This window comes from Streptopelia decaocto, assembly GCF_964273445.1.
Source record: "Streptopelia decaocto genome assembly, chromosome: 4".
NCBI classification, from domain to species: Eukaryota; Metazoa; Chordata; class Aves; order Columbiformes; family Columbidae; genus Streptopelia; species Streptopelia decaocto.
The window spans coordinates 12,127,737-12,199,825 of record NC_138658.1 but is presented as its reverse complement, the minus strand read 5'-3'; the positions used below and the strand labels follow the sequence as shown (position 1 = coordinate 12,199,825).

General features: G+C 39.8%; 1 protein-coding gene across 1 annotated transcript; it reads left to right on the top strand.

The window, feature by feature from the left end:
* Window positions 1-21,604: 21,604 nt before the first annotated feature.
* Window positions 21,605-65,186, top strand: TNIP3 (TNFAIP3 interacting protein 3; the record flags this gene model as incomplete). The annotated part of the gene is made up of 13 exons (XM_082051204.1): window positions 21,605-21,875; window positions 22,619-22,622; window positions 23,449-23,581; window positions 33,644-33,730; window positions 35,379-35,468; window positions 36,586-36,651; window positions 37,525-37,656; window positions 41,351-41,479; window positions 46,660-46,776; window positions 49,746-49,871; window positions 52,595-52,753; window positions 55,972-56,032; window positions 64,376-65,186. The coding sequence occupies 13 exons, from the start codon at window positions 21,605-21,607 to the stop codon at window positions 64,405-64,407; spliced, it is 1,407 nt and encodes a 468-aa protein (XP_081907330.1). The 3' UTR covers window positions 64,408-65,186.
* Between the last annotated feature and the right edge of the window lie 6,903 nt (window positions 65,187-72,089).

Here is a 72,089-nt window from a genome sequence, read left to right as displayed (position 1 = left end):
GATGATGGTTTTATATTGAGATGTGGTGGTTACTGAGCATTGAAAAGGACCCTGAGGTGGCTGAAGGCGCCACAATAACTCTCAAGTTTGAACTGGTTTTACAGCTATTGCTGTAAAGGAAATAAGTTAATAAAAGCCACAAAGATGTACTACTTCCCATAGCCTTTGACTAATGCTTTAAGAGAAAGAACATTTAAAAAATACTCTTAACTGAAGCTGAGGGGATTTCCTTAGGAAAACTACTTTTAAGGGGCCTTGCTCTGAACCAGTGACCTCAGGAAACAGTCATTTCCTAACAGCATGAGGAGAATCTGTGCTGATGAACAAGAGGACACAGACAGCTCTATCCTTCAAGCCCCAAAATGTTTCTGGGTTTACCTTTCTTCAAAGGTATTTGAGTGCTTAAGACTCAGAATCACATAGCAATGCCCTAAAATGCCAAATTTGCTTAGCTGCCATCCCCTTATGGTAGCAGGACCAAAGGAGCTGGGCTGCCCATCCAGAACAGCATATACTGCAAATGGGGGCATTGTGGTGCAGAGTGGGTCCCTGTGGAGACACTCTGGATCTGGAAGCTGACTGGCTTGGCCAGTACAGGTCAGTCTTCTCCAGTGAAGATCACCAATGCCTAATACTGGGCTTCCCACCATTCCTCCCATGAGGGTGTCTCAGGGTCCAGCAGTGCAGACTTGTCTCATGTTATGCTGAGCAGAAACTGTTAAACCCATCACAGTGCAAAACCCACATGGGTCAAAGCCAAGTCTGGGTGGAGTGGTTTGTCTGTGTCTCCAAGGTCTAGAGGCCTGGCTGCAGAACTGAGACATTTGTGTTGGGTGATGGCCCAAGCTCATGGGAGTCGCATCAGGAATCTGTGTCTGTGGTCTTGCTTGGACTCAAAGCTGGATAAAACATGGCTATTGGGAGCTGAGTGGGCCCTTGGCAGTCCCATATGGCACCTAGGTGCATAGCATGGAGCCTGGCTGGTTTGGAATATTTGGACATGAGTGCTTCTGTCACTTCTGAAAATGGAAAAGCTTCCATGCACCCTATAGAAATTTTGAAAATAACACATCATTTATACATTGAGATCTCTACCTAGACAGTTAAGGTTACCTTGGCACTTCAGTTAGACTATGAACTGCTAATAGTCAAATATTTTGTTTTAATTTCTATGACCATTACTATTTTTCTCTTGTGGTAAAATGTCTTGTCTGAATAATCCTTTCATACATATTCAGTCACTTTTCAAGATCCATCTTTACAAAAGATTACCATGCTTTTTTTTAGGTAATTCAGATAAACTAAACTTGGATGCTTGCTAACATTTAAAAGACTTACAGGTAGTAGTGGCATATTTATTGGGCTAAGTGGCTCTCTGTGGTGGTCTAAGACTTCTACTGCAAAGATTTAGAGTAAAATTAATGGACGGATATGTAGCCCTACTTGGTAAAATAATCTTCAGTACTCAATCTTTTTTTCAAGGCTTTAATTACTGGGAAAGTACATAGAGGAAGTAAAACTGTACATTTGCTATAGCATCCCAGTGCTTCAAGCACTTGTCTCTTATTTTCTTTCTTTTCTTTTTTTTTTTTTTGAGGATAAAGAAAAGAAAAAAAGAGACACCTTATCTCCACTACAGCAATTCATTTTTCTTTACATAATTTATAAAAATTAATCATTTTAACAACCTTTTTCTTTACCGTTCAAAGAATTTTTACATTTTTCTTGATTGTTCCCCAATGCTTACACACTGCCTCTGTCCATGTTTTATGAGGAAAGTCTGAATAACACAAGGGTACAGTTTCCATAAAATTAAGGTCATATGAGGTGGAAATAGCAGCCTAAGAACAGGAGTTCCTTCATTTTTATAGTGCTTTCTTTTGGTAACAGGAAAAGGTGCAAAGACAGTTTGCTTCTAGGATGATATATAGGAATGTTTTCCCTTACACTTTTGTGTGTGTGTGTGTCTGCGTGCTTATGTGACGGAGAGCTGCATTAGAAATGTTTAGATCTGGCTTCTAACAATGAGAGAACTCTCTCTAATGTGGTTATTAGCTTCACCACACACTTGTATGTCGTGCACAACCATATAGCAAAGTTGTAAGCAGATATTATTCTTGATTTTACAAAAAGGGAAAATTAGATTCATATGCTTTATGAGGGGGGGAAAAAACTTCTGCTGTCTGTTGAATATTAGTGGTTGTGAAAAGGAGGTCATCAGATCCTCCAGAGCAGCCAAGAATGAGTACAATTTTCATCTGAAACATAGCAGACATGTCATCCCTCACCACGCTCCTCTCCTGCAAAGTGCCTTTCTTGCTGTTCACCAACAACCAGGATACTTCCTACAAGATGCATTTGCTTCCCCTGTTTGCCTTTGGTCAGCTGCAAACCCAGGAGGAGGTACCTTCTGCTATTCTGTCACCTGTGGTGACAGCAAACACCGGCTCTTAGTGGGTACACTGGGTCTTATTTCCTTTGTCCTTTGATTTTTAAGCCAGGCTCTCATATCTCTTGTGTGTGACAATTTACAACCTATAGTATTGGTGGTAGCTGATGAAGGCAGGCTAAGCTTACTGTTCAAGGGAGCGGCTTTTCTGTACAATGCTGTTTGATATTATTGTGTATTACCCTATTCAGTATCATTCTAGTGTTTCTTTACCATGATCATTAGCTTCTAATAGTGCCTTAGTTAATGTGACCAAAACCTCTGCTATGCTTAAATTCCACAGTGTCTATACAGAGGGACAAACAAATGTAATGGGTTGTTTTTGTAAGGTTTTTTGACATTTTAAAATACACATTTTGCATGATCTATTTTAGAAAGACTGGATAGTGTCAACAGTCTGTGCCTTTCATTTAGAGTGTGTGGTGATGTGGTTTGTTTCCTTCATTCTTTCCATCACCTTGAACTCAGCTTTGAACATATTGCAATCTGTGCTTGACATTTTCTGTTGAGGTGTCCAGTGTTCCAGGTAAACATAGTAACTTGCTCCACTCTGCTGCTGAAAAGAAAATGAAAGACGAGGAATTTGGTTTTGTTGTAGATCATCTCACTGAGCAAATTCTTGGTACTGTTTTGTAGTAGTATGAGGTGTTCTAGGCTCTGTGCCTCGTCTTATTGTTGTAGCTCAGCCATGTAATAGCAAAGGCAGGAAAGTGTCTGCAGCTTGCAGTTTTCAACAGTCCCTGAATCTTGGTGAACATACCTTGCCTCATCCAAAAAACCCCTATCTCCATGAGGTAAAGATCATGTTTCTGTCAAACCACTAGATGTTGCTTTCATATTTCACTGACATATAAAGTAGGAAACTTTGTATGGCTTCAGCATCAGCTTTTCTCTGTTGTTAATTGTCAAGCAGGTTAACCCATGTACGGATAGGAATGAAATCTTTCTGAAGCTTATGAGAAACCCCTTTCTTGCAGAACTCAGACCTTGCCTAAAACTATACTTCTGTTTACAACAGAATTTAAACACTGCAATATTTCAGTAAACAAAAGGAGTGGTAGAAACCAATGGGTGGGCAACCAACTGGAGAATGAGGTCGCCTTATTGGCCAGAGGAAGGGTTTGTAGTCAAACTCGGTTGATGTTGAGATGTGTATTTAAAGTTTGTGGAACTGAAAAATGTGATGGTAGTGATGCTCTAGTGGAACCCATTGCTGGCCTGCTCTATAGCCTGTGTTTGTACTTGCTATTGTATTAACTTCATGAACATCTTCCTGAAAATCCAGGGAAATAGCATAAGAATGTATTTGAGTAGTAATAAAGCATTGGTTGAATCACCATCCAAGACCTCATAAAGGAGCTGTGGCATTTCCAATGTTTCTGCAAGGAAGGGAGAAACTGTTTTGGGTGGTCTTTCATTCATGACTAAGCAGTAAACCACAGAGGGAGCAGGAACAAAATGGGTGGGAAGAGCTTTGACATTTAGTACATTTCAGGCAAAAATTGACTGAGTCCAAACTAAAATCAAAGCAGTTCACTGAAATTTAGGGTAGAACTGCATAGCAGCATCTTCTTCTCTGGGAAAGTCACTTGTGAGCACAAAAATGTATTTCAGTTCTGTCTCAAGTGTGGATAAGATGTACCCGCACTATTAACTGTTTAGTTGACCTCAAAAACGTGACAGCTGGAAATAAGTCAATGTATTTCTGCCAGTGAAGCAGAAGAGAGTATTTTGGCTTGACTAAAATGCAAGTGCATGGGAGCAGTTCTCATTCATGTACCAAAAGCAGAGGAGGACAGCTGTAGACAGTCAGCGAGTGACTCGTGTTGAGAACAGAGGGCTGCCTTGTTTCAGCAGAATGAATTCTTAACACCCGAAGTGTGGTATCAAAGCATAACTTAAACCTAAATCTTAGAAACTTCCTGGGCAGCAAATCTCCCTTCAGCTTCCACTCCAGAATACTGGAGTTCCAAAATGTTTCTGAGCACTTCCAAAATTGCCTTTTTTCCAGTCTCTTTTTCTTTGTAGTGATCTTTTCTCTCCTGAATAATACTTACATGGCAATTAAGCCCTTTACAAGTCACCTAGGATCCGGTACTTTAAGCTGCTGTCTTTGCATTATATTAAATTTTCTCTAACTCATTTCCTTATTTCTCCCCTATGGAAAGCCCCTAAACAAACAGTCCTTCAGTGAATAATAAAATAATTTGAATGGCAGCCATCCAATCTGGATTTTCTCTAGAAAGTGGCTTGGGTATGCATAAGAAGCAATGAAACTTTTATTATTCAGTTGAGTATGGTGTAGCCAAAGGGGTTTTCCTTTTATGAATGGAGGGAGTGGGGAGGTCAGGTGAAAAGATACACATGTGATTTCTGCTGTACCCCCACAATTTTCCACTGTTAAGAGAAAGGGTTCCCCCTTCAGTTTTTCCATTGACTACTTTTCGCTGCCTCCACAAAACATTTTGTTGTACCTGCTTTGCTGTGATCAAAATGTCATTACTTTCATACCACTAACATTTACAGGAGTTAAAACTGAAACAATATATTTGTTTGAGTCAAGGTGGCTGTTAAGGTGGTGTTAACAGGAAAGGAAGAGCCCGTGTTTTCATCTCCCCTTCTCTGGTAGCTGCAAGGATGCTGTTCCCAATCGGTCTCTGCACAAGGCAGCTGTTGCTGCAGTGGGCAGAACAGCACACCCCTACTTACATGTGCTCCACGTGTGGCTGTTGAGACGTGCTAGAAGTAGCCCAGCACAACAGTAAACATGCGCAGCTCAGAATGACTCCAGTTAAAATGTTTGCATTAATTTTCTGTTTTATTCAGGGAATGCTTCCCAGAATTAATTGACATCTTTGATCACTTCTCTTAACTCATGGGTTGGCATGCTGCCTTTCAGATAAGAAGGCACCTGACCTTAAAGGCTTAACTGTCTTGGCTTCGCTTGGTTCAGAATGAGGAGAAATCTGGTTATTCATGACCTCCCTGGCTGGAACCACAGTGAAGCAGTTGAACAGGTGACGGATATTAAATCCAGGAACACCACACATGCAAGTTTTAATTTAGTCCCATCATTGTTGCTAAGCTGACAGATGATGACAAAGTGACAACAACACCCTGAACTATTTCCACTCCCATAGAAATTAAATGTGTTGGTCAGTCCAAAGTTAAAAGCTGTGTTTGTGTGCAATGAATGCCAAAAAACATAGAAAGCTGTACTCTGTGTGAACGCATTACTGAAGAAGAAGTAATGCTACTCCCTTATTACTCTGTCATCCAGTGGGAAAAGCATTTCCCCTCCTCAGAGGTGTATGTCTTGCCTTCAGTTTCTTTTGCTGCTTGGAAGGATTTGAGTACATGCCACTCCCCTCCCGAGACAGTACTCTAGCAGTGTGCTACTGTGCGTTCGCTGGCCGATTTCTTTCAACCTCCCCCGTGGACGCTGTTCTGCTTTTTATAAATGCTTATATAAAGCTAAACTAGAGATCAGGGTAAGACAAAGTGACTGATGTGGAGCTGAGTGAATAGGATGCTGTTCTGAGAAAAGGAAGATGTTGGTGCTGTGTCTGGTGTAAGTGTCTGAACCATCAAACTGAAGTTGCTAAAATTTTCTCCAACAAAATAACACTAAATTCTTCACATGTAGGGGAGGACAATTATTGCAAAAACTGTAGAAATCACCCTGTGACTCCAGCAGTTAAAATGTTTATCCAGGAGGTATGAACACAGTTAAACTCCCTTCAGGGAAACCTGGGGAAAGAGTTGAACCTTGGTCTCCCACATCCTGACCCTGGCCTGTTGTTTCCTCCACTATAATTACAAATGCCTCCAGAACAGTTTTGTTTCAACAAAACAGCAGTGAATTGAACATGAATTTGCAACTGATTACTCTCTATGTGCATGTAAGTGACAGCGGGTAAATGGTTTGACAGAAAAAGATCCTCTGTGCACTACTGAGGAGCTGTATTATTTCTGCTAGGAGGGTGAAAATGATCTCAGAGTAGTTAGATCACTAGTATTTCCAACCCAGAATTCACAGGAATCTCCTAAAAATGTCAGAATGGTTTAATACCCTTGATGCACAGATTTCGTTATCATCAAAACCGAAACCAACACAAAAATCAGCCTTTACGTATGAATCTTTTTCTGAATATACCTGCATTTCACTTCTAGGCATGACAAGGTTACTTTTTATCATGTGTGAAACCTGATTAATCAACTCCTATGTGCAGTGGACTATAGCCTGAAATGAGTAGTATACTCTTGAAAATGCTTCATCACTTCTCATCTGGGTGAAGAGAAGACATTTCAGCAAGTCTCCACCTCTGTACGCCCTCTTACTCAGAGAAAATCAGATATGCTAATGTAGTGTTTCTGGTTGGGGGAAGAGCTGAATGTCTCTTCGGATGAGGAGACTATAGCTGGCTGAACTGAGCGCTGATTCTGTAGGGAAACCTTTAGAATAAATTCTAATTAAAATGCATTCCTAGAAATGAGTCCCTGACCTATCTACTCCTTACAGTAAATTATTCTGCTTCTAGATTAATACTTGTGTTCTATACCTTTTGCGCTGATGCAACTTTTCCACCGTGCTAGACCGCTGCTTTTCCCACAGAGTGGCTCTTGCTGGTGCGTGGGTGTACCATTGTGTCACCGTTCCATGGTAATCTGAAGAACGAGAGGGAATCCTCTGTGGTCTCTTACAAGCGGTGCTTTCAAGTATATTTGTGTGGGCTGTGTTTGAGAGATATGAATATGCTCTCAGCGTTAGAATGACTTTAAGAAAGGGGTTTCCCTAAGTCTGGAGTGTAGGTTAAACCTTGAGGTAGATATAGATATATATAGATATATATATATATTTGCCTCCAAACCACTTAGTTCTCATTTGATTCAGAGGCCTTTATTGAGACTAGTGTGTCCTAACCTAGCAGCACAGAGACGATCACCTTCCCTAAATATGGTGAGTAACTTCTACATTAATTTGAAGTTCATATCAGTGTGTCTCTGACTGGCCTCAGAATGAAGTCATGTGCCTCTTTTCTCTACCAAAGAGACCTCAAATCCAAAACTTACTATTTTAAAAGTTTATTTTTCTAAATAGCTTTTTAATTTCTTCATAGTTTTTGTATAGAATAACTGTAGCAGAGTTCTTTTACTTTCTTTTCTTGCACAAAGCTAGACTACGAGAGATACAGGAATGGTGAAGGATTATTGCCATATAGAGTATTAAGACTAAATAGTTATTTTAGGGTAAATCTAGTGATACAAAGATCTGCTGCACTTGTACTGGGCTTGACTCTCATCCTCCCTTGGGTAATGCTTCTGTCAAGACCTTTGGAAATTTAACCTGTTCTGTAGAGTTTGGGGTATTCCTTGTGCTGCTGACTGACTGGAGCAGGCACAGGATTCCCTTAGCTGGGTATGTCATTAGGGAACAGGAGGGCCTTTTAGCCACATCTGGTACAAATTGTTTTCTATAATCCATGTAGCATTTGAAGTTGGGCTAGGGCTCTGGGCTGGTTGATTTTTCTTTTTTACTTGCATTGTTGCTGTAAATTGGCATTGATGCTGTGTCTCAGAAGAAGTTTTGATGCATTGCAATCTTGAGTAAGGAATACTTGTCATCACAGTATTAAAAATTTCAAGTGGTATATTTTGGATTAGTAAGTAATAAATGAAGTGAGCTACGAGGACTGTTGAGATGAGGTTTGTTTGGAGGGAGAAGAAAACAAACGTGTTTTAATTATTTGATAAAAATGTGAAGCTGTGGTATCTCTATCCATTGTAGTGAGAAGTAACCCCTCTGTTTTCAGAGCCAGTGTTTGCTGCCAGAAGGCACGTGTACCGTTGTGCTAGGGCAGCTGTAGGAACTCCAGGTTGCTTCACCTCCCACCTCTCAAACTGAAGCAAAATTTGTCAGTATTCCTGTGAGTATTACAAAATGCGCACAGCAAAGCCATTTAGAAGTCTGGGGGAGGATTTATTTTTAAAGGATCATCTTCCCCTGACTTGCTTCTGGATCCTTAGTACAGCGTGATATGCTGCTGGCAGAGTCCCAGTTTCTAGCAGCAGCAGCAGCATTGTGTTTCCAGAAGTGTGGGCATGGGCACTCTAGAATGTATAGGAAGGAACATGCATTTCACAGGTCTCTGAGTTGCTTAAGACTGGTGCTCCTGCCAGCCAAGCAATACCAAAGTTTTTTGCAGCTAGCTTGTTAGATTGTTCCTACATTTCTATGGGCTCTTCTTTCTGATTTTTGTCCTGGGATTTTGAAGCTTGGCTGTAGAGCATGAAATTGAAATAAAATGGAGCTGCACTTCTCGTCTGAGTCAGATGCTTCTTCCCTTCTCACTGTTAAACTTCTGTTCTTGTAGTTGCATAGTTTTTGTAGGGAGATCTACCTAGATCTTGAATTATTTTCTCACAGATTCCCTTCCTTCCCAGCCACATGGGCCCCATTCTTGGAGTGATTTCCTTCCTGTTAATGTACTAACTCTTTATACTTTAGATATTTGATTCTGAAGTCATTTGAGTTGAGAGATCCTAAATTTTTCTCTCTTGACTTGGATCGCACAAGAAAGTTCCATCATTTCTCTTTCTTATCACAGCATCACAGTTTCACTGTAGTGAAATCTTAGTAAAAAATTGTTCAGAAAAATAATCTTGGGCACTATCAATGAATATCATAGTTATTAGTCCTTCTGTTGTCCTGAGGCATTTTTCCTTTTTACTTCTGTATTTTATCTCTTGAGTGTTTCCTGTCCATACTTTGGCAGTCAATAATAATAAAGAACAATTTTTTTACTGCATGATTTAAAGCTGATATTTAGCCAATACCTAAGTTCTTCCCATCTTGCCCACCTCGAAATAATTTGTCATGCTAATTAAAGTTGGATACAGAACAAGAGAAAATACCATTGGAAAGACTCATGGAGTGCTATTCCATTAAATATGCCTGGTTTGCAAGTGTTTCTCTGAAGATCTGTGTACTTGACAGATTTCTCTGTATTTGTATATGATAGCTTGAGAAATGAATTCTAAACAAATCAGAGATATTTATTGTTGGGGGATTTATTTTATCAATATGTTTTGTGCTTTTCCAGAACTAATTTGTATTCTATTAGCAACAGTTTGCTTTCACAGAAATTGTGTACAATAGGTATTGTTCAAAGTATCATTGTCTTTGCCCCTAGTTCTGTGTACAATAATTGGATTTAGTTGAACCTAACATTTTCCAGGGAAGAAATATTCTCTTCTAAACATATTAAAAATCAGGAATCCATGTGCAATATCTAGAAAATTAATGACAGTCTGCATTTAAATATTGAAGGGGCTCAACTAACTTCGAAGTTAAAATTTGTTTCAAAACACAGAAAAATTTTCTATAGGGTTTTCTATAGGCAACATCTTTATTTGTCATCATACCTTTTCTAGCAACTTCTTAACATGTTGTAAAGCTCCCCAAAACAGAAAAGCTTAGATCCCCCGAACTCATAACCTTATAATAATTAGAGGCTAGAATTTTCACCTTTTTTTTTAAATAGTCTCAGATGATGGGAGAGAGAGGGTGACTAAAAGCCAGAGAAGTACTGAGGATGTTTTGAGGTATGCTGTGTGTGGCTTCCATGGCTTGATATTTACAACTTCCTCTAGTTACTTCTTATGTGACTGTTTTGCATGTTAGAAGTGTGGTCAAGGTATTTTTGGCACTGAACTTATGATTCGTAGCCTTTCAAATTAGCCTGCATGCTTTAAACTCATCTGTGCAGATGTCCATGTGGAGTGACTTACATGGTAAGCTCAAATGCAAAAGTTTGTATCACCTGAGCCCTGGGCATGACTGTGGTTGCTTTTTGGTTTTGTGCCACTGATTTCTACTCGAAGAAGGGATTTATACTCATTGGGGAATAATTTTCTCACTTCTAGATGTAGTTCTCGTGATCTTTAATACAAAAATGTCTACAAATGGACCGATTTTCAAAGAGAAAAATATGCCTGAAAAATTGTTTTTCTTCCTGTTTTGATTTAAGAAAAAAGTGATATATTGATTTTTAACAAGGTCATGTCGTTTAAAACAATGTTTTGTACACACCACTTTAGCTAGTTTGTGTGTGTCAACAGAAGTATTTTCAGAGACCCTGTGGTGAACCAGCACTTGTAGGACCAAAGAGCTATGCAGCAGTCTTATCTGTGCGAAGTCACTCTGCTGCCTCCAGTATGAGAAAGCAAATGCAGAGATTACATTGCACGTTTTCCTTTCCTGGACTGGAGCCAGAGGACCCACAGTGCAGAGACTCCCAGGAGCCCCATCTGCTCTCTGCTGAAAGCCAGGCATTCAGCTCTAGGTAGAAATAGCGTGTTCAGCTTTTAGTTGGCTCATTGCTTGGTCCGATCCCCTTCAAGGCGTTTCTACTGGTTTGGGTTTTGAGTTACTTCAGTTGCTGCATATTTTGAGATTATCTCAAGAAATGTAAATAGACTGCTTATCAAGTTGTGGATATCACAGCTTTGTGGGAGGGCATCTGTGAATTAATTTTTTGGGGGTGTTCAGTGTTCTGAATCCACTGTTACCCCAACCAAGGAGAATTGTACTTAATGGTGAGATCAGTTTTAAGTATTCGGCATTAAATCTTCCTCCATCACACAGATCTGGTACCATTTTCATTCTATCTGAACCAAATAGGCCAAAACAGAACTAAGGAACCTAACTACTCTATTTTGTCAAAAATCAAGCCTCACACTTAAAATTTTGATTGGAAACTGTGTACTATTGAAGTTTCAGCACTTTATCAGGAAATAACTGGGAGGATGAGAGAAGTGGCAGATCTTGCTGTGTTTGTCTGTGGCTTTTTCTGGTGCTGCGTTTACATGACTGAAGCTGCATTTTTAGCGGAGGGTGGTGGAAGCAAAAGTAGAAGCACATGTAATGCAATGGCTGGTTCAAGGCTGACTGTACTGAACACTAGTGCTATTATGAATACCAAACCTGGGAATATCTAGGTAGGAGGAGACCACAGAAATATTACAGGTTTGACTTCTTTGGAGCAAAAAGTCTTGAAGGCTTTATTGCTGTTTCAGATGAGTTTCAGTGAGTGTTGCTTAAGATCTGTTTCATTAACTGCTTTTTAAAATTTCTTTGGTTGTTCTTCCATTTTGATCACATTTACAGTAATAATCCACTTCTCCCTCCCACTCCTCCTACATGACAGCCACACACACAGAAGATGTAAAACCTGATGGTTGTTTATCAACAGCATTTATGATTATATATGTTCCACTTTGTCTCGGTGCTATTTTGCAATATGGGTAACACTTACATGAAGTAAGTTTACTTGATGGGGCTGTGACAGGCCTTGGATCTTTTGCAATACAGAAATGAGTATCACTGAAAGGGTAACTTATTAATGGATTTGTTCCTTATGTAGCATTTGCTAGTATATACTTCCATTTATTTGGCATACTACTGTTTTCTGCTCCTTCCACTGTGACAATATATCCATTTATGTGGTGGTGGCCTGTAAAATTGAATTGTTGAGCTGATCCAGGCAGTAAAAAGCAAAACAAAAATGTTCTTTCCCTTCTCTGCCTCTTTTAGGCTGACTCATTTCGGACATCCATATTACATTGCATCCCTACAAAATATTGCTTTGTTACAATTGAAGAACAAGTGAATTACAGAGCGGGTTTGGGGAAAATGAGCAACTGTTTGGAAAAGTAGGATGCCTTTAACCTGGAACTAGACTTGGAGCAAGAAAAGAGAATGGTGCAAGAGCTGTGCAGGATTTAACACTTACAATATGGATGTTTGTGAAGTTCATTTTGAATAACATTTCTTAAACTCCAGCATGAGTGTCTTTCTGTCTGTGGTCATTTTTATAATAGAGAATTTATTAGAATTAGTAAGTCATCTTGTCATTCTTGAGTGATTTTTTTTCTCTTTCTCTCCTCTCCAAATGTGATTTTTGTATCTGGAAAATTCCCTTGTTTTTAATACAAATTAATAATCCAACCAAAAAGTGCTGTTTTCAGCCTATTTGAATGTATCTAGGGAGTACTTCAGACTTAGATTATTACTGGAACAGTTATAAATTTGGTGGGTGAGCAACAAGGGAATTTTGCATGCTTTTTACCAACTATTTTTAAAAAAAACATAAATCTGTGAGCAAAACTGATCCTGTTTTACTTCAGGGTATTCAGGTTCTTAAAAGCCTTGACAGAAAACAGAAAATTTATGTAATTCTGAGCAATTTTTTTACATGACTATTGTAGTCTCCTATTTTCTAAAGAGCCTTAATTCTTTGAAGTAGCTGAATTTTATCCATCTTGGCTTCAATTTGTCTGTAATAAAAACCTACAGCATTAAATTGCATATTATAGTTGTAAAAACTTATAGCTGTTTTAAAACCAAACACTTGCACGTGGTATGATAACCTAGTTGCATCTCTTTTGTTCAGATTCATAGCTGTAGCTTTAACATAACTTGCGCTGCCAACACAAATCAGATTCATTGCAGTAAATTTTTTGTTGTAAAGAATAATTTAAATTATTTTTTTAATAATAATAAAAAAGAGACTTCCAGAACTAACATGCTTTACCAAAAAAACCCATAAGAGATGAAAGGCAAAGCCATTACTCCATATCAACATAGTCCCTTGTGCATCAATAGTTTGGGAAACAGTGAAAGCAAATCTAAGTGGGTGGTCGTGCTGCAACGCTGCTAAGCTGGCACTAGCCTGACCATGCTCAGCTGGGTGGATCACGCCAGTTTTCATCGCAGATAATTTTTTGCTACTTTTCACCATATCTTGGCCTGAATAAAAAAGGGAAGACACGCTCCCATGCTACAAGAACAAAATGGCTTCTGATAGCTGGGCTGGCTTGTACAGACGTATTAAATCAAGGTGCCCAGCACTGAAGGACACGTTGCAAAATCTGCATATGACTAAGAGTCAGCAGATATGTACAACAGACCGTGTTGAGCCACAGGGGAGGGGACCCCCCCACCCCAGCAGATGTTAGCAGTAGGACTTCTGGAGAACTGCTTAGTTATGCTAGCTGGGTGTGCAGCTGGGCCACACAGTGATTTGGGAATAGTCAGCTTTAGCAGCTTCTTTCCATGCGTTTCCCTGGCTTGGCAGAGCAGGGCCGGGGAGAACACAGAGCACCCACCCTGTGATCCCAGAGCATTCCCCAGCAACAGGGGGTGCGCAGCGCCTCTTCCCTGCCTGCCCCTGAGCCTGGCTTGCTCTTCTGTCACTGCAGAACCACGAGCTGACATGCCTGAGAAACACTTTTTTCTATGTTCTTCTCGTCTTTCTTTTTCTTTTCAGTTTTCCAGAACTTTCTTTGCTTCTTGCTCTATCAATTTTACCAACATAGCTATTTTCTTTTCAGTAACATCTAACCTATATCCCTTTAATGTGGCCTAATTTTCAGCACATGGGCTGTAATACTGTGCGTAACTTGACTAACGCATCTGTGGCCGTTGAAATGTCTAAGCCCAGTTGAATGCATTAGAGATGGACCAGCAGTTTGGATTCTCTGATTTGTTTTTGGTTGGTTGGTTGTTTTTTTTTTCAGATAAGTATGGGCAGATTTCATTTTATTTCTTGTTTCAGTGGGGGCATTAATTCTCAGTCAACATTCTTCAAATTTTGTATTTTTAAGTTAGACACCTACAAGCCAAGTTTAGGCACTCCAAAATAAGGCTTAATTCTCACTGGTACCCTGTGTCTGCAGCTTCCACTGAAATGAAACAAATACAGCTTTCCATACTTCAACATGTTTTTGTTATGATTAAACATACACTCATAAAACTCAGACAAGCTGGAATCAAGTTTCTTGTTAAGCTGAATTGACGTTTTTTCTTAATAGGATCCTTGTAATTAGTGATTACCAGATGCATTTAAAATGTGTGAAATGCCTGCAGGAATGAGAATTAAGATGGGGGAGGGATGCCAAACACCTCAGATCTTCTCCTGGCAACCTTTCATTTTAAATTTCTGCTCTGCACATAGATGAAGCAGCATGGTTTCTATAAAATGTTCAGCTGTGGTTTCACATAAAGTTGATGGTACCAATAAAGAGAGTGACTTGTAATTTAAAACTTATTTGGTTATAAATAGCAGGTTTTGCTCTTGATGGCTTCTCACTTTTTTTTTAGTGGTCACGTTGCTATCCTTATGATAGGTGTTATGAAATTGCTTAGTTCAAAATTAACTGTAACCTGCCAGTTTGCTAAATCCAGCAGCTATCATAATGTTATTGTTTGTCATTTTGATCTGAAGAGAAGAATGAGACTTTTAGTCTCCTTTTCTGATGAACTAATGATGTCTCATATAGCCTGAAGAAATGTACCCAGGGCTCTTACCAGCCGACAGCACAGGAGCAGAATGACTCCTCTGGATGAGGTAGCATTGGCTCACTCTGTACCATCTGTTCTCTCCCTTGTGATGGAGAGGTGCTGGTACCTCATAAAATTTTAAAAGCTTGCACTTTTTTTTTCCTGTTTGGAGTTTGAAAGGAAATATCTAAATGAGGACTGCTTACTGTTACCCTAATATGTGTCCTTTTCTCTGTGAAAGGTGTGTTTTTTCTTCTCTCCTTTCTCTTTGGAAATGCAGTGCTGAGGCAGTAGCTGGCCCTGACCAGAGGGAAGCTCGTTTGGAGTCTGTATACATTTGGGAAGTTTCTTTTCCCTAGGTTTCCCGAAGCAGAGACTCAGCCATGGATTCCAGAAATTCTTCTTAAATAAATAACTTATTTGCAAGGCATGGTGTAGAGAGCAGCTCGAGCTGGGTGCCTCCAGAAGAGGGACCCCTAGTAAAGAAAACCCTGGGCAATGATATTACAATCTAAGCTTCCCAATCCTTATGCATCATTTTGGGCCAATTGTAAAATTAGACTCTAGGATCTCCCCATTTTTCATTAAATCCCTTAATTTTCATCAGGCAGGCTGTTTCTTATCTCTGTAGGTACTTGTTTGTCTGTCATCAGTCAGACCAGATGTCAGTCTAAGTCTGTCCTTTAGTTGTTGTTTTGGACCTGCAGGTGGGGAGAAAAGTCCTTGGCAATAACCAAAACATTCTCTGTTTCTCATTTTCTTTTAGATGTGCTGTGCTGTTCCTTTACTTATCTCTAGGGATGTAGCTCATGCTGATGATCAAAAGCTCCTTTATCTTCTTGCTTGAACAAATTCTGGGGTCCTATTTTGCTTAACAAGGCAGAAAGTTCAAAAGTTCACAGCTTGTGGCCTAAGTTACTTATGCTAAGAGATTTCTATATAAGCTATTTCTAACGAAGTTCTATAAGAAGCAGTATACCAAATAATTCAGTAAGCTAAAGCAGTCTACTCCCTAACATGTAGTTCTTGGACAATGCACTAATGCACAATAACTCACGCATGGCTCTTATTCTCTCCAAGTGATCTAGATCAGACTCATCACCCAAATTCACTTAAATTTGGAGCAGTAGCTTTACTGAATGCTTCCATGAAGCATATGAATTTTCCGATCAACATGAGGACATGCTTGATCTCCAGAGTATTTAAGATAGTTGATTATTTTAAGATGAATAATATGAGTCCTTTTTGCAACATTTCCAATGTTCCTCCCACTGCTGACAGCTTTCCTCCTTGGGGAGATTCTTGCCACCGCAGCCAGAGACTAGTATTGCCCCTACCCTTGCAAAACCGTATCTGACAGAGTGGTGGAATTAAGAGAGGATGGTGATGGGAGGGAAAAAGTAGATTCCTGGCTTACCTGTCAGCCACTTATGGTATATGAAAAGAAAAATAGAAATGTGTGCAAGACCTGGTTATCTCTTCTCATTGTAATTGTGCACTTAAATTTTTCTTCCTATATAATTAATCTTTTATTTCCCCTTTAAGTGTACTTTTTTTTTTTTTTTTTTTACCTCCCTGTTTCTAATAGTTTCACTGCAAGCACCTCAGAAGGAAGAATAAAGATGCGGAGGATAATCTAGAATTGTGGCCCCATCAGAATGTTGAGATGGAAAGGTATTTACTATCTTAATTTTACACGTAGAGGCTTCTTTTGTTTTTATTTTTAAAAAAGCAATTTACATTACATTATTGGAAATATACAGTTGAGTGTTTCCTGCATTTGACAATCAATTTATCTTCCAGAGACCCTGGTTACTACTTTTTCTTCCACTTTAATCTGTCCTGTGGAGGTCTGTATCAGTTCTGTTTGAGTGAAACAGAAATTTTCTGTGCTCAGAATAGCAAAATCATAGAGAACAGTATAGGTGAACGGGACCTCAAGGTCATCTGGACCGACCTCCTGCTCAAAGCAGGGCTAGTTAGTTCAGGTTACTCAGGGTCTGTCTTGGTGAGTTTCAACTATCTCTAAGTACGGAGATTTCACAACCTCTTTGGGCACCTGCTTGTTCATGAACTAATGTTAGTTCTATTGATAATGACAGTAAAAGAGGTTACACTGTATGATATAAAGAGCTTGTCTTATGGCTACAGCCTCTAATGAGGCTGTGATAATGGTAGCTCCTTTCTAAGACTGTCAGTGAGTAATAAGGAGCTTTACAAAAATCAATAGTGCTGAGTATTTCAGTGAATACCGCTGCAGGCAGCAAGATAAACTCTGGCTTAAAAAAAAACCAAAAAGCACCAAACCTCCAGGCAGCTGAGAATGATTAAAAGGTAGCTTTAAAAACTACTAAGTATAGGGTGTGGATTTTAGAGAGAGATAAAAAGAAAAAATTGTTTTAAGGTAACTGTAGATTGTTTGAGGAAGCTTAAGAAATAATACCCTATCCTTCTTCCTGCATTTTTTCCAGGTTAGTTTATTGTGAAAGAACTGGATTTGAAGTCCCTTGTGGGCTGGGATTTCCCACTTATTCAAGACATTGTGAGCTGCTGCCAGTGTAGTTTGACTCTAACTTGTCTCTGTGGAGGGTGGGAGGCACCAGGTTCCTGTCTGGTGATGGCAGCTCTGGTGAAACCAATGCCAGTTGCTGGCAGTTCAAGCCCTGGATCTGTAACACAGACAGCCATGCAATGAGCTTCCTCTGCCTTTCGGCTTGGCTGCCTAACAGCTACCGCAGGCAAGAAGTTGGCCTGACTTAACAGAGCCGGTTGTCCTCTGTCAGCTACCGTATGTTAAATTTCCTGGCCGAATTTCCAAATGGTGTTCATCTGTTTATTCTGCTTGCACTGCTAGTAAGTCACTGAAAATATTAGGTCCCTGTGGGAGACACTAAGCCAGATGAATCATGGATGTGTTTTCCTCCAAGGGCACAGCCCAGCTGTAAGCCCAGGTCAGTAAGGTGTTGGTGATGCATCCACATTCTAGCCAAGGCTGAACTAGGAGGCAAAACAGCCAATGCATAGATTTTGTTCTGTTTGTGGTGATGCCTGATTTGGGACAAGAAAGAATAGTGGTGTAAAGTACAAGTTAAAAATGTCAACCATGTGATTGCATCAGAATCACAGCTTTTCACAGAAATGAGTGTGTGTAAGATGTGAATATACTCGTGGTGCTCAAGCTGTAGCTGTGGAGTGAGCAGCCAGTCCAGAAAGTGCTGCTGGAGGGAGATAATTTCAAAAAGGTGCCTACTGAGGCTAGGACGGTGTCCTAAAAGTTGTGCAAGTTTTCTAGCTATTGGTTTTAACAGAAAAAGAGCAGGCACCTGAAAACATCTAGACCTGTCTCCCTTCTTGTTTTGTAGCTCCTAGTTTTCAGTTCATTCAACACTCTTCTGCTGTCTTCCTCCAGCTTTCTGCATGAATGCATTCTGGTGGGGGAATTCATCTGCTCAGAAAGCACATGCTACTTGGTGGCTCTTCTTGACTAGCTTTCCATTTGATTCATTTTCATGGCAATACTTCAATTCCCTTTCTACCAGTGATCCTCATGCAGCTACAGTCATATGTCACTCACTCACGGCTCATTTAAAGCCCAAGAAAGAGAGTGAAAATAATTTAATTGGCTTTCTTGAGGTTTGAAGCCAGCCCAAATGCCATCCATCAGGAAGAAATTCAAGTACTATCTTGTTAGCATAATTAAGCAGAAGATCCAAGTGAAAAGGGTATGTTGTTATTGTCCTGATGTACAGGCTGTATGCCTGGGTACAGAAGTGAGGCAGCCGCATTGGAACACAGTCCCAAAGGACAGGAACCTGCAGGCATGGAGGAGTGCACCACTTTGTGATAAGTAACGTATTATTTAAAATGAACCAGCTAGTTGTCATGTTCTTGCATTTTACATGTTTGTGAGGATTAGTCAAAAATTGGGAGATGCTAAGTGTCTATGTATCAGTAGCTTTACTTCTCTCTCCACGGAGATGTGGCAGATTATAGGTGCAGCTTCACTTAGTCACTGGGCCTTTTTTTGTTTTCTTTTGGCTTATTTTCAGAGAAACCAGATGTGTTTTCATTAAGAACATTCACCCCTTTCATTGTTGTGATTTGTGTAATTCTTAAAATTAAGCAAAACTATTAAAGAATAATTGTTTCTGTTCACATTAACAGCACATAGCTTCTCCAGATGTGGCATTTAACAGCCAAACAGCTGCTGGCTATTAAATGTGCCTTAAAAGCTCCATTCCTTTGTCATAAAGGGAGCAGAAGTGTAGGGACGTTTATGGGGTGATAGGCAGATGTTTTGGCTAAATCAGATTTGAGCGAAAGTTTAAGTGGTTTCTCTGCTATAGTTGCAGTACGTACGTGTTTTAACCCCTATCATACACCTTGCTTTATGGAGCTCTCTTCTTGGGACTGCAGTGAGGTTATTTCTTATCTCACATGTCCCAAAACAATAGTGCCAGCACTTTTTTTTTTTTAACATTTGGGACATATCCAAAAACAATGCAGTTCTTCTGCTAGGTGGATCTCAGCTGCTGCTGGTGGCTGTTCTTCCAGCTATGCTTTTGAAATAGAGGGTGAATTATTTTTTATGAAACTGGAGTTAAAAAATTAAGTTGGAAATAATTTGAAATAACATGTTGCTTTTGGTTTGGTGGTTAGTGTTCTTTGTTGTTGTATTCCCCCCCCCGCCCCCCCTTTATTTTAAAGTATATCCTCATAATCATGAAAGGGAGATGGTCTTTTTGTGTTTGCATCAGTGCAGTACACTTTGTACCCAATAAACTGTTTTGTTTTGATAGTGGTAATAGTGAGGGGGAATGTAGAACTAGTGGAGCTACTTACTGTGTAAGTAGGATAGGTTGTGTATTTTCTATACCTTCCTGCTTCTATACTTTAGGAAGCTTTTACACATAGAAGAGGGTTTAAGTGGAAGCTAATGCCGTGTGCCCTCTAGAGCTCACCAGGGGAAGCTCAGGTAATCATCAAGAACTGTCTGGTTCTGGGGTAGCTCCTAATCACCAGCACTCAGATTATCTGTGTGCTTTGAAAGTGTGGACTGTAACGTTTTACATCACAATAAGTATATAATTCCAATTATCCAAGTGGCTAATATAAAATACAGCTAAATGGAGTAATAATTTCTGGTCAGAAGACCTTAGTCTGAAAACTGAGGGAAAGCCAAATGCACTGAGAATTCCAGTCAATGAAATAATTTTCTGATTTTCATGACAATGTCGAAACACCAGTGTATTACAGAGCAGCAATCAGTTTCTGGGCATCTGAGTCTTTTGTGGTTCCCTTTGTTTTAGCCAGGCACAGCTGGTTCCTGCTCTTGCCCAGGCACCTCTAAGGTCAGAAAGGAGAATGCAGAGACAGGATGGGAGCAGCTGGGAGTAACATCACGTACAGCCAGAGCCTCAGACTGCGGGGAGCAGAGGAATGAACACTTCCTGTCTGAAAAGAAACATTTAAAGCCAACCCACCACCTTCATGGGGTATTTCCCAGCTTGGTTCACTCTCTGATCTCAGGAGGCTGTGGTCACGCATCTCCTCTCTCTGTGGTTGAACCTGCAGCAGAGCTTAGTGCAGCTTGCCTAAATACTTGCTGCTGCTCTCCTGCCAGTGGTTGTTGCTCATCTTTTACTGTACTCTAGACTGCACCTAAACATTGCTCCTTTATACTGAAGAGCTGTTTTCGTCTAAGCTGCTTTATTTTACTTAAAAGGGTTTAAGGAATCCCTGACTGCTTTGACCAAGCCAGGTGAGTGGGCCGTGCTGGCAGCTGGGGAGGTAATTTGCTATAGAGAAGTAACAAAGGTGGAAAGTGGCTGGGGCTGCAGACGAGTTAAACTCTTTGGCTGGCTTTGCTGTTGCTAGAGCAGGATGTGTGACCGCAACCCCAGGCAATGAGCAAAATAGTCTTTACCAGAATCCACTTGTAGGGTAGAGTTGTTTCTCTCAGCTAAGTGTAAGCTGGTTACTCTACTGATCTCACTCAGGAGGTGTGTGGAGCAAGAAAAGAAGAGAGAAACTAGCCTACATTTGGCTGGTTGCTTAAACATGTTTAAAAAACCTGAAGTTTTGAAAGCTAAATCTGAAAATGTTGGCTTGTTGTTTTAGCAGTTCCATGCTAAATGCCTCAGTACTGCTCAGTAATGTTTCACCTTGCTTTACTTAACCTGTCCATTCCTTTTGCCACCTTTCTTGGGGCCCTAAGGAGGCTGCAGCAATAATTTCTCTCTTACTGTGTATAGATAGTTTCACACACTTTTCCAAAACTGCACCATGAGTGACTGGTTCTGTGATGCAGCTTTTCATTTTTTTCCAAGCATCTGCAAAAGCCCAGAGTGCTCTGCACAGTGTATATCCAATTCTTTTACTCAAAGCAATCTCAGGTGAGGTCAGGCATGGGAGTTGAAAGGAGCCGAAGATGCTCTCTTGCAGGGGAGTGCGCTTGAGAGTGGAGGGGTGTTGCTATATAGGTTGCAAAGTTCACATTACATAGCTGATTAAAACAAAGGTTATGAGCAGAATGCTTGGTCATGCTGCTGCCTGAGAATTTATTGTTGGGGAACCTTATCACAGAATAGCTTAAAAAAGAAAAAGTGCCATTTGCACTGGTTTGTCCAGGATTTTGCAATAGAAAAGGGCTGGATTTCTTTCTCAAGTTTCCTTGTTTTCCTTCTGTAGTTCTCTTCTTGCTGTACACAAGTTTGTGCTGACAAGGCTGGTGGTTCCTTGATTCTGTGCATGGCCAGAGTCCTGCTCATTTCCTCAAACTAGAAGCAAAAGGGAAGTTGAGAAGCGCGGAGATGGCGTGCTGGCCCTGTGCTGAGCGACCTTGCTTGCTTGCCCAGCCCCACGAGCCGCCACATGGTCCCGTGCTGCTGGGGCTCACCTGCCACCCACGCACAGCTGGGGCTGTGGAAACTGCCGCAGGTGTTCTGAGCAGCTGCAGCCTGCTGCGCCACCAACACATTCAGAAAAACCTGCATCAAGTCTTCCTCTTACTTGCCATGGCTTTGGAAGGGAATTATGGCCAGTTAAAATGGTCTAACAAAAGAAAATACGCTCTTCAGCTGGGTACTCTGTTTCTTTGAACTTGTTCTAATTGCTATACTGGTTTAAACAAAAAGCAAAGCAAAAGGTTAGTACAAAGAAATATCTTTCTGCAGAGAAGAAAAAATCACATGATGTCTTCTAGTGCTTCAGAACCATCCAGCGCTAAAGAAACCTGGCCTTGCTTCCTTGTGTAAAAGTCCTATTTCCTGTGTCAGAGGTCTGTCTTTCAGAACATACCTAAATATCTTGTTTCTGTTGTTTCTGCCATTAAACTGTTTTGTTTTGTTTTGGTGCAGTCAGGCTTCATGGCAGCTCCGAAACTGCCATGAAATTCCCACTTGCTTGATTACTAGGTGGCAAGTCAAAAAAAAAACCCTCTTGAGTTTTACTTGACCTTATTTCCTGCTGTTGGTATTATATTGTAGTACCTCCGCAAATGATTTTGCATTCATGCTTAATGAAAATACATTTTTGTTACAGTCTCTGTAAATATGAAGAATAAAATGAATCACTTTATGCTGTCAGTATGAAATTTGCCACACTTATTTACTTTTATATTAGGATAGATGCATTTGTTTATTGGATAATTTTATCGGTTACCCTTCTAGGGTTTCCTCAGAACCTGCAGGGTGATTCCTGTGGATTGCCTGTCTAAGCTGAAATAAGTTTAACTCTTAAATTCTTACTGCTTTTTTTTTTTTTTTTTTCTGGTAGTTCCAATGGAAAATTTATTATTTTCTGCCTAAGTGTTCTTGCTATAACAGATTGGTAATACTTTTGAGCCTTGCAGTTTGCTTTCTGGTCATGCATTACTTATATTTTAGAGTTGGTTTAAGCTGATTAGGAAATGGAAGTCTGAGCTTGTAAGAGATGAGTGGTTCTTGAAAACTCGGGTTGGGTCTAGAGTTTTTTGGTGTTTGTTTTAATAGTGCCCTGGTCCCTTCTCTGAAATTAGCATTACACCATTACAGTGTGTCAAGTGAATCAGCCCTAATTGCTAATTAGTTCTACAAATTTGAAGCAAGCCCTTAAGTGCACTTAAGTCCTGAGTGTGCTTAGCAGAGGTACTGAAAGACAATAATTTTCCCACCAAACAGAAAAAAAAAAAAAGAAGAAAAGAAAATGCATGACAGGTATCTATTACAAAGTGTTACAGAAAACAAAGTGTACCACCAAAAAACTTTGTTTACTGAGCGCCAAGTTTGGAGTTCAACATGAATGTAACCATTTGGACAGCATTTCTGTTAAAGTTGATGCTTGAAATTGGAGGTGGGTGGGGGTGAGAGCACAGGGCAGTCTTCGTATATTGACCCAAATTGTTGACTTGGATTTTCTAGATGCAAGGTAGTAAAATTCATTAGGACTGCCTGTTAGAATATTTTAAATGGATTTCTATCACAAACACTTAGAGGCTGCCTGTGTGACACTGCTCTAGTGCCCTCTGATTGTGTACCAGGAAGGAAGCCAGCAGGAGCTTGGTGCTGGACCAGTTCTCTGTCTGTGTCGTCACATTAAGAAGACAGCTGACAAACTTACCCTCTCTGTGCTTCAAGTTTTTGTGCAAAGTATAATGTTGCTGTTTCTTTTTAAGCAGGTGTGAAAGTAAAGAGCTTGATGTTGAAATACAGAACCTGATAGAGAAGAATAACACTTCCCAGTCCTGTGAGGACCCTGAACCTGTTGCTCAAGAGAGTAGGAATCCTCAGAGAATTTTGAGTTCCCTTAAGGTAAATGCAGACTGCTTTTGAATGTTTGTCTGTCAGGGAAGAACACTCAGGGGATGTTCCCTGTGTGGCTTGATTATGCATGAAACTTATTGGTTTCTGATATGATGCAATGAACTTGCTACATGCTGCTTTCCCAATACAGCTACTCTCTGTTACAAGGAAGTCTGAGTGACGAGACACTTGTTATAGTGCTTTAAAAGGTCAGGTAAATGTGCTGGTTAGCTTAAGTGCCACCCTCTGTAGTCAGCTGTGCCTTTTGGACAATGCAGATCCACAGAACTGCATACCCAAAGAACACTGATGTTTCTTTAGGTTATTGCATTTGGTAGTTCTGATTTAACTGAGGATGAACAGAGACGTGGGGGACAAAGATCTTTGGGAGTGTCAGAAAGGCATTTAGATGTATAGGAAAAAGAAGAAAAATGATGATTCAAACCCACACTTCTGTGGTATTACAAACAGAAAGTTGTAAGCCATCTGCTAAGATGGTTGTCTTTGCTTGCAGTGAAGCAGTGCTTAACAACCATGACAGAAACATGTTCTAGTTTTCCTTCTTGGTTTCCCTCCTCTGCCACTTTTTATTGTGCAGTAGAAGGACAAAAGGAAATTCCAGTTTTCTGCAAACTGGCAAAGGCAGGAGTGAGAGGTGTGGAGGAGAGGAGTGATCAAGCCACAAATGCCATCCAGCTGCAAGGGATGACACAGTTACCTGCCTGTGTGACTCTGCTGGGGGAAAGGAAACCTCTGAAAGCAGCAGCCTGGGGTGTGATGCAGGAAACTGGTGAGGAGGTTAAGGAGAGATGACTCCCTTCTATGAAATACAAAATTACACATAGCTCCTTTCACATGTAAACCGCCATTTCCAAAATGACTCAAGACCTTGAGGCATGAAGCAGAGCTGAGCCTAAGGAGATGTCCCAGGGTCAGACTAGTGGGATTAGAAACAGTGAGGGAGAAGCCAGAGGGAAGAACAGGGATTCCCAGCCCCAGGGAAGGAATAAGCATGGTAAAACAGAAGTCAGTGCAGAATTGAGTAGCATTGAAGTATGAAATTACAGGGCAGAACAGCAAGCTACAGATGGTCTCTGGAAACACCTGGTCCTGCATATTGGCTTCACTCCAACAGAAGGAGATGTTGGAAAGGGGAGGTGTTGGTGTGGGGAGGAAAAAGAAAGGATATACTCACCCTAACCTTTTCTGTGGGGTGCTTCAGTGCTTCACACAGAACACTGTGGCCGTATTTCATCTGGAGTGCTTTTATGCTTTTTGCATTTATAGCACTTGTTTGCCCATGTAAGGTGTGTGTGGTTTTCATAGCTTAAGAGAGGAAGGCTTATGTTATTTCCACACTAGAACTATACTAGCTATATTTTATTTATACTTTTAAGTCAAACAGCTTATCAGTTGGTTGGTTTTTGACTTGGACTTCAAGTGGGTGACAGCTTGACTGTTGTGATAAGATCCAACAACATCAGTATAAGATTCTAGGAGTACATGTATCAGAATGTGTGTTTTGGAAAAGGAGGTAATATTTTTAACAAACCTAGTATACTTTTAATTAAGCAGCTTATAAAATAGTATTAAATTTTTAAAAAACCCAACAACTACTAAACATAAAATATCAGTTTATGAAATGAAATGCTGATTTAGACTTAAAATGAGGGGAAAATTCTATATTTAGGAATTACGAAAAAGTTGATAATGAAAAAAAAGTGTACACTTCCCTATAGTGTTGTTTATCAGGAAGGAATTTGGCAGAGTGAGTAAGTCACTTTTATTCTGTAACACTTCTTTCTGCAGTGAAGATAATAAATTGCACACTGCAAAGCAGCATTTCCTTCTGAGCTTAAATCACTTTTGAGACTGTTATCTGGAAACGTCTGTAAACAAATTCCTTTTTTCACCAGTGTTTTGGGTTTTGTTTAGTTTTATTTATTCCCCCCAGAAAAACAAACAAACAAACCCATATAATATTGTTGTGGTTTTTAAAGGCAAACATCTGTGAGAGAGAACATGTACGTCTGCAGAATGAACTATTGCTCATCATATCCTTCAGCCTATGACTCCTTTATCTGTAGTAATTTAAGTGCAGCTTGTCATGATGCTATGTTCCCCCCCCTCCTGAAGAGGGAAAAGAGGAAGGAGATTACAGAGGAACATCCTTACTGGCAGGTCACAGCAATGAGAGCCTGTTGATATTCTTGGGTCCCCAACACCCAAATGTGGTCCATTGATCTAATATGAGGGACTGAGTGCCTGTGTCATTTATGTAGCTCATCTAAGCTGCCTAAACTGTTCTTTTTTTTTAAGTGTTAAGCTGAAATGAGAAGTGAGACCTGAGTGTGGCATCATCATTTTGCACTGATTTAGGCTCTTCTTGCTTTAATAAAACATGTTTACTTTTGCTAGATCCATTGGCCAAAGAAGGGAAACATATGATGGAATCTTCACTGATTAGAGCAATTGATAATTTCTAATTCATGCCTACTTATCTATTCCCCCTGTCTTCTGCAACATCACTTATTGCTGTGACCTGCAGGAGGCGTGTGTAGGAACAAGGACTGCAAGCTGCAGTCCTGCAGAGGCTGCAGTCTGTGAAACTGCATGTCCTCAAAACGTGCCTCGGGAAGCAAAGGGCTCTTTGTTCTGCCTTTTATAGGAGGGAAACTGAAGGCCAAAGGGATCAAGCAATTTGCTATTTTAATATGAAAAACCAAAGAAACACATCTGTTACCAGAAAGACAGCTTCCTTTTTTTCAAGTTTAAAGTTTATTACATTTCAGCTGGAATAAGCTAGACTAAATACTATGGACCAAAATGCAAATATTACTAAAAAGTACTCTTGCAGAGTTTTTTTCAGTATGTTTAGGGCTTCATCAAGGCTTTACACACATGAAGGGTGTTTTCTGGGAGAGGTGAGGGCAGATAAGAGTATCAAATAGGAAGGAAAGACTATCAACTAAAATAAGTAGTGGTGTGTCAACGTAAATTTGACAGAGACAGTATATTTTGTGGGATCAGTTGGTAAAACAAACAAACCCCACAAAAAAACCCAAAAGCCAAACAAAAGCCCAACAATAAACTTTCAAGCATCTAAACTGCTTTGGGTATGAAGTGAGGAAGAAATATTTTTCATTTAAGGTCTATCTGGACTTGCAGCAACTGAGTTGTAAAACTCAAAATAGCCTGTTTGCTACAGTTAGAAATTGTCATCCAATTATTGTACCATGAAACTGGGATTTTAATCATGAAGCCCGAGCGTGCAAATGCTCAGGTAGCTGTGCCCTTATGGTTAGTCTCATTAGTGATGATGGAAAATGGCAGATAAAGGAAATATTCAAACAGAATCCTGCGCTATGTTTTACCTACTCTGAAACCACATCTTGCTCTAATTTTATCTGGTTCCCGCATATGAAGAGACACACTTCGCATCTGCACATATTTTAAGGGAAAATCCCTTTCTAGCACATTTTGCTGGGTGTGTATATGGACCAGGTTTAGACAGAAAGAGGTAGCTTCTTCTTCTGGTTTAAGAGCTGATTTTATTCTTCAAGTAAAATTCCTTAGATCTTACCATTTTATCCTGTGCACCAGAATGGGAAAAGGGGTTGCAAAGAATATTGCAGCAAGAGCTACCGGCATAATAACAGCTACAGGAAAAAAGCCAAAAGAGAAGTTCAACCAAAATGTAAGCAAACAGAGAGCTCCCCAGAGGCCACCAAAGTTTAACCTAAGTAATCTCAGAGGAAATCTAGTGTCCAAAATTCTGCAACCGAACAGTGCAATAACTAAATAAAAAAAATCCAGAACAAACCTTGCAACAGATACCTGATCAGCTAGAAAGAAAAAAATAATAATTAGATTATTTTGCCATTTTGTCATCATCAAGGCAAAATTCCCTTTTATTTGAATCAACATCCTAATGGCTTTTGGTTTCACTGCAGTTACTGAACAGCCGTAATTTTCAGAAGTGATAAGTAGCTTTCATTATCTTAATTTGTGAGTGCCTATTTTGTAATACTGTAACAGAAGCCTTTCCCAGAATAAAGATCCAACACTGTCAAAATGAGAACTTCTCTCTTCTTGTGGTGCTGATGCTTGTGAGAGGGTTCAGTATTGGCTAAGGCTCCAATGCTTCAATTTTTCTCCCATTGCAAGCTTTCCAAAGATGACTAAAAGCCTTTTACACTCAGGAAGGTCAGGTGTTCCTAGAGTACAAATGAAAAGAATTCTCATTTTTAAACAGGGAGGAAAAACCCAACCTCAAAGCTGCTAGTAACAGAAATTACAGAATACCATAGAAATAGAATAGAAATGGATAAAGGGCTTCTAAGCAGTTTGGCCCACTTTGCCCTTGCCGGCAGGGTTATGTGCTGCCACTTGTGAGTGAACTTGGTGAGTTTCTGAGGGGCAGAAAATCCTCCTTGGTCCCATTTGCTTCCTGGGAAGTGTTTTCTGTACCTGGTAGCTGGCCGGCTTATTCCTGCTCCTCACAGCAGCCTCTCTACAGGAGGTTTGGTCTCCCAGCTCCCTGCCAGCACGTTCCAAAGTGTTTGAAACTTTCTTCCCTGAGTGTGCTCAAACTGACTGCAATACAAGGGGGTGTTTCCCCTTTCACCCAGTCTTTAAAGTAATACAAGACCACTGTGAACAACAATGAAAGATATAACAGGTACCATCTGTCTTAATGATCAGAGCTGCCTGATGATTTTTGAAAAACACATGACCGGTTCTGTCACCATTGCCTGTAGTGCGGACAAAAATAATAAATTCCAAGAATAATGCTTCATATGCTAAGTATGTGAACATGGATGGGGAGAGCAAAAGGAGTGTGAAGAGTGGGACAAAGCTGGGTAAAGGTCTGACTAAGGATTCAAGTTGATTAAGAGAATGTAAATGTTTTAAATTATGTTTTACAGACAATATAGAAGGTTTCAGACTATTACTTAAACTTACAGATGCAGATTTGCTCTGTAGAATACTTTCTTAATATTTTCATGTTTTGATCAGTCACAGTAATAGAGATACAGTAGTGGAAGAAAAGGAACAGAAGGGCTCATACAGACATTAAGAAAACATTTTTACAATACACATAGATAGAAATTATCAACCATTATTCTAGGAGGAGCTAGATCTGACCAGCTTTTCAAAGACAGAAAGTGTGATAATTCTTTTTGTATTAACTTCATTTTCTACAGCTAGAGAACTCCACTTGCTCCTCTGTCTGTTTCTCTCCTTTTTTTCCCCCGTGTTTATGTAAACTATGCTCAAATTTAAGGAAAGGTTGATTTACACTCTGTGGTAGCTAATGCTACAATTACACGTCATAGCCCAGCAGTAGGAGTAATGACGTTTTGTTTCCTTGTTTGGGATGGACAGAAGGACTGTGTGAAGGAAGTGACTCTGGAGAGAGAGTGGAAGTAGAAGAAAGGGATGAGAAACAGGTGAAAAAAGAATGTACATTACTTACACTTTTCCTATAAAGCGTGTGGCGGACTTCAGATAGATAAAGGCCTGTATGCCTGTCTGTTTTAGGGAGGCTATAAAAACTAACACAGTTCTGTCCACTGCAGGCTGTGATGTCATTTTACACGTGCTTATGGAGAAATCAGAGACAGTTATGCTGCGAGAGGTTGCCATGTTTGTATTTCTCCACTCAGAGATTATTCCCTGCAGTCTATTTTCTTGTAATTTTTTTTTTTTTTTCCTCAGTGTAACCGGTAAATCCTGTGACATGGAGTGATTTGTTCATTTAAAGAGGAAGAGATTGAATAATCAGGGAAATTAAGGTTCATGCAAGCATTATGTTGAGATTTATAAAACTTGCTGACCAGTTTGCTACTGCTGTTACATCACATTTAGCAAGTCTTGATTTTGCATATTAGTGCCTAAAGCAGGTGTGATTTCACCACAGTAAAATCTGGCGTTCGGTTGTCTGTGACAAGAGAATGAGGTTTAGATTGGATATTAGGAAAAAAATTCTTTACAGAAAGGGTTGTCAGGCATTGGAACACGCTACCCAGGGAAGTAGTGGAGTCACCATCCCTGGAGGAGTTTAAAAGGCCTTTAGATGAGGTTCTTAGAGACACAGTTTAGTGCTAGAGTTCGGCTATGGTTGGACTTGATGATCCTGAGGGTCTTTTCCAACCAAAACGATTCTATGATTCTATGACTAGATTTTCCCCACAAGCCCTTTACTGCAGAGTTAGAGGTGATGTTAACGTGCATGGCAGTGTCCGGCATATATATGGTCAGGGGTCAGTCCATGGCTGCGAGAGCTGCTCACACAGCTCCTGGGGGGCAGTCACCTTCATCAGCATCGGTGCACATCCTTTCCACTGTTCAAAACAGACACGCTTGTTTTCTCCTCTGATATCTTCTCCATTTTTCTGTAAAAATTTACCAAACAATGCAACACCTAGCAATCATATGCTACCATGCATTTGGACAAAGCTGCTAAGTCTGTGCTTTTCCTCCAAAATTTACTCTCACAGTGTTTTGTGCAGACCTGTTCACACTTTGCAGACACCTTCTTCAGCTGTCGCTTTTGCTTCCTGCGAAGCTTCCTGTGCCTCTGTAACATTAGGACAAATTTTCCTCTTTAACTGCTCTGTTTCTGTTTTGCAGGCTGAAAAATATAACATTTTTTGGAAAGTTTGCTTGTATCTGTAAGCAGTCCTTTGTGACTACAAGGTCTGGTCTTGAACTAGAATTCTCCAAGCAATTTAAAACTGCGTATTTGATTTGATAGTTTCAAACCACATTTGAATGCCTTAAATGCCTTGTATATGTAAGCAGTCCTTTGTGACTACAAGGTCTGGTCTTCAACTAGAATTCTCCAAGCAATTTAAAACTGCGTATTTGATTTGATAGCTTCAAGCCACATTTGAATGCCTTAAATTTTTTTATTATTATTATTATTATTATTATTTTTAACTTCTGAAGTCTGATACTTGTCAAAAGAGTTCTTCTTTCAAGGATTCTTATATATCTCAGATTTCTGAAGTGCTGTTGTACAACTAAGTTGTTCCTCATTGTGTATCAGTAGATCGATAAACAAATGTAGGGTCTTTATCTCTGCGATGCCGAAGAAATCAAATGTTGTCATCTCCTGGTCCTTCTTTTCAGTGCCATGAGCTGTTTTCACAGAGGAGGACAATGATTTTGCTTTAATCTCTCCCAGTTATCACTAGAAAAAGACCATCACCTCTAGAAGGCTTGAGCTTTTGTTCCCTACTTGTTGGCATTTCTGGTATCCCTATAGACTTTAGACATACCCTTCTCTTTCCAATACCCAGTAGTGTTCTTACTTGGCAATCAGTACAGAAAAACACTTGTGAGGTAGGGAACAAGATACCTATCTCCCACCAAGCTACCCACACAACTGAGCAGCATTGTTGTTCTTAAGCAGCACGTTGTCTCCCTTGAGATGTATTTCCTGTCAAGTCTCTTAAAAGGCAGTTGGCTTTAAGCTCTGTGGGAAGGAGCATCACTGTTATCTGTGTGCATGCTATGCTTGCCTAGCTAGGCACTGAAGAGTATTTGATGTCATTTCTATGCTGTCATATTTTGTATAAAATACCTGTAGTGAAAAGCAAAAGCTAAGATGGCGCAAGAAAGCCTGGCACTGTTTTTAATGTGTATATGTAGGATAGAAGACCAGTAATCAAGCTGAGAGCTTCTACACAGGCACGTCTTGTTCAGAGCTAGTTGATTTGTAGCAGGGAGAAATGCATCTTTCGAAAAAGACTGTAATGTTTGGTTGAAGATTTGCCCAGTAAATGAGGCCAGTATAGGTTGCATTCACTGACAATGCCAAACTGCATACACACAGCAGGTATTTCAGAGTTTTGACTCAAGTTTTGCTGTTTGTTGTGCGTAGCCCTAGTGTGGGAAAGGGTAATGGCTGTGGCTGCTTGGTCGCTATGGTGGGCTCACGGAGAGTGAAAATGGATGAACGTGCAGGTCAGTTTGGCATGGAAAAGGGGAGACGTGGAGACACTGTTGCTGTTCCAGCCTCTGTTCTTCCTGGAGCTTCACTTTTTCTCCAGGTCTCCCCAAATCTCTCACAGCATTGCAAGGGGTGGGGTGGATGAGGGTGGAAAAGAGCAATAGTGCAACTAGCTAAAATCCCTATAAATGGCACCTTTCATAAAGGCATTCAGTTGGTGTGTTTCCCTTTGTCTGTAATAGGGTTATTGCCTACTTTTGCGAAGGGCTTTGAAGAAATCAAATGTAAGCTTTGATTTGACATAAACTTTTAATATTAATGTAATACTTGGTCTCATTTTTAAAAATGCATGGTGCTTCCTCTTCTTTCTCCACTATGGGGATTATACAGTTTAACTGTTGCTATTACATTCTCTCAGGTAGCACAGTGTGTTTATTCATTTTGGAAGCTGGCGTTCTCGCGTGTCTGTTTCCCCGAGGATGACCTTCCCCTTTCACTTAACCTTGCTCAGGTGCTACAGAGCTTTACTTTGTTTCATTGCCTGACAGTTACTGGCTTGTATTTCTTGCAATGAATAAATCACTACAGAAATGTCAAGAAATGCACTGCTGTGTTACCAGCCAGTAGATCTTCCTTCTTTAAACCAATGCTGTACCTGGAAGGGATATTTGTTCAAAGACTAGTTTTGACGTAGGTACAGGTGAATTGTTTTTCTTTTTTGATGGGTAGGATAACTCCTATGTAGAATCAAAAATGTCTTTATTAAAATAACATTTTTAAAAATTTGCCTCTTTATACCCCACAAATTTTCCATCTGCTCCATAAACCATGCAAAAATAAAAAAGGAACATCAGGGTAGGGAGGATATATTTCATATGTAAATATTATAAAACAGTAGCTTTCTTTCCAATTTATTTATTTATTTATTTTTTTCAAAACAGGAGTTGCTTAGTCACACATGATGAACCAGAGATCTGGAATGTGGCGATTGAATTCCAGGATTTCACAGGATTACTTTACTTTGTTTAAATCCTTTTTTTTTTTTTTTTTTTTTTTTGGAATTTGAAAGATCTCTCACTTATTTATATTATTTTGTGTTGATTTTTCATGGCCTGGCTTTAATTCCATTCCTTGAAAATCAAATACGCATCCTCTACCAAAAAAACCTTAGACCCATGGATCTTTCCACGATAAGGAAAAATGTACTTTTCTTTCACGTTTTCTTTTCAAATTCCTCATTGTTCAGAATTCCAAGACTGAAGATGACAATATTGTGTGCTTTTCTATTTCATCCTGATTTGTATTTGAAGTCTGTGGAAGCTTTTTCTTTGTTAATCTTTCTTGTGAGTTTAACTTGGTAATGTTAACCACTTTTTCCAGATGGGAAACTAAGACAAGTTTGAAGTGTTTGATATCTTGTGTATTCAAGTGAATAAGCCTTGAGTAGCTTGAATATAGATCTATGCTTAGAAAAGGTATGTAACTGCAAATACCAGGTCCTTAGGAGAATAATAAAAACACCTGTCATTCTACATTTTTGGACAGCTTTTCTTCAGGGAAAGTAAATTAATTTTCCAATTATGGTTTTCCCCTAAACATCTTGGGGTTTGTATGGGTGTGCTCTTCCCCATAGCTGTTAACAGACTTCACTGTTACTCTTTTCTAAGCATGACTCACTAATATTTCAGTCATGATAGTTCCCATTGTCTTACAGTCACTTAATACTTGTCATACTTACGTAAGACCGTTTTTACAACTGGAAGCAAGGGTAGAAAACCCTGTCCACTTATTTACTGAAAAAGTGTACCCTTCCTTCCCTTGTACATGCAACTTCCTCTCTCGAGGTGAACAGGCTGGTTGATTGTGATTTACATGCACATTAGGCAGAGTACTGCCTTGCCCGGCATATTAGTCATAGGCAGTGTCCTTCAACTCTGCTGGGAAGCCCCCGCCAGGAAGGAGGAAAAGGTTAAAATCAGAATTCCACCACCTATTCTGAGCCTTGGCTGCTTCCACAGGCGGTGCTTGCGGATCTTCTCGGTCTGAATGTGATCCTCCCACTCCTTTAGCCTATGTAAAATATCTGTTTCATTGCTATTTTTCTTCCAAAGATCTGTGGAGAAACAAATGTTCAAGGCCATTCTGGATGTGCATGGGCAGATGTAAGTGACATGGAAGCCCCAGCAGACCCTCTAGAAGTAAGTGACTGTTTCAGCTGTCCTCTCAAGTGTTGTCTGATTAACAGGAATGCCGTTAGCTGGTGCCGGTATTGTGCATGTCACTTTGTAGACTGACAATTAATGGGAAAGCGTGTCTGTTCCAGTAGGTTTGTCTGAATGCTTTATGCCGTTTAGAAGTAGAAGGAAATGTTAGAAATATTTTTGGATATGGCATTCTTAGAAAGAAAACCTTCCTTAGTGCATTTTTTTTCCCTCCTAAAAGTATATTTTTCATAATACTTTATGTATTTATTTACTTATTTATCTATCTATTTATGTATTTATTTATTTATTTTAAATAAGGACCTCTTTAAAAAGTAATTTTAATTTGTTATTTTGCAAAAGGTAGAAACTGTTTAATTTGAGTGACCCAACAACTAGCGTGAGTAGGATTTGGGCTAGTCGGTACCAAATGTATCTATAGCTGTTCAGTTTTTGAGTTGTCGTGTTGACTTTATTAGGACTCTTCATGCACTTAAATACATGCCCCAGGCCCGTGTCCTGAAGACAATTCAGTACATTATTAGCTCCATTGACTGTCAGGGAATTGCTTCAGATACTTCAGGTTAAACATGTTCATGAACTTCTACAGGGAGAGGGATTAAGTGTTTTCTGGCATAGAAGTCAAGTGTTCCACGTTGCCCCTTGACCAGTCCTGCCAAGCTCTAAATAAGTGATCAGAAGTTTTGCCTGTGAAAAGACACAACAAAACTATTATTTGATCTTCTTCATTAGTGTTTGGCACTAAATTCTCTAGATGAAGAAAAATTTATTTCAGGAGATTTAAGATCTCAGAAGGGCTCACACTTTTATTCTATGGCTTCTCATATGTTGGTTGAAAATTCAGAACAGGGGAACAGAAAAAATCTCTGACCACATATCAGAACAGATAGTTGTTTCATTTTTATGAATATATATATTTTGTGCAGTACAGTTCTCTTGATATATATAAAAATTTTAAAAATAGAGCACATATTTGTTCTCATGAGAATCCATAGAAACTTACTGGAAATTGTGATATATGAGACTACCATTATAAAAATGAGGGTTTAGCTGCTGTTGTCCTGCATGGACAAAACTCCACACTTTAAAAAATTCAACAATTGCAGAGTGATTTCCTAATTTCTCTAAATGACCTAGTTGTTTACTGTATTGCTTTTTTTGAACACATTGTGCTAGAGTTTATTGCCTTGGGCTTGCAAACACTTACCAGGGGCAATACTACTAATTATTCTAGTCCTTGTAAATTAAGGGAACTACTTATGCCCACTCCTGCTTATGCTTAACTTTTGTGGCTTGTACAGCTTGTTTGTATTACCATCTGTAAGATAATTAAAATCCTATTTTGTCTTTTATGTCTCAGATGGTACAAATGGACATAATTTTGTTCATTTTAGTGTCTGTTTGCATAATGCTTCAATTAAAATACAGATTAAACTGGGTTAAAGCGGATGTGCGATTCAGAATCTGCTATCAGCAGGTGTAAAGGTACTGAAATGCAAGTGCAATGTTGCTGTTTCAGTTTCTTTACATGCACATGGCTGGGTGGATGGGAGTTTTATGTGATGATCTTGACTTGAAGAGAGGATGCTTAAAGCATTCATTTTTGAAGATATCTTTTCTCCAGTCAAGGCACATACTAGTGACTAAAAAGAAGACTATGTCAGCCAGTTCACTGGAACGACAGATCCTCTCACTGGAAAGACAGAGACGAGAGGTAATCTTAAATTTACCCTTAACCTATGTAGTTATAACCTCTAAGGCAAACATTACAATATCAGTAAGATGTCTGGGGCAGGAAATCATTGAATATATTATCACTGTTACACTCTGTTTACACTGCAATTGGTTTCACCTGCCAGTCCAGCAAGACATTGTCCTGTGTTTTTGTGAGAAAATTTCTATGTGGAGACTTTCTGCTTTGTATTTCTTCATAGTGTGATGTGTGCAAGCACTTAGTGTTATGGTTAATCTAATTCCTATAGTCTTATTTCTCTCTACCAAGCTAGGCAGAGTTGTATTTGGAGAACTATTCCTGAGAACAGATGATGACTTTTTGTAAGGTGGCTAAGAATCTAGAAGAGCAGAGATTTATATGGCACAAAGGGCAAACTTAATGACCACTACTGTAAAGGCCAAGGAACCACCGGGAGTAGTAGCCAGTAGTATCTGTGTCCCAGGAAGCAGCAAACTGGAAGCTGTTCTTTGGCTGAGCATCCTAAAGAGTGACCCTATATTATACAAAGCAAAACGCTTCAGAGGGGCATATTTGGCTTTCTCCAATAAAAATGCATACACATTGACTTCACTCCTGCCACTTGCATGCGTAGTGTCAGGCAATATTGCTGGTCCTGCATGCATATACTTGCTTGGTTTAGTGATACTGAGAAAGGTAAGTGGGACTTGCACCCAGTAGTAATTGCGGTTAATAGGAGTCTTCAATTCACTTGTTTGAAGTCAGAGAGCTTCTAATTAGAAATACGCTTATGTAACTTGAAGCAAGCTATCCAGGAAGTCCTTGGCCATTTAGGAGTTGCAGCCTGGGATTTGTATAGTGTTGCAACTGATTCACCTGAGGCTTATTGTATATTTGCTTGTTTCCTGAATGTGAGCTCCCAAATGTTCCTGCACTTTAACTGAAATACCAAAGTACTGGCAGATGGGCTATAAAGCTTCCCAAACCTTAAACTTGCTTTTTGTGATATGAGCTGGCCAGATAATGAGAAGGTTGTGAACACTCATAGCTAGATGATTAGAATGCCAGTCTATTTTTTTTTTACTTGTTGTCAATGTTGAAATAAGAGTTATTTATTGTGGCTTCCTGATAATTACAGCTTCTGGAGGTGAACAAGCAATGGGATCATCAATTCAGAAATATGAAACAGCTTTATGAAAAACAGGTAACAATGCTGACTATTTCTATTGTAATATGAATAAGCCCTCCATGAATGTTTCCTTCTATAACCAGAGAGCCTTTTTTGTTTTTGAGAAACTTCTCTGTAAAAAAGCTCTTCATTTAAAAAAATTGTAAATAAATACTTTTTTTTTTTTTTTTTTTGGTCAAGATTCTATTGGCATAGTTTTCATTCTTGCTTGTGGCTGTGTGGTATCTTTGCTCCACGCATTATTATTTAGCTACATAGTGAAGCTGGCTGCTTACAATTTTGCCTGCTGTTCCGAAACCCAAGTTGGTTCATTGACTGACACTTCTCATCTCCTGTTTCCTTCTATGAAAAGGATATTTGCAGAGTGACCTCATGTCACTCTTATCAGGAAATTTTCCTCTCGACTATTTTCCAGGAAATTCTACTGAGAGCTGGATCGTTTATTCATTTTTTTTTTTTCTTTCCCCAAATTGAAGAAGAATTCAAATGGCTCTTTCTTAGTTAATGTGGGACTGTTTTATGCTTCTGGCTAGATTGTTTGGATGTGCAGCATTGCAGGAGTCCACACTTCAGAAGGAAACAAAAAGAACACTAAAATGGAGGCACAGACCCGTGGTAGCTGCCCTTTGGCGGCAAATCAGTGCTAGAGCCAGCTGGGTTAACACCAACAGACAGCTTGCCCAGGATCTTTAAAAGTCTCCACTGTAGACACATCAGCAGAACTTGCAGGGAAGAAGAGGGAAGTCAGTAGCTGTGAACCTTACACCTGACCAGATTCACACCTTTATGCAAATCTGCTGAAAGCCAAAAGGATTTGAAAGCACCTTTGGGTGCTGTGCCTTTCAGGATCCCCAGTCAGCCCACCACAGTCTGTTACTTGCTTTTCAGCTGGCAGAAATGAAAACAAAACTGGACATGTCAGAGAGGAGAGTCGGTGAGCTGGAGGAAGAGAGACATCGACAGCATCCAGAAAACGAGAGGCTGCGAGTCCTGGGTAGAGAAAGGCCACTGCGGGACACGGTAGGAGGGTGCATGCTGTTACCCTCTTTGTGCTCAGGGCTGAAGGCTGCCTTGCTTTTCCTCTTTCTCTTCTTTTGAGTGGCATGGCATGGGCTGTTGCATAGCTGGGTGATGAGATTGTGGTGTTGGGTGTTCTTCAATATCAAACCCAAGGCAGTGGCTGATCTTCTGTCTGATCAGAGAACTTATGTATAGAGAGACAGTCATTTCCATAGAAATTGGCAGAGAACACAGCATTTAGTGTGTGTGTGGGAGTAAAGATCAGATTGATATGAATAGTGCAGAGATTTCCTCCTTTACTGTTCAGTTCGGGGTGAATTTCTTTGTGAAAGAAAATGCTGCAGTGATTTGAAATGGAATAGGAACATCATTGCAGATGTTACACAAAATGTTTGGCAATAAATACTTGACGGAATGAATTCAGCTCCAGATACCCATGTTTTGGTATTGATAATATAGACTGGTTATCTCAGCTCCTGGTAAATATTGGCCATTTAGTCAGTACTGGCTGATCAGCTGCTCTCAAGCATTGTTTGCCTCACCCTGAGAGTGGTTGGGCACCTCTCTTGGGATTCCTGAGGCACTGGCTCTGTGTGGGCATTCACATCTGAAGTTAGATCCCTAACCAGAATTCCCAGCACAGTAAAACCACCAATCCGATTGATCAGCATGTATATGCCCAATGTATACACAAAACTTGTACCCCATTTCACAAGAACCACAAAGCGTAACACCTCCTATTCTCATTCTGTTTCACGGTGTCATGTACTTCATGACCTCATGGAAGAGTTTCTAGATGGTGCTCTGACAGTCGAGGTTGGGCTCCTCTATAGATAACATGAAACAAACCTGAAAACAAGTGGCAATTGTATCACTTCTGGACTCAGATTAAATGTGCATTAGCTGCTGCAGGAAAAGAAAAGCAAAAACTTTAAAATCTTCATAAACAGGACATTCATCTTACTTGCTTATAAGTTATAATATGGTCTTAGCTCAGCACATGCTTGATTTTCAACCACTAGGACAGTTTAGATGTTTTAAAGTAAAACATGTCATTATGTACTTGCCTATATTTGCTGAGTGTGGAGTCAATGCAAGACAATACATCTTCCTATTCATATTGCTAAGGTTTTTACTGCTTGCCCTTTAGCATGTGAAAAATGGCCCTAGCTACCATTTTGAAAAGGAAAGGATGAGTAGTATGTTGTCCCATTTTTTTTTTTTTTACTACACACATGAATAATGAACAAAATAACAATATAATAAATAATCTCTATGGGGACAGCAACCTGCATGGAAAGTCAGCCTTAGATCAGTGATTTCTTTACAAATTATGTACTCAGCCAGTAAGTGCTTCTATTTACTCTGAATTTCTTTACTTTTTGGATGTCAGGCAGGGATGCAGATCTGCACCTTTACAGGTGTAGCTGCTAAAAGCAGAGAATTTTGAATGAATGTAGATTCTAACACCCATGTCAGCAGCTGTACTAACTCGAGTAACACTATAGTGACCATGGGGCAGGATGAAGAAAAAACAGTTCAGCAGATGTGAAAGTGGCCCAGAATGACAGATCTATTATGGTTAGGGGTTTAGGGCTTTATGTGTTGATTGTTTATTTATTTATTTCCTACAGCAACTGATGTTCTTCATATCTGCATTTGGTTTTATATATGTACGTGTGTATATATGTACTTTTTTATTTTCTTGAAAGATAGTAACCTTTTTATTTTTTAAATATTTTTCTTACCCCCCTCTAGCCAGGGAGCTGCAATACATGTATAGAGCAACCATCAGAGCAAAGTAAAAAGATGTTTATTCTCTACTCACTTATCTAGTCCAGCAGCCTGACAGTACCTTTTAAATTTGTTTACTCGGAGTGGCAGTTCTCTGGGTACTTTGCTGAGCCATTCAGGAAAAACAGCAGCACCAAACAATCCTGGAACAGATTACATTCTGCTGCTATCTTACAGAGCCATTTGATTTGCTTTTTAATGCATGAGGAGGTGTGACTCTCACAGAATAATAATGTTGTGAACCTTACCTGTCCCTGTGTCCTCCAAGGCCCACAGAGGTATACTGACTGTTTGGGAGGTTTAATTTTTTTTGTTCTTTCTAGCCATGGGTGTGTACCCAGAGACAGTAATCGAAGATCAGCCTAGTCACTGGAAAGTCTTGGTGCCATGGCATCTAAGATTCCTTGTCAAATAAGAAGCAATGAGATGTACAAATTAAGGTAGTTCAAAAACCTGAACAAACTGGAAATGTTGTAAATGGCCATGATCCCCAAGGTGTCACCCTCCAAGAAAGAGAATGTGTTCTAGGAGTTTGGAAAAGGGGGTTGCAAAGGTGGAGAGAAGAACATAGCTAATAGCCTATATGAATTTCAGTATTTTGTTTTTCTTCAGTATCGGAAAACATACATGCTCATGCCAGCCTGAGCTAGCTCTCTGGGTGAGTTCCTATATTTAATGCAGAGATACTCTGCTAATCTTGCCTAGTTTGGGGAGAAAATGAAATGTTCTAACTAACCTAGAACGAAGGAAAATAAAGCTATGTCACATGTAAGAGGATGTTTTTCAGTGGCTCAGTTAGCACGCAGGGATGCACTTCTCATGAGCCTGAACAGTAAATGCCCAGAGTAGCTGGCTGCACAAGGGGTATTCTCGTTGCACAGAAAATAACATTCATATCGTGGCCTGGGAGTGTGATTGCTGGATCTCATTTTGTATAATCACATAAAGGATCTGCAGAAGAATTTTTTAAATACTTTTTTTTTTTTTTTTAATTGTAGAAGAAGCCATTCTGTTTCATGTGTCTAAACAGCTTTTGTCTAAGACAGTCTGACAGAAGTGGGCTAGCGAGGAGTGCATTAACCTGGGAGAGAAGGGAGGGAAATTTACACGATGCCACTTGCTTCATGATCTCATTTGGATCTTAGCTCCCTTCACTGTAAATTGAACATAGCCCGGCTGAAAGCAATAGAAAAAGAGAATTAAACTTGGCAAAGTTTGTCAAATCTGTCCTAGTAATTCCTATATTACTCTCTTGAAAGACTAATGTGTAAATCTTTTTGCAAGTAGTTTGCTGCAGTGGCAACAGTGTAGGCACACACACTAGGGAGGGTCAAGCTCAAGTCAACAACTGTGATGGGGTCAAAAACGGTGTATTTTTTAGCCTTGGTTGGTAGCTTGGTAATTCTTGAGCAGGCTGAGACCTGCCTTAACCTCTCATGTTGTGGAAAAAGCCCTCAGACTGTGATGCCGAGATCTGATTTTGTCTTTAATGTTGTATGACACTGGGTACAGCTGGGGCTTCAATGGTGTTTAGCCCTGGCCTTACACTATGAGTACGTGCGAGTAGTGCAGGTTCGGGATGATCATCTGTATGGTACCAATCTGCTTGGCCTGCCAGCTTTCTCATGCCTTTGTGCAACTGCAGACTGTAAAGAGTAGGGATTTACTCTGGTATGTTGTCTCTGTCTTGTCATATGGTGAATGGTCAAAATAATTCCAACAGACTTTATCATATCTGGGTTTTACTAACCATCCGCCTTCCTGTTGCCTTCCTCCCCAGCTGTGTTTGGGACAACAAAAATGCAGCACATCTGCCAGACAGCAGATATGCCGAAAATTGTTTTTGAAATATGGTTCCATCTGCATTTCAGCAGCATTTATCTGTATTTTTGCATCCCAGAAAGAAACAAAGGTCCTTAGTGAAGCCCTTCATGAAATGAAGGAAGAGAACAAGATTCTGAAGCAGAAGAATGCCTCAATGATCAGAAAGAAAGAACACTATGAGTGTGAAATAAGTCGTCTCAATAAGGTATGAACGAAAAGGAGCCACTGACCAGGACCTCTTCCTTTAATTCCCAGGGTCTCTGTTGCCAAGCAGTGGCACTACCAGTTGCCCTGGGAGAACAACCTGTTCACGGGAGCAAGCTCGTGAGCATCATTAGGGAGCTGGGGATACAAGCAAGCACTTACTTACTTACTTTAGCTAATACCTGTGCATGCTGTTCTTCAAGGTTGTGTTCTAAAGGGGAAAATTAAGAGACTCTTTGGCTTCTCCCGTGAAACCTGTGTGTCATATCTAAGCTCTCCTACGTTCTCCCTCCTTACAACAAAAGGGAAATGACACAAAGATGCTTTTATATGCACCCAGCCAAACATTATGATTAAAAAAAAATCAGGCTAAAACCTGTTGTTTTACATATATGCTGTGTTTGAGAATAATGGCATCTTCTCAGAAGACATAATCCTGTCTTACTTTTTATTTACATATATATTTACACATATGTTTGTGTATATATGTGTCATTGAGGAAATTGCCATAAAATAGATAAATGGAATTTATTTATTTATTTTTTTATTTTTTAGCCAAGGGAAAGTAATAAATGTAACTTTGTTTAATCAAAAGATCACATAAAACAGTGGGTGTTTTCTAACAATTTTGTATTTCATGGTGAACCACAAACACTTCCTGAGGAAATGCACTGCAGTAACTATTGCTGTGTAACTTGAAGTGATACACAGTCTATTGGGCCATTATATGCAAAAGTCAAGGCAAAAAAGTAACATTTCTATATTAAAAAATATGACAGAATGTATGATCTCTAGCTCTTTTTGAAATTCATTGACAAGATTTGCTCAAAGCCTTAGTGTAACTTTCTTTCGAGGCTCTGTTTGTAAAACAACTAATTTCAATGTTTTATTTTGCTGTCCTATCTTACCATGTGGTTGTAACAAAGATGGGGGGTAAACAGACCATATTTTTCAATGAAACATCAATTTAATGTAACATATTTTCCCATGAGCAATACTTTATTGATTTTCCGTATATTTGCATTCTTCAAATCTCATATCCTGACTGCAGGTAAGACTGGAGGGGACCCTCTGTGCCCTTTTAAGTCTAGTCTCCTGCTATTGCATATTCAGTGTATTGAAGTTCTTACAAATTCTCCAAAATCAAATATTTCCTTAAAAATAATTAAGCTCATTCTACTGTGCTTCTGTTGGAAGGCTGTTCTGGAACTGTAACCCTTCTTTCATTAGATGCTTTCATCTGTTTCAATTAGGCTGAATTTATTCTGGGCAGATGACATTCATTTACTCTTTTGGTAGCTGTGTTGAACAGATCTGCTGTTGAACAGATCTTCACACCTCGTGTGAAGCAGGTCTGTCCTCTCTGTGAAGCAGAACTGTCCTCTAGTGAAAATATGGTTGCTCTCAGGGGGACTTGTTCTTTCCCTATAGCTACAGTGAGTAGTCATACTTTCACTAGAGGACAGTTTAGCTAAGCTGACCCAGGTCTTTGGGTCTTATAAAATACAACTCTGCCTGCTAATATTCATGGTTTTCGTCTCAGTAATTTTAAACTCTTTCGTTCTCAGTTTATGGAAGACTTTACTACTTGTTTCTAAGTACAATAACCTTTTTACTTTAAGTACATTAATCTTCTAACTTTTGGCTTCATCGAACTTTGATCCTGACATCCAGAGTGACTAAAGTATAGAGTCTGATTGATCTTACTTTGATGTCTGCAGCATGAAAGTGATGTCGCAATACCATAATAGTTTGCAATGCCATTTCCCAAGAATGTTGTCTTTCCTGTGGCTGTTTCCTCCTTTGCCATATAGTTCAAGCCAAATTTCTGACTTATTTCATAGCTTTGCTGCAGTGTCATCTCAACTGATATTTAAATAATCAGTTAATAAGAAGCTCTAATGTATTTCCCCTGTTGAGAGTTTTATTTTTTATTTATTTTTTTTTTTTAATGAAAGACATCATGTTGAAGAGTGCTTTACTTCATCTCATTTCTCATGTCTGTAAGGCAATTCTGTTCAAAATTTCCTCCCAAGCCTGGCACACTCTTCAGGTTAGATCCAGAGGTTTCTAGGTGCACGGACTACTTGTTGTTTTCACAGCTTCGGAAACCAAGTTAGTTATTTTTCAGTCATACAGTTCCATTTTTGATGTTGAAAATTTAAGAAAAACTCTGTGCTGCTTGTCTTGGAATTTCAGTTTTCAGATCGCAGTACTTCTGAATGAATGTTATTTAACACCACATTAAGTTAAGCTGAGATTAACTCCGTGAGCTGTGAGTTCTTTCTCATCTGTAAGTTTTCCTTGCTGTCAGCCATCCTGCCACTGCCACAGTGCTCTGTGTTATCCTTCTAATTGGAAATACTGTCTTCAGTCTTGCTTTCCTGTGTAATGCCTTCCTCCTTCTACTCATGTGTATAGTGAAAAAATATGGTTATGTGTATCTATTTTATATTATAGATGTATACATTTTGCATAGTTTTGCAACATACACCTCAGTGTGACTGTCTTTGTTATGCAGTGCTGTCATCTAAAAGCTACCAAAAGTGATAGATTTCTTGGGATTAAATCCATTCTCCAGTTCCTAAAGGCATTTTAATTTTTCTTCTAGAAGTTACTAATCTAGCTGCCCATCAAGCCTTTTCCTAAACAATTTTTTTCATCTTCCTTGAGATATTATTTTCCAGGGGCTGGAGTGGATTGGTTGGTTGGTTGTCAAGTACTTTGAATTTTAATGAAGTTGGAATAGCCAAAAGATCTTCAAAAACTGCATACAGGACATTGCAGAAGGTGCTTAGAAGTTGTTATTTCTCAGATTTGCTCATTTGAAGTTTAGCGTCCTAGTTACCTATTTAAAATAGCTTATTTACTTTTAATTTGAAGTGTCTCATATCATCTTATTCCCATTTGTCTTTTAAATACAGGGAACAGTAGTATCTTCATTTCTTCCATAAATGACTCTGAAACAGCCCCACCTTTTGTCAGGTCAGTGTGATGGGAATTTTGAAAGAAAAATATTCCTGTTACATCTTTGAGTTATTAGCTTCAGTAGTGCTTAGTTTCCATTTTATACTTGGAACCTCAAGTCTCCTATAATGATATAATTCTCAATAATTTGCTATTGATCTAATAGCAACATTACAGAATTTTACTTTTTTTCCCCATACCTAGAACTTCTCAAAATGTCTCTTACAATCTTTCCTTAAAGATTTTGATCTGGTTTCAGTATGACCCTAAACCAATTCAGCTTTATTTGTGCTCTGGTTTCTTACAATATTGTTTCCAAATGTGGTTAAAAAAAAAATGCTCACCTTATTTTTCTCTACTCTTAACCTTTTGAAGATCAAATTTTCTAGATTTCTTTTTTTCCCCCCTCCCCCTCCACAATCGTAAGATGTAGAACATCCTCAAAAAACCACCCCGAATAAACAAAAAAACCTGAAGGACTGCCCAAATACCTAATAGGTCTGTATCATTATACGATTCTAGGAAGTCAGCTAGAGGAAAAATAGTCAATATAGTGCCATTTGTTCAAGAATCAAGAGACTCATCAACAGCTTGTGCATATACATACCTCAGCTGTAAAGACAGGTTACCATTTGGTAACATCACCATGGCCATGATCAGTAAGATACACCACTCTAGTGAAGGAGCTTTAACAGAAGACAGACATGTATAAAAAGTGGGTGCAACAGATGACTGGGAAAATGGTATGTTGTGAAGTAAGCAGGGCATCCAGTTATCTTTGAGTTAGGGCATCTGAAGCACTTTCTTTAGAGAGTGGTCAAGTATTAGAAGAGGTTGCCTGGAGAGGCTGTGGAATCATCCCCCTTGGAGGTGCTCAATACTCAGTTGACAGGCCCTGAGCAACTTGATCTCCCTGGCTCAGTGCTGAGCAGGTTCTTGGACATCCAGAGGTCCCCTGCGTTCCAGATGAGTCTCGTAACTCTGTCCTTGTCAGCAAGATTGAGATGTATCCCATGTAGGCAGGGGGAAGAGTAGTACACCTAGCAAACCATGCACCTGGGAAAGGATCTGGGCTGCAGTCAGCCAGGGAATGTATCATACGTACCGCAATACTGTCAGACTTCACTGATTCTTGCTGCTGCTGGCGATCCATGGCCAACTTAAATGCCCGGGTGAAATGTGTTTAGATTATTTATTTTACTCTTTGTGCAGAGCACTGCAATGTGCTAGTCCTTGGGTTACTTTAGATACTAGTATTCCTGCTTGGCCACTTCTTTCTCTGCCTCTTCCCCCTCCAAATTATCTTGCCTCCTTCCCTTATGACATGAACGGAGTGTGGCCAGCAAGGGGGAGATGTTAACTGAGTCCATATCTTATGTAAAAGACACTGAAAAGTACTGAATAGTCTAAAAATAGAATATACCATATGTGTACCGTGTGGTCATAGACAGAGCGTAAGAGTGATTTAAATTTTTTTTCCAGTCCAAGGAAGAGCTGTGTGATACTACTAGAAGTAAATAAAACCTGCCAAGAACTATGGCAGAATTTGGCTGAAAAATGAGTAAGAGCATTATCAGTGTAGTGTGTGTATTCATGACTCCCTCTAGTGACGAGCCTTAGAGACTACATTACTTCCTCTTGGCTGGAGGTTTTACTTCAGTTTCAGTTGAAGAAATTTGCACGCTTATTGCAAAAATGTGTCAGCCTGACTTTACTATAGACACATTTTTAGACCATCTTTGAATATTGCTTTTATGTTCCTGGGTTTTTGGTTTTCTTGCTTTTGGCCTCAACTGTTCCTGTCTTTGTTTTCCCAAATTCTGACTTGCACAGAGAAATGGTGTTCATGAATGAGATTTGCAGCTGTGATTTCCACAGGTAAATGTTGTTTATAGTTATAAGTAAAAGCACAGTCCTCAAACAACATTGTCTCAAATTCATGAATGTAGTGTGGGCGCTTTGAAAATTTGGACCTGGTCATGAATATATGAGATTCATGGGTTTTATATCTAATGTACATAGTTGAAGCAACTGCATCTTGGTCCGTAAGTTTGTGACTCAATCTAATCTGTTTATTTAGAGAGAAAACAGTTTAATACATTAAAGAGACTTTTTTGATGTAGTGTATCTCTGTTTAGTAAACATTCTAATAAATTAAAAGGACTCTCTTGATGTAGTGAATCTGTTTACTAATTTTGATATTTGACATTTCAGGCCCTTCTGGATGTGTTGAAAAAGCAGCACTCACCTGTTCTTGGGACTCCTTCAGAGAAGGATGACACAAACAGCCTTGAGGACATGAAAATCCAACTTGAAGTTCTCAGACATCAGGTGAGAACAGCCGGAATTCAGACTGGATGGATTTCATGCAGGACGATTTTGCCCTGTCCCCTAAGAACCATGCCTGGTAGACTTGATATAATATAGAGCTTTTGAAAGGAAGAACCACTTGAGCTGTGGCCTGTTCAAATGATGTTTCCTAAGATGCTGTCATCACAGCAACATCCACAAAGTGAAACTGAGTCCTTGCAGAGTACTGGAGAAAGGCCTTGTGTAGGACTTGAAGCAGCAGAATGGCTCTTGGGACTCTTGGAGAGATGTCCTGTCAGCTCTCTGCTAGGGGATGAATTTCATCTAGAAGTAATGGCAAACTTCATGAGTTACTGACAAATCTGTTGCCTGTGTTGTCTTCTCCTTTTTTCTTAGAAGTTGAAATTGTAGTGAATTATCTAAGAATCCTGGTCTTGGAAAACCAACGTGTTGGCATTGCAGTTGTTCAAAGCGTGAGGCAAAACATTTGCATCTGTAACCTGCATAGCAGCCACTATAGAGAAGTGTATTTATTATTCTTAATCTTCATTCTGTGCAATTCAAGTGCTTTGTGCTCTCTTTTTCTTCCCATACGAAAAAATCTGTTTAAAAACACAATACTTTTCAGATAATTTTACCTTTTAGATCTGTCATTCTGGACAGTGTTAGGGTTAATGTTATTGACACACAAATGGATGTGATCAAAATGGGAATTTTATTCAATGGGAATAAAATACTTGTTTCTGTCACGTTTGACAGTGGAGCCAGATTTTGTTCTCGAATGTAATGCTTGCCACATGCTGGAGAATAAAATCCTGCACTAGATTGTACAGTAATGAATTATTTCATTCTACACAATAAAATAGAGTAAACCATTTTTTTTTTTCCAGAATTCTCATGGGGTAACCATTTTATGAATGTCTTTTTCTAGTTGTATAAATCAGTACAGTGAGCCCAGACTTCCTTCTGCACGAAATGGAGCAGAAGGCTTTAACTGTATGGAGAAGGGACTCTGGGGACAAACAGCAGCGTGACAGAGTCTCATTAGAGCTTGGCTGTCATCAGCCCATCGCTGGCCACTGCAGAAGAGATGAAGACATTAATTCCTTGGAAGGTGTCCCCCTCTTTCTCAAGGCAACCGAGAAAACAGCAAAACTGTGAAAATGTTGGTTCCCTTGCAGCTTCAGCAGATCGTACAGCTGGGAAGCAAGAGGGAGGTGGGACAGCAGAGAGGGAATCAGGAGAGAAGAAATGAGGAAATACTGAGGGGAGAAGCATATAGGTGGACAGGGATGCAAGAGACCTGGATTTCTGCAAATGACAGCTTTGCCTCTGCTTCAGAGGGTCAGGGGCGCTCATGTCTCCTTTAGGCACAGGCTGTGGGGCCGAGTGCCCATGCAGCCACGCAGAAAGTCTTTGTTCATTTTACACAGTGTTATTCAGGAGTAGCTGTGACAGGTAAGTTGTGAAAATAATTTGTAGAACCCTGTGTTGACTTTTTTTCTTCTCCTGAGGCATTAACAATTCTCTAGTCCTGTGAAGTCATAGTGCTGCTGCCAGCAAAACAAAACGGCATCTATATGATGAACAGGGCATGACCCACAGCATGGAAGTTCTTTGGTGAGATTTAGTGACCAATTGAGAGGACAGGAAAGGACCTCTGAAAGTTCTGGTGGTGGTTCCAACCCCAATGTGCTTTTGCTGTTATTTGTCAGTAGAAGCACCATCAACCTTCAGCTTCTTACCAGCTGGATGCCTGCCCGTTAGCTAAAGAACGAAGCCTGTCAGCTTAATACCAATTAATTTACAGATTTGTGGTTTGCTTCTGAATCTGTGTACTTGCTGCCTGTGCTTCTGGTGGTCAGGTATTTTTTTAATGGGATGAAGCACTATGATTCCTGGTGACATAAGAGCTAAGCCATTGCATCCTTCAGTATTTGGAAGGCAGCTTATCTTTCAGGGACAGGGTCAAACCTCTATATTTTCAGTTTGAATTGTGTATATAACGTTTCCCTCTGCTTCTAAACTGCAGTGGGTAGACTCTTTGGGATGCAGTTTGAGAGGATGAATTTAAGTCCTGTATTGCAGACAAGAGGTAGATGGGCTAATTATTTTTTTCCACATGTAGTTTCTAACATTTGGGGCACAATAGCCTCCTACAGTTGTTTTTGTTTTTGTTTTTTTCACAGTGCTCCAGCCAAGGTCTAAATTCCTTGACCATACTGACAAGTCCCAGTCTTCTGGTCATTCATATGTGACCACGGCTCTAAATACTCTCACCACTTCTGCACAGAATAGTGCTTTGGACCACATCTTAGTTAAACAACAAGCACAGTGGGTAGGATAAAGCTGCAGACAATTATGGAAAAATGTAAAGCAAAGAGGGCTTAAAGTCAGTCTTGTCACATTGGTATTTGATAGGCTATAAAAAGTCAGGACATTATTTGATCGTATTGGCTCATCGTTAGGTTGGATAAGGTGATAATGTCTGTCAGACTGCATGCAACAAGACAGTTTTTCATGTTGTGCCAGCACCTGCCATCTCCTTGGGATGCTAACTCCTTGCATCCAAGGTACAGAGGGGAGACTAAAGTGCTCATAATTGAAAAGAAAACTGGAAAAAAGTGTTAGTAAAATGTTCTACTACTGTTTATCACTTAAAAAGATTTGTATGTTTAGTATTTGCTATCTTATTTATAAGAATATTTAAAACTGATGTCTGCCTTTTAAATTACAAGGGTCTATAAATACTGAAGGTGTGGACTGTTTTGACTGACAGGTGCCATTGGAGAATAGCCATTGCTTGTCACTTTTTATTGGTGTAAAAAGATGAGGGAAGCTTTTAATTGCAGGATTGTAAAGAGAAGGGATCCTTTTGCAAAGTACCCTACCACTTGGCCAGTGTTTAAAAAACAACCAAACAACAAAGTGGATGAAAATTTCCACTGTGCCTCTGCTGAATTTCACATACTTGATCATAATGATTGCAGGTACAAATATATGAAGAAGACTTCAGAAAGGAGAGATCTGACAGAGAACGACTTAATGAGGAGAAAGAAGAATTGCAGAAAATAAATGAGAGATTACAGTCTCAACTGAGTAAACTAAACTGTCAGGTATGAATCAAAAGAAAGCTTCCATTGCTGGCACATATGTATTTTATGTTTATTTTCTCACTTTCCACACAACTCAAGGCTTTCTGGCTTCCATTAATTGACATTGGGTTTTATATGAGGTCACCACCTGGGGTGAAATCATTCCAAAGCAATGCAGTAAGAAGACGAGAAATGATTAGAGACTACTTCCAAATTAAGAAGATGAAGGGAGTGTTTATTGCAAAAACTCTTCAAACATGTTCTAAAATGGAGGGGGAACCAAAAACAAATCCAGAAGATTGTTGGTTGTTTCACTGGCACTTGATGTAAGAGTTGTAACATCAAACCAGCTTTGAAATAAAAAGCTTCTGTAATGAATTCTGACTTCTGCTTTGGGATTACAGAGTAATGCTAATATCACTGAGGGAAAAAAAACCAACTTGGCTCCATCCAAATTAGCTGAGCAGCCTCTGTAATAGTTTTTTTGTTGCGACATCCTTTTTATCTCATTGCAGTAGTGTCAGGATTCTGTTCACAGACATTCAGGAAGCCAAAGCAAAATCACGGCGTGCAAAACTCTGAGCTTTCTCAATACCCTTTAAAAATGATGTAATTTTGAGGTTTTCTGTCTTGACAAAATTGTGCAATGTTTTAAGAGAACAACTGATTCCCAAAGTGTTCTGTGATGATTTATTGTGCCCTCCAACATTGTGAAGCAGAAACTTCAGTACTGACTTATTCTCAACCAACCCATGCATCGAAACTAGTAGGATCTTGCAACAGGATCAGAGTCCAGGTGCTGACAAGGGCCCCTCTCTCCCATCACCTTCAGCTGGAGTGCAGAGCAGGTTGAGCGTCCTGACTGACACCAGGCACTGCTGCAGTAGAGCCTCAGGCTACTCAGTGCTTTAAGGCTACTTGGAAACATTGCAAATACACAAATAGTGGTACAAGAGGGAATGCCATGATTGCCACTCAGGGCATCTCAGTCTTGTAGAAATACCTCGACAAATCAGTTAGTATTGCATGCAGTAACCTCTAGGTATATTTCCTCCACCCACCAGCCCACTCCTGCGTGGTTCAATAAGGTAAAGAATTTTTTTTGTAGGGGATAGAGTACTCAAAGATGCCTCCTTCCTCTATATTTTTGCATTGTCTAGAGACTATGAAAGACTGAATTTCTTAAACAACTCCAACTGGTCAATGCACTCCGTGAGAACCTCTCACAGCAGTGACAGTAGAGAGCAGGACTAAAAATGGGGCTAAAAGGCCTTTCCCACTCCTCACCAGCTGCTCTAGATCAGGAGAAATGCCAACTGCAATGCACATGTACAACATACCCAAAGGGCTGTACAAGTGCTGTGTAATGTGTATATACAATTTGACTGTCCCTGCATTTCATTGACAGGAACAGCTTTGGATACAGCTTTTGAGGAGTTGATTTATTAGGCTGAATATTTCATTTCTACATAGATTAAGACCTCTTTGAAAGCAAAAGAACAACTAGAAAGGCCATTAGAGCAGCTGATATGCTTTTATTTTCCTGTGCCTGTTTGTTGTCACTGAAATGCTGGTCCTCAGATGCACTGAGGCATTATCTCAATTTCTTACCACTCCTGGCACCTCCTTCTGTTTGTCAGTCACCAAAGCCACTGGCAGTAGATATGGTGGGAAGAGCTGAAGGGTTTGAGCTCTTTACATCTTGAGAACAAGCGCCCTTCTTCCTTCCTTCCTCCTCTCTTAGCCTGCCAGAGAAGCAGCTCTGTAACTGGAAATTAGCAGCAGGACAGACGCTGGGACTTGTTGGTGTGTTCTTGTGGAGACAGAGGATGCTGGAGTTGTGCCCGAGGCTCACCTGCATAAGGAGGCTCAGCAGCAGGCTTTTTAGCTATCCTCTGTGCACGTTTAACGGCAGTTGCTGACCTAAATTTGTTCCACAGATTATCTGTGGCTATGGGCAGAAGAGAGAGAACAAGCAGGGTGTGAATTTGCAGTGCCTCAGCTGCTCCACGGCTTTTGACCCTGTGCAATTCCTCCTTTTTCACAGAGCACTGCCTTGCCTCTGCCACCACACACACAGGCACTCACTGCCGAGTAGTTGGTGTGCTGGGAGTTTACACTGGAAATCTTGTTTGTCTTTTCCTGGTTTAGGATTTGATTAAACAGAGCCTGTGAAGGATTTTAAATGTGAGAGGAGCCATATAGAATATTTATTCGTTTGTTTTCCTAAGTCAAATTATTTAGTTGTGATGCTTCTTTTACCCTTCCCTGCTCTGTCCTTAGGCAAGTTCCCATTGACTGCTGGGAGACAGAAGGTCAAAGAAAAGGCAGATGCAAATCTTGAGGCCATCAACTTTGGTCCTTTACCAAAATTATTAATTTTTCTTATTATGCAAGTGCCTGTCCGTGTAGTTCTATTTCAAACTACTGAAAACAACTATGTGTCACGAAAATGTTTCTTGAATGTAGAAAACGCCCAGAAAAGTGCTTGCTGTATCTTGAAACTAATATTTACTCACATAAAAAGTGTCAAGACTCTGGCATGGCATAAGTCAGCTTTCTTAAATATATTTTTAAATCCTGAACAGTCTGATGGAGCTAAATGAGTAGCATTACGACACATGCTGAGAGAGGAGGGTTTCTTTCCTGTTACTTTTTACTGATGAATTTGTACATGAATATTCTGCTGCTCATAATCTCCCACTACTAATGAATTTCTTCTTGCTTTTCTTATTTTTTAACAGACAAAAGACCTCCCAGTACAGTCTGAGAGGCCCAGCTACCCACCTTCGCTCTTTCTTTCACCGTGTGTTAATTATCGGAGCTGTGGACTCGTTCTTCCCTATCAAGATCCTCAAGCACACCCAGCATCTCGTAGGCCCCATGAGCAGCAGCAGCACTCGGTAAGGTGTCCACTGTCTCCCATTTCACAAGGGCACTGGTTTTTCTCACAGCATCATGACCACAGGAGAATAACATGGTGCTGTCACAGTGCCATCCTTACCAGTAAATAAATCTGTTGTTTCCCAGTTCGTTATCGATTCCATATAAAGATTTTTGTACTGGTTTTAGAATTAGCCTTAGGTCTGGAACAGCCTTCCTGATCTCTGTACAGTCTCTCTTACCTGGCTATCTGCAAATCAGTGCATAACCAACAGAAGCCTGTGCCCACAGAGGAAAAATTGCAGGAATTTAAATACATGGTTGATAAGTTGTATATGTTCTCATATATTTTAAATTTACTTTGGCAAATGTTATTTACTTATACTATCACTAAGAATAAAAAAGGGATTATTATACACTTGTTTTCAATGATACTGATGGTCATTCCTTAGTTAAAAAAATACAGTTTGTTGATTGGACTCTCACTAATTTCTTAGATTACTTGACTTCCATGACACATATTCAGAGGCCTGTCTAGTTATATAGTAACCCAAATTCATAAATTGGATATACTCTCTGGACCCCACTTCTGGGCCTTCAACATACACGATAGTGGCAAAAATGAGAAACTGGCTGTGGTCAGCATTATTCTGGTCACTTCTCTTTATTGAGTCCAGGAAAGCTTATTGATTTATATGTCTTACTTCCATGTCTTACACTGGGTATTTCTTCCTTTGGCCTTGTCTTTGGAAAATGCCTTTCCTTCTTTACTTGCAGCCTCTGCATTCGTAGGTAATATAACTGTCCTACAGTCAGACAATCCCACTGTAGACAGACTGCACAATCTCACATTCCCTGTATGCACTCTGGGGTGGGCAGACAAACTATCAACAGGTTACGCAGTGCTGCTATTAACCTGCAAGTGCAAAATTCCAGGTGCTGTTGCTTGTACTGAGTAGTATCTTCCCTCTGGTACTCTGCTGTGAAACAGGATTACATGAAGGATAAGGTTCTACTGAGGCTGAGACACTCTGGCTGTGAATGTTTTAGGAATACCTTTTTTCCCGGCACACAACAGGGTTCTGTCTTCCTCAGCACGAAGAAGAATAACTTTGCACTAGGGCAGGCTATGTGAGGCAGAGTTATCTACTTCAAGAAAAATAACGCTTCAAAGAATATTTTTGAAGTGCATCTAAGTGGGCTGTGCTTGTTCAAATCTAGTGAGAATGCATTTAAGCATGGTGGATGTCATTCTAAATACACAGTATCTGTTTCTGGCTCTAAAGCTGTTGCATATTGAAATATGTTAATTATTAGAGAAATTATAGCTGAATTTGCAAAATGCTTTCAGACTGCAGAAATCCACCGGAAAAGCTGTGGTCAAACAAGTAATTTCCATTAAGCACACATGAGTGTGCTTATCTGCCTATTTATCAGTTGCAAGTATTGCACAATGTTTTTCATGGCAATTTGGACACTGTCCCAGATTATTTGGCTCTTCTCCCTGAACTTTCATCATCTGGGTTTCTAATTCTGTGAGGTATCACCAGGTTTACAACTTTGCCATTCCTGCCAGAGTGCTGGGGTCAGTTTGACTGGTTGCTTTGTAACTCCCAGTTTCATTCTGAGTTTTCTTTCAAATTGTTTCTCTGTGTGAGTGCAGCATTGCTGCTCTGAGCTTTTGATACCTCCCTGAGCAATTTGCTAGCAATGAAGAAAGGTGTTAGAATTTAATGAGTGTCCTGAGTTAACATACGTAATCCTGTGTGTTTAATCTATGCTTTTGTTTTTTCATTCTTGTTGTATTTTGCAACTTTTTGTTCCTTTTTACATTGTTAGTCAAAGCATTTTGCTTAGTCTGATGTGAAATACACACTAGTCTCTGAAATTTTTTCAAGTTTGCATAGTGTAAGCGCCTGTGAAAGAGTTGATCAGAGAGCAGAAAATTCAATGGAAACTCAAAAAAGCAATGCAAATAAATATATTTTGAGCCATCAGATGAAAAGCCACCTGTGCTTACAGTAAAGCAGAGTCTTGCTTTGTATCAAAGCCTATTTTGTTAGCTCACAAGCACAGAATTAGTTAAGAATTCCTGTGGATGGTATCATTTCAGTGAATATAGGACAGTTCCTTTTTTCCCTGACAGCATATGATAGTGGTTACTGCTATGTAACTACGGATGACAGCATACATAAAAGTTAAATTTGTTTTCTGTATCTACAGCTTCATCCTGCCATCTTAATTTAGGCAAGGCTTCTTTAGAAGTCAATGAAATTTCTTTCCCACAAGTTGAAATCTGCAAGATGTTCCTTGGGACTACTCAGGATTTTGTCAGAGTAATTTCTGCAAAACAGTAATTATTTTCCCAGTTTAACTAATTTGTGGCAGTAATTACCTGGAATTTGGCAGGCTTGCATGTGCTATTCAAACCACATAGACAGTTTAATACAACTTCAACGGAACTGTCTGGTCCCAAAATTGTTTTCTATAGTGGTATTTTGCTGTTCATTTACCACTGTGTGTGGTATAAACTGTAATGCAGTATTTCTTTCTTCCAGGATTTCCCTGGACAAAATTATGTTTGTGTGGACACAACCTTCCCAATACTTCCTCTCATAAGAAAGATGTGGAGTTTTCCTACCCCACAGTATTTTCAGGAAGTTATGCAATAACAGCTAATGTAACTGTAACACTAGTGCTAACCTGTGGGGAAGGGAGGAGGGGAGAGAACTTTATTAAATGGGTTATTCCTATCACACTGAAACATATTACGTGTGTTATGTGTATTCAAACTAGAACTGTTTCACCTGTCAGATTGATGTGTACCACGCTTCTCTGGGCTTCTTTAGTACAGAGGATGGAGCCAGTTAAAAATGTGATGTCAGCTAATATCTTGCAGTGTCCTTAATTCCTTTGCCACAGTGTATTATAAAGCTCTTCTAAAATCTGTTTTGTTTCTGTTAATGTTCGTTTTGATTTGTGGGATCTAGCAAGGTTTTACACCAATATTTCTGACGAGTGCAGCATCTAAACCACATGCCATAAAAAAGGAAGCAAGCTGAGAGACTCAATCAGTGGAAATATAAAGCTAAATATAAGAATTTTTTTTTGTAAACTACTTTTGTATGACTAGTAAAAACTTTACAGCACAATTATATTTTTAACATGTCACTGTTCTTTTGTTTGAAGTGTCTATGAAGTCCATATTGCTGTAATAATGTTTTATTGTTCTGTGCAGCCAGACTATCAGTGGTATGTTCCTGACCAGTTTCCGCCAGATGTGCAGCACAAGGCAAATGGTAAGACAACAGCTGTACAGAGCGTATTTTAAATGTACTTTTTTAAAATGAGGGCCTTTGAGGGATGTGGAATAAACTTTACTATTTATCTGTAGAGTGCTTATGTGACAGCTTTGCCTCAGAGAGCCGAGGCTGATGTATGTGCAACACAGATGAGGTTTCTAATGTAATATCATCTACATGATGGTTTTCAGCTTCATTGCAATTCATAAAATGTCTCCATCACACACTATAAGATAACACATTTACCTCATTAAACACCTACTAAGAGTCCTGAAGAAAATATATCCTCAGAGTTGTCCTTGGAACTTCTATTGCTCCAGCTAAGACTAAATTTAATGAAATGGTGAACCTGAGGGCCAAGATGGGGCAGACTTTAGAAGTCCTTGATAAGAAAGTACAGGCTTTAGGATGTTGTTTCACTTTAAAAACAAAATACCCATTGTTATGCTTGATCTGCTCTGATAGTTTAAGGTGCCAGGTCTGAAAATAAAACCATTTAAATGCACAAAGTTAATTAGTTGCTGAAGTGTGAGTGCAAGCTCTCTTTTGGAAAGCAGGAGGAGTATTTAATACCTGTGCCTGGAGCTGAATCCATGCCAAGCTCTTGGGTGTTTTGAAGTACTTGGTTCAGACCACTCGAAAGATAGACACCAGAGAGCACAGGGAAGAAAGGACGTTGTTCTGGGTGGAAATCTGCCTCTCTGGATCTTCTCTTTTGGAAACTCCCCTAAACTACCCCTTTCCCTTCAAAAGTGGTTGAGGATTCTGGCACCTAAAGTTTTGTGTTTGTTCTGTTCTCAAGTCTGGTGGCCCATTTGTAGAGATACCATCTCAGATGAACGATACATCACCCTTCTCTGCACAAGGGGACCAGCAAAGCTTGATGGTGTGCACAACGGGAGTGTGTGTGCTTCACGTGTCTGTCATTTCAGTGTGAGTGGTACCATATAGGCTGGCAGGGGCTCATCATCAAAACTGTTTTGTAGCATCTAGAAGAAGAAGATGGCTGCAGAGGAGCTCTTCTGTTGTTTATTGTTGTACACATTCACACAGAAGAGAGGGGAGGTTGAGGAACATATCTTCCCAAAACGGAGGATGAGCTTCCCATAATTGCATGGCAACTGTTTGGAGGGTTCTGATGTGGTCATAGGGAAAGTAGTGCTGTGACTGCAAGAGAGGAGATTAATTTTATAGTTCCTCCCACTTAAAGTGATTTATTGCACCAGAGAATACAGAGAGGATGTTTATAATAGTAAACAAAATGTGTCCGGCCACCAACTGCAGCTGTGATCAAGGGCAGTACGAGGGGCTCTGAAGAAAAGAAAATCCTTCTTTTAGCCTGCTTGCTTATATGACTTGACTTCTGTCTCCCTGAAAAAAACCTGTTTTTAAAAGCCATGCTCTGTCTTTTTATTATTACTTCTTGTCCAGGATATTCAAATACCTCCTCTCAGTGAGACAGTAAGTAGAACACTTAGAGAGTTTTCCTTTCCCTTTTTTCTTCAGTTCCCATAAAGAGGAATTCTCAGCTAGTCTCATCATAGTGCTGTGTAGGATGTCTGCTTTAACATCTTCAGGGCTCTTGTTCTTTTTAATTTGTCTGATAAAACAAAGATTATTTTATTAGCCATCGATCATAGAGAAGTCCAGCTTCTACTATCAAAGCGCACTAGCCTGGGTTTATGTATTTGATGTAGTCACCTATATAAAATCAACATTTAAGGAAATAATTTTGAGAAAGGTTTGAAGAATAGAAACACTAAGAATATGTGTTGAAAATACTCTTGATCTTTCCAATTTTTTTGTCCTATTTTGTCTGAGTGCTAATTACAATGGTAGGTTTAAATGAGCTACTATGTGTAGCAACATTTCTGAGTCTAATTTCTCATCTTTCATTTCCTCAGTAGGGCATAAACTCACCAATAAATCTTATCTCTTCTGAGTTAGGCCTTCATTATAGAAAAACAAATCATCATGCAGCAACTCCCAGCCATGAGGCAGTTTCCTTTAGAAATTCTATTTCAGTAGATTGGTGCTTCTAGGGAAAACCTTTACATTTTCCTTAGCTGAACAAATTTTCTTTTGACACTCGGTGTTTTTTCTTAAGGGATAATTACAAAACATGGGTCACAGGTTGCAACTTTAGAGCTGGACACAAGTGAAATGAACCAGAAAACTGCTATTTTCTATTACATGCCATCCAAAAAAGTCTGTTTTAAAGATATCTGAAATATATGAGACTCTCTACAGCAACTCTAACTAGCTTTGGGACAAAGATTTGATATCTAGTTTGCTATGTCTTTGGGACTGTAAAGGCATATTGTTATCAAGGAGGAATTTTGTGTGTGTGTGGTTTCATACAGATGTACCTAGATTTGTGTCTTCCTGCCTCTCTCCCCTCCTTTGTGGGGCAGGAAGGTATTTGCACCCAGGTACTGAACCTACTTGATCCTATTTCCCAAAGTTTCTACTCCAGAATGTTATTTTCCCCACAAATCTATGTTTTGGTAGTTGACAGAGGATCAGTTATATACAAGCCTGAGGAGCAGTGTTATCTCCAACACTGAACTTTCACAGTGGTATGATGGTTTGGATCTGGCACTTTTTTATTTGAGCCCTTTTATAATTAGCCTAGAAATAACTTAATCAGAATGCGGGAAGGATGAGAGGAACCGGTGGGGAAAAGGATTTTAAAAAAACACTCAAACCCCTCTGTTCTACCCTTTTTTGCATCAAACCTTTCCAAGATGAGAATGAACAAGAAATGTTCCATGGTAGGAAGACACTTTTCATTATCTAAATGAAATCTGTACATTTTAGCTTTATGAAGAGAGCAAAGCTAAAGGAAGCTACTAAGATTACATCAACGAAACATGTCTATTTGCAAAACCTTATGTGTCTGTGCAGAGTTTGGAGTTGTGAACATCACTTGTTACTTAAACACGGCTACCACAGCTCCCTCTTTCCCAAGATATGTGTCAGTTAAGTGACATTCAGTGATGTGCTGGGTAGTCCTCAGTTCTTTGACTAAAGTGTCATAGAACTATCCTATGCTTCTTGTCGGTGAAGTAACCTGTCTCTGTATTTTGCAGCTAAGTATCTACAGACCACTCAAGGATTTAATCTTACTGAAAAGAAAGGTCTGTAGGCCTTGCAGTACTTGAGCATAAGGAGTTGGTTTTAGTGATCTGCCTCTGTGTTATACAGTTAACCTATGGGACATTTTAGTGTTTAATCTGGATGAAAAGAAGGGTCTGTAGCCCTTGTGGGATGTAAGGCTGAAGATGCTCCATGAAGAGAGGCAGTTATTCCCAGAGGTGCCACAGGCTTGCTGCATCATGTCAGCATCTTCTTGAACACAGAGTTCAGGGCATGATGCGAGAGCACGCACGAGCATCTTATCCCTGCCTTAGTTCACCTAGGGCAGGGAAATATGATGGCAGGAGTGTGTGTGGAGGTGACAAAACACAACTAGTAATCTTGGTATGCGTGTTTGATTACACTTACTATTTTTACTTCTCCATATGCTTAAAAAGTAAAATAAAAGCTACTGTCTGTATGTAGACATTCTGGGATCCAGGATGGAATTCTGTGGATAAGACTTAGCCTTTCTTTATGTTTTTGATGCATTAATCAAGATTTAATAATTTTTTTTTTTGCATTTTTTTTTAATCTGTCCAGAGTTGCCCACAGTTATTTTTTAATTGCCTTCTTTAACCAGAGGTTGATGATCCCCCTGACTGCTTAATATAGACCACTCAACTTGTTTTTAAAAATGTCTCTGGCTTTGGGGAGTTTACTTTAGGGAGTTAACAAAGAACCCTTAGGCCCCTCTGGCCTTGGAACCCTAGAAATGGTTTTAATAGGCTTCATAGTTTGAAAAGCACAGCCTCTCCATTGGTGAACAGAGGAACTTGGAGGCAGTTTGACCTGACAAGGATGGCATGGGACAGTAAAAAATTACCGCATAATACATAGTTTTCCAAAAGGATGGGAAAAAATTTCTGTCTCTGACGATGTGTTTACTGACTTGATGTATTCCACACCCTTGCACATTTGCAATGCAGCAGGTACTAAAGGCATATCTGTAGGCTGGGGTGACTTCCACACCAGGCTGTGCTGCAGGGTGCAGTTACCTGCCATCTGTGTGTCTGCCCGGCCACAGGAAGGTGAGGGTTTAACCTGGATCCTTTACTCTTGCTCTTTCACACTGCTATCTTTTCAAGAGTTTGGTTTTCCATGCCACCACTGGAATCTGAACTGAATCCAGAGATACTCAATTTAGATGTAAATAGGAGGGTGTGGGCTGTATTCAGGTTTATTTGCCGGATTTTACTAGCATTTTCTTCCCATTTGTGTGCAGAAAGTTTCATGTCACACCTCTTGTTAAACTGCTTACAAACCTCAGATAAGTCATACAAGAGCTCAGCTTGTCTGTGAACATAAACATTTCTTCTCCATACCTTCCCAAACATGAAGTTCTCCAGCTGAAAGCAGGCAGGGCGCAGAGATGGATAGATAGGAATGTTTTGTGTGCAGCCATGCTCTGTAGGTAGGCTGCAATGGACATCAGGCTGCCAGGGCAAGACCACTCAGGTAGTCCTCACAGGGGAACCACTTGTCTGCAAAGCAAGATTAGGGGGAAATCACCAGGCGTCCACAGAAGTGAAGGGGTTTCCTTGAAGGTCACAATAAAGAGAAAAGGGCAACATGTAAAGGTAAGTGATGGGAGGTGGGTAGAGATTAAGGAAGAGAGATGTTGTCTCACTGTACCAGCAGTGTATTTCCAAGAGGATAATTCTTCCTGTCTGCCTCTGGCCTGGACCTTCCCCTGGGACTTTGCTGTGCAGGTCCTAAACTGTGCTTAAATTCTCCAAGCTTAGCCTTGTTTGACCAGCTTGCTTTCTTTGGAGCGACATTGGCTCCTAACTCTTTCTGTGCTGTGTCACTCAGCATTGCTGAAACTGGTATCTGAACCAGTTTCTGATCTTTTTGTTCTCAGTTGGTTAGGCGTGTGTGTTTGTTTGTTTTCTTTTAGGAGCAAAGCAGAATGATTTCCAGCAAGTGTACTTAGTGTCATTTTGTTTGGCAAGCAGTGTTGACCTCCTTCCTTATCCAACTGTGTAAAATTGGAAAGACAGTTGAAAAAAAAAGATCAATTTTGGAGATTTTCTCTGAATACAGTTTTTAATGAAAAATTCTCTGGAAAATAGGTTTATTGCTCAAAGCCTACTCAGAACAAGAACCTTTTCACGTGTCGCTGGCATGTATTGCCATCTTTACTTTCAAAATTAATCTTACTGTATTTGTTTTCTTGGCAGAAAGAGTCTCAGTACATGCATTTAAGAACCCCAGTTACAGAATCACAGAATCACAGAATGGTTGGGGTTGGAAGGGACCTCTGGAGATCATCTAGTCCAACCCACTTGCTAAAGCAGGTTCACCTAGAGTAGATTGCACAGGAATGTGTCCAGGCAGGTTTTGAATGTCTCCAGAGAAGGAGACTCCACAGCCTCCCTGGGCAGCCTGTTCCAGGGCTCTGGCACCTTCAAAGTAAACAAGATTTTCCTCACGTTCAGATGGGACCTCCTGTGCTTCAGTCTGTGCCTGTTGCCCCTCGTTACCTTCAGAACCTAAACAGTACATTTGTGTTTTGGATCCAGTTATGCCAGGCAGTGGGAGAAGCCAAAACATAGCCCATCACCTGCCTCTTGGTTCAAGGGGTAGCTCTGGAGGCCTGTGGGAGAGGTGAGAGCAGCTGGTCCTCACCTCATCTTGGCATGCCCAGGGAAAGCAGAAATCAACATGCAAAGCCCTAGAGATGGCCAGATCAAGACATGAAGTGTGATGTGTCTGCTTACTTTCATTATAATATAATCTCTTATTCCCTTCCATACTCAGCCGCTTTCCAGATTTTTACCCTCAAGGTACCTACTCTGCTGCTAATGTTGTTATAATTACAGCTAATTGGAAGGAGAGGGAGAAGTGTGGGGTTTTCCACTGAAAATAATGACATCTGTAGGGAGAGGTGAAAACTGAAAAATTGAAAAATGGATTTATGGAGGTCTTAAATGAAAACCAGACAGAAAAAAAAATCATTTAACTGACATCTTAATTTTCCTGGAAGAAATCCCAACCCTTAAACAATTTTACTATTAGCCTGTCCTCAGTGCATACGTTACGTTAGAAATTATCTGTGCTCCCAAGCAGTCGAGACATAAATTTAATTAGCAGCTTGCCATTCCCTCTGGGAATGAAAATGTGATTGTTTTCAAGATTTTTACCGATATGAATTGATGTCAGTTACTGCAACGTAACACAAAGATCATTAGCACACCTTTAATTTCTAACTTCAGAGCATGAGAAGTTTTTAGAAAGTTATTGCTTTGAAAAGTCAACGTGAACTGAAGAACACAGAAAATGTAGTTTTTCAAGGTACCATGCAGAAAAGACTCATGCAAAGAGGAACAGGATATATAATTTAAAAAACTGCATGATGTGATGATTTTATTTCTATGAAACAACATATCAGGATTTATCATTTACTACTGTTAGATTTTAAATGGCTTCAAACACACATACTGGCTTTTTTGCCTCTTTTCTTTTCTTTTTTTCCTCTCCTCTGAGGAGGAAACGTAGGTAAAAATCAAGATATTTAAAGGGAATTGCCTGAAAGGGAACCTTGAGGGTGATCTTCTGGTGACAGGTGACATGGTGGATGTTTTCATTAGCTCATTCTCTCTCCTGGTGAAATTTGATGAAACCTGTGTCTGCTATCTGGAAATATCCTTGGTTCCTCATTGATCATCCAAGGAAGCAACGTAAAAAATTAATTCTGTCCCATTTGCTTGTTAAAGTAACAGCAATACTGCAGCAAGTGGAGTCTACCTTTCTTTGCCTATTGCATGTGTTTTAAGTGTAAAATTACTGTCTATGGGGCTCTGAAGCCGGCTTACACTGCAGAATATCTAGAAGGTTTTCTGAATTATTAGTGCCATCCTAGGTGAGAGACACTCTTTGTTTTTGGGAACTGTGTGTTATATCATGTTTATCTTTCCTCTCTGGCAGACCACGCCTGCAGTGTTGTGGTATCTGCTGGTTTGTACCAGCTGGGCAAGCACTTAAGGAGCCAAAAGCATCTTGGCATAAGCAGGGTAACCTCAGTGTGTCTCAGTGGGACTAAGAAAGAACAAAAATTATTGTGGGACATTGCCACTGTATAGCTGCCTGAGGTGTTTGAATATACAAGTTCTCTATGTTGTGGGTTTTGGTGTTTGGTGTTGTTTAGTTTTGTTTCGTTTTTTTCCACAAGTTATATTGTGATACAAATAGCAACATTTTAAGTGAAGCTTAGAAGCATATTTCTTGTTAGAAAAGTTTTGTTCCACCCTCTTTGCTCTTAGAGAGGGCTATTTATTTGAAATGAAATGAACACAAATACCTACATTTATTTTTCTTGCACAAAGAGCCAGTCTGCTGATTTTTTTCTCTTCCTGGCGTTCGTGAACCAATAACACGAATTTTACTGCCTGCAAGGAAAAGGTGTCACCAAAATTGATGATTCACTGTACTGCTTGCTACAAACGTGGTCCTTTTCAATCAAGTTTTCTTTCCTATATATTTGGATATCAGCAGCACTGTGGGTTTGGAGGTGAATGATGGGGTTACTGTGTAGCAGCTGCAGAGCAGTTCTCCTAGGCAAATTCAAAACCCTGCTGGAAATATTTCACTCTTAATGTTTCCCTCGTAAGCAAAGTACTGTGTGCACTTGGGTGTGTGCTACTAGCAACATGTAACAACATTTCCAGAATCTGTTGAAACTTCAGGAAGGAAGTATGTGTTACACTGGCAATAATATATTTCCTTTCTTTGATTTTATTTTGTTTTCCTAGCTTGAGCGAGTTACTGTCAAATACATCTGTGAACCACAGACACCTACTTAACAGTAGGTACTATGACCTAATTCTTCCCTCTGTCATACTGACCTACTCCCTTGGGTGCACCTTATGCTAATTATACCTATGAGCACTGCTGAATGTCAGCTTTCTTTTTAGAGGTCTAGAAAGATTTTACACGGGGGCTTTAGGTTATTAGAGCCTGCTGTTTTCTCTGTCTCAAGAATCAGGATTAGATGAAAGTCGAGAGACTACTAGTGCACTCTGTGATCTCCCTGCCCTCTGTTGCTTCTTCGCTCTTACTGCCGTTTGTGTTGGTTACAGGTTCATAATAAATTACAGTATTGATTCTGTGTGCGTGTGTGTTACAATATAGAGGGAAATTAATCATAAGTGAGTTGCGTTTCTCAGTGTCAAAATAATTTGTATTAATTTACTTTTGCAGATTCATCCTCAGAGAAGGGAGCCCATCGCTGACAGCCTATGACCTGGAGGAGTGTAGACCAAAGACTACAAGCTAGTCTTGCAACTTCATTATTGTTTTGCTCTGCCTTTTCTTTTTTTTTCTTCCTCCTAGCTCCTTATCTCTTCAGTGCACATTATTTATGCCTGCTGAAATCCCTGTGAGGACAATAGAAAAAGCAGATCATACAGGCTAGTGATCCTCAGGATCCAGTTAAACTCTGCTGGGAAGCATTATTGCCCTTTGTTCCGAAGATGCTGTTTGTGTTGCTTGTGAGAATCGGTTAAAAAGCCTTATGATAAAAGATGGAGCTATTGCTGGGGATTCAGCAACAGTCACATCTGGTTTGAATTCAGGAGCTTTTAAGCCCAATAGGGTTGTGATATTTTTTGTTTGAGAATTATAGTCTTTTTAATTTGATTCCACTGAATGATTTGTTTATGATGTACCATCTTGTATTCTGTACAATTTTTCTTGGTTGTTTAGTAAAAAGGAAATCTGCTTCACTGTTTTAACACATTTGTGCAATTGTAAGCAGGGCACCACTGATGCCAGGCCTGGTAGAAGGTGCCTACTCCCCTTTTTGAGCCAAGGCCAGCTCTCCTTCTGTTTCCTCCAAAATTATATGAAAAATGTAACCAGTTTTTCCTGCATGTACTTATTTGTATCAGTAAAATTTTAGCAGAAAGATTTCATGGGTTTAATTTGTTAGTGAAAATGGCTTTATATTTCCAAATAATTCTTGTAATGAATCGAGCTGTAATGAATCTGAACATTGTTCTGTAACCTCTCACCTGGGAATAAAACTGAGCTTTTAAAATGAAGTTGTATTTAGACTATGTAATTTTTCAGAAAATTGTGGTGAACGGCTGTTAAGCAAACGTTATCTGATAATTTACTTGCAAGACTGACTCTTCCCTTCGGGCAGGTATCCCACCTGAAAGAAGGATCAGAGATTTTTTGCACCATAAGAAGCTGTGTGAGATGTCTTATGTGCTTTCCTAATAGCTCAGAAGTAGATTGTGTGCTTTTAAGTTCTTACACAAACAGCTTTTTGAGCTATACAAAGCGATCAGTTAGAGATTGCCTGCATGCGTCATTTCTGCTTTCAGAATAGATATTTCCATTCCTATCAATATACAAAGGCCTGTGCATTAAAATAGTAACCTTACAAGATAAAACATGTTCAGCATTTGATTTTTGGACACAATGGGGAACAGTCCATGGGCAAGGATTTTTCTGCTGTGAAATTTTACAGTCATGCTGCTTTTGCCTACACTGATCAAATAAACAGTGCTCCTAACTTGTGATACGGACTTGGAAAGAATAGGAGCAAAGCACTGAGTGAACCAGCCTCTGGAGAGAAATTGCTTTTTCATGAACTACTGAAATTAGAGTTTGACTGCAACATTAGCTACAGAATAAACTCCCAAGTCTCTGTAGAGAGACAGGAGGTTTTTATCTCTGCGTGAATTTGGAGCTGGCTTACAGACACTATAGCAGCAGATAGTTTGACTAGCAAACAATATAACCATACTATTCCTGATTACTGATTTGGCTAATAAGGGTGAGATCATGGAAAATGCTAATGTGGTGCCTTCGGAAAATCCAATTATAATGTAACCTAATTCAATGCGAGCTCTCAGCAGGTGACCAATGCTGTGGGCAGAGCACCCCGCACTGAAAGATGTCGTGAATCCTCCAAACAGATGAGCTTCTGTGTAGCTGCTGTGGGAGGCAACAAACCCCTGTTTCACTCATTTCCACTGTTTTCCCCAACTAACTGCAAAGGTTTGTGCCTTCCATTTGTGGAGCTTTTCCCATTATCTGACAACTTGTGCAGGCATTATCTGGCCCAAGCGGATGATTCAGTGCAAGTCATTCACCATAAGAAAACAGAGTTTACAGGGATATAATTTTTTAAATTATTATTTTCTTGGTTTAGTCACAGGCTTTTAAAGTTTGGCTGGCTTAGGCACAATACTGTAAACCTAGCCTTACACAGATCATAATCATGCTAAGTGTGGGGTATTCCTTGTATTATACGATAACGAATTTGTATATTTTAAAATGCATATAAAATGCCTCTACAGTTTTTTCCTCTTAATTTTCTAATAATGATGTATGTTTCCCAAATGCAGGTGCTGTCATCTGTTTGAATTAGCGTTGTCAGACTCAAGCAGCCCCAAAGGATATGCTTTCTTCAGTGACCCAGACAAGTGTGAGAGGGTGAGTTATTTCAGTTAAAATCAACTTGTGGTACTCAGACAATTTTTCCTTCCTCAAGCATTGCCAAAACTGGGTATCAGCACTCCTGGTTCTTCCTCTGGCCTTTTAAAGAATCTTTAGGCATTTCCCAGTGTTTACTATGTATTTTATTTTCCGAACACTTATCAAATTTTTGATCTAAGCCTTTCTAGTTGGCTTTCTCCAGCATTTTTGTGTATGGGCAGTGAATGAGCCAATTTTACAGTAAGGGCTAATCTCAGATGTTTGTGAAAGGCTTTTTCTTTTTTCCTTCCTTTTCCTGTAGCAACTGCTCAGGGTTTGGGAATACTGGAATTACTATGCACATTGCTAGAGAAGTCACTTGTCTGAATACTCAAACCTGTAACAGCAGTAATGGGCTGCACCCATTGCTTGTGCCCTCCTTACTCCTTCAGTCTCTCACAGTGGCTTGGGGAAACAAGACAATCACGAAGTGATCTTCTGTCAAATCCTCTCAGCAATCTGAATGGATGTTTACCAGTCCCAAGGCTTTCTGTTTCACCACAGGGCTCTGACTGTGGCCCACTGTATCCTGCTGAATGATGAATGCAAGTTACCATGCCAGCCACTGCTTTTCACTTGTTCGGGAGATCCACTAATGTGACCTGGCCACATTTGTCCTACCTTGGTGCTGGCCAGTCTGCTGGCCAGGAGAGATGTAACAGCAGTGCTTGACTCACATCCCTGTGCTACCATGTCATAAGGTCTCACCTGCCATGTTAAAAATGCTTGCAAGGTGGTGAAGTTTTAGGTATGTGACAAGAAGAACTGACCCATAATGAAGCTGATTACTCAGCATGTTAAAATGACAAGGGAGTCCAGGTGCTGGTAGTGATCAGCCCTTGGAAAGCCGTGTTGCTTACAATGGGAGCATACGTGTTGACATATAGAATCACAGAATCATTTAGATTGAAAAAGATTTTTAAAGATCACCAAGTCCAACCATTAACCTAACACTGACAAGTCCACCTCTAAACCGTGTCCCTAAGAACCTCATCTACATGTCTTTTAAACACCTCTGGGGGTGGTGACTCCCTAGTCACTCTTCTAGTATACCATTCTTATTTGTCTTTTAATAATATCTGGGAGAAGTTCAGGGCTTTTTTTCTGGATCTCCTGCCAAGGAATGCCATTCCACAATCCCCTAAAAGGGATGAGTGCATTACTCTCAGCAATGCAAAGTGTTACATTGTTATATATATATAATCTCATTAATTAAATTTAGAACACATCATCAACAAAAATATTTTCTTCTGAGATTGAATTAATTATATAAATAATAGAACTACAAATGCATTGTGAATTCTGTAGATGAAGGAACGCATTGGCTCTGGTTCCCCACGCCCAAAGACTTGCACTTCATTAGCTCCATGTCCTGCTCCCAGCCTCCTACCAATCATTGCTCTGTCAGCATTTCACTTTCCATTACAATGTGTTTTGAGGGAATTAGGATCATGGGACACCCAAAATTTCCAGTCTTCATCCACTTCTCCTTTTCTATAGTCTAGAATAGAATTAGAAAAAGCTGGTGTTGTATGTTGACACCCTTTGGTCAAGCCAAGCTCAGCTGCTCCAGCTCCCCCTGTTCTTCCCCCATAACAGGCTAGGAAGGCAGCCTTACCCTAATGAGCTGGAAATTCTTCTAGCACCGCCTTGCCTGTACCACCCTGTGCTGAGCTTAGAGAGAATTTCTACTCAGGTTGAAGGTCTTGTTAAAAAATCCTCAAGATTTGAAAATGGTTTCTGTATTTTAACTTTGTTATGAGAATGAAGGAAGAATTTATCTGATTTTTGCACATGCAAGTTGAAAGGTCTATAAGACACCACAGGGTGGAAAGTATTTTCTGATTAATAAAACACTTTCCCCCCAGGAGCCAGGACGCTGGCTAATGCTGTGTTTTCACTTATGGCAGCAACAGCCTGTAAATGGGGAACACCCAGGTGCTTCCTGACCAAGGGCTCCTCATGCAAGAGCAAAGGGCTCACACCACCAGCCATGCGATGGGCTGGTGGTGGTGAGTGCAGGGCTGAGGGCAACAAGGGCACATGATGGGGCACGGTGACTGAGACAATCTGTTGATGGCTGAAGAAGTTAAGGTCTTGCAAGAGTGAGACCGTAGATCGCAACTTTGTTGGTCTAATGGGAGGTATCAGATCAGAGGGAGCTTGGGGGTCTTCCTATGGCTAAGGGAAAGGGTTTGGAGAAGGGAAATCTTGTGGAGTGAAAGCAGGATGTGTGTTGCTAATGCTTATACAGCATAACTAGATTAAGAAGGAAGTTACAGCTTTAAGGAAGAGTAAAGCTCCTTTGTTGACGTTCTCTTGGTTTCTTTCATTTAATTATTTGGTTTAGTTGAGAAGATAAAGGGAGATGTTTTCATTTTCTTGGAAGGAGTTTTCATTTTGTGCCTTTCTGTGTTCAGGCACTCTGTATCTTAGTTCTTAGTCCTGTAAATCCCAAGGTAATCCATTCAAAGCAATAACATTACCCTGTAGAGCTGGCACATGCTTAGTCCCTTGGCAAGTTATTGACAAAACCAGATATCTCTTTGACTAAATGTAGCACTCACTTAAAACTGTTACTTAAGTCTAGGCAGAAAGCACCAGCTAGATTACTTCCCTATAATAAAATTTGGGACAAAACTGTACCTGCTGAAGATTGAGATATGAGTTGGTCTTTTTGTAATTTGTGTTCTTTTTCCCTGTCTCCACAATGCCATCTTAGCCTGTCCTTTCTAGCTGTGATTCAGCATCAAATCTGTAGAAATAAATTGTCAGAAGAAACAATCCTAGTTGTGCTGACCAGAAGGACTAGCAGAGATATGAGAAAAACATGGTCATCGATAATAAAGAGCAGGATATTTCAAATAAAATTATTTCTGCATAAATTACCTGTTCAGACCAAAACAGCTTTGGAAGGACAGTCAATCTCCCCATACTTTCAGCTTTCTTTTAAGAAGGAATGTTGTGGCCACACAGGAGAAAACCTGTCACTTATGAACTGCTATAACAATGCTCTCTGTACATTTGCAGGAACAAGGGAGGGATTACTTTATTCCCTTTTATAATTCCCCTGTGGTCAAGAGTTAATGAGAGTGGGGATACCAAACGGGGGACTCAGAGACTCCAGTGATGTACTTGCTCTAGGAGGGAGCATAACTCACTAAAATCAGGTTTGAGGCATGAATATTGCCTTATAGTTAGTGAAAAGCAGGCTCGAGTCTGGCCTGCTATTGGTTGCTCACAGGGTTTGTTCCTAATCCTCAATAATGACAATTAAAATTCAAAGTGTATGTGTGATGTTGCTCCCACTAATCATGACTTCTGAAGAAACATCTGACTCCCCTGAGGATTTGGGTGGGGTTGGGTCAGAGCGCTGTAGTTGCTTTTCTATTTCTGTCTGACAAATTAATAACTCAGGACTTTGAAACATAGCTAAGAAAAAGCTGCAAAACCAGAAAACCTCACCACCAAATCGAACCCACTGCATTACAGGGTGACCTTTGTGAACCACAATTTTGCATTACAAGATACCTGTTGGGCAACAGAAAAAAAATCCCCAGGAAAAAAAAGCACAATTAATCTGAATGTGCTGTTAATTTAATAGTATTCCCATGGAGAGCATTAGACAGTGCTACTATTCACAAGCTTACTGTAACTTCCTACTGTTCCACAGATGCTTGTGACAGGCTCCACTTTTCATGCTCATTCCTCTGAAGTCCTTTAGTTTGGAGTTGCAGCAAAGTATCTATTTGCATTTCATGAGTCAAACAAGGCTTGTGGAAAGTAGAATTCCCATTGGAAGAGAACTTTAAAAGGTGTTGTTGTACCAACGGGAAACTTTTCCAAATAATTGAATTCTTATTAATAGAAATTTTTGCGCTGATGAATGCAAACATTCAAGCTATAGCATGTGGTGAGGCTTTCTGTCTGAAAGCACAGATAAGAGATGTGGGAAAGGCAAACAAAACCCTCTCAGTAGTACCGGGGAGGAGGAGGATATTAAGAAGAAAGGAACATCCCTTCTGAGTTTCATGTTTCTTCTGATTTATTCAGCCTCCTATGCCCAATTTTGTTTAGTTTCTGTATATAAATGTCAGTACTGTTTATAAGTGGCATTTAATTTTGGTTTAGAACAGCTTAATTTTACAAAGACTGTGAGCCTTTCTCCATCTGAAAAGAAAATGATACAGACATTGTACCTCCATTTATGTATGCTAGATGGTGTAACACTGACATGATGTTCCATGAATACTAAGCAGCTGTCATTTATTTTGGTCAGTCATTCTCAAAAATATTTCAGTTGCAGGCATATAAATCTCATTACATTCTTCAGGCTACTTAAACTTCTACAGATTATTCCCTGAAATTCTGGAGACTTTCTGCCTCTGAAATCCACGGAAACCTGGTGCGGCTCAGCAGAGCCTGACTCATTCTGGCTTTGCTAAACTGCACAGGTTGATCTGTAGGAAAATGTGTGTAGATAACTTGTGTTCTTCCAGGTGGCCTAAGGACTGTACATGCCAGTGGTGAAGTTCATGCACCTGTTAACACATCCCCATTTGTGCTCAAGTGCATACATGCCTGTTTACATTATACGCATAGAAAATAATTATTCAGTTATGAAGGTTTGAGTGTAAGAGCTAAATATATAAAGGAAATATATAAGGAAAGAAGTTTAGTAGGATAGCTACAATTTTTAACCTGACCACATAACAAGACTCAGTATGCCATGTTCCCAGAAGAAAGCATTCTAGTAAGAGAAAATGAAGATTTATTTTCAACCTGGAGTTCAAGATTCACCAGGCTCTACTTTTAACTCTTCCCAACCTGAGAAGCTTCACCTGTGTGAAAAATTCATTGTATTCAGGGCTGGAGGAATCCACTCCCTGCCACTGTGCTTGCTTTCTCAGCACTGGTGCTTTATTTACACCCTAGTGAGGGGAAAATGCATATCCATTGATTTTATTTACTCTTTTATGAGAGTACTTTAATTTTACTAGAACAGTTTAATAGGGCTCCAAATCAGGCTGTCCTGCTCACAAAAGTGTACTGTTGTTCCATTTCTGTTTACCTTTTCAGGATTAGGGGTCTCCAGAGCTAAAGAGCAGTGTCCTCTTTGCCCACAGGCTGCAGAAAGGCTTGTTGTGCACCTCTGTGACCATTGCTGGAGTTGCACTGGGCGATGGGCAGCAGACACCTTTCCTCTCTTCAGACTCTTTCAGCCGGTGGTGTGAGGTGTTTCAGCAGGATGGAGAAGGTCGGTGTCTCTTGAGCAGAGCTGGTGTAGCATGGCTGTGCTTGCAGCCGAGAGGAAGGTCAGACTTGTCTGAAATCATGTAATTTTAGACAAGGCTGAAAAAACACTCCTGGCAATTTGAACACCTTTTCTTTGTAGTGATACAAAGTATGGTATAAAAACTCACTT